Consider the following 72089-nt stretch of genomic DNA (forward strand, 5'->3'; position numbering starts at 1 on the left):
TCAATGTAGCCTTTCAACAATTAAATAAGATGTCACTTGAAACTTCTGTATTAGTATGGGGTACAAATTGCTAATGAGTCAATGCTCCTCAAAATTGTTTTCATAAACTCTGATTGTGCTTCTCAGAAGAACAAAGGAGAGTGTGGACAATGACCAGAATGTGACAGCTCCCAAGCTGTCAGCCAGCCGTTTCTCTGATGGAAAGACTGACTGAAGAAGAATCTGTAAAGGAACACCAGCAAAGAGAGGAGAGTAAGACAAAGATGACTCTTGTATCTGAGTATAAACTTAGTACAGCTTCCTACTTTATTTCTGAATCGTGGTTGCCTTCCTAGAACATAGTAAAGCCCTCTGGAAAGTGGCATCAAGAAGTGAACTGTATTTTAGATGCTCTACACCAGCAGCATGAAAGTTAGAATTTCTGTCAAATAAAATGAATTGCCTGTTAAAACAACCACTGAAACTTCTCAGAGAAACGTAACAGAACTCAGAGTACACACAATATAACTACATGATATACCAAGTGTAAATGTGCCAAAATATATTACATAAAGAGCTAGGACCATATGACCATTTTCAGAGAAAGATCGAGGTACTAATGAATCTGTTAGAATTTTCCAAAAAGATTTCCAAGACAAAGTATAAAACCATCCTCATCATGGTATAAAAAAATCTTATAATAAATGTACTTTTAATTAATTATAAAATACAAACAGTATGTATTAGAAAACAAAACATTGCAACTGAAAAGTTATTATTATTACATTTACAATAAAATTTACTGAATAAATTTAAGAGGAGAAAGGATATTTAAGAAAAAAGGAATTAACAAACTTGAAAATGTGGAAAAAGTCACCAAAAATGAGAAGATAAAAGGTAAAGCAAAACAAAACAGAACAATTAAACAAACAAACAAAAAACCCTCAAATTCAAGCCACCAAATGAGAGAAAAAAACTTTCTAATACATATTATTTGGTAACAGATTTTAATTCTGTTATATAAAAATATAATTCAATGAAAAATTAGACAAGTATTAGAAAGGGAAGGAGATCTAAACAAGCACTTCACAGAGGGAACTCTAAGCCCATAGAAAACTTGCACAGCATTTGTCCTATTCAAGTTCAAATTATGAGATGTTTCTCATATGTGTAAGAGATGCCACAATTGCAATAATGCAACCAAAGTTAACGATGGACACCCAACATTGGAAGTAAATGTGACTTTTACACCCTTAGGTATTTCATAGATCTCTACAAATTTATACAGATAAACAGACACATGCCAGGTCAACATCTAATCACTTATTCAAAAGAAATGAGGACATTTCCCCTGAAATATGTTATTCCCATTCAACATCAAATGAGAATAACCAATGTCTCATCAGTAACTGAACACACTTTTATTTTATTGTTACTATAGTTTTAGTCAAGGGAAATGTTAAACTTGTATTCAGGCATCCAATTGTAAAGAAGGGCAAATTCAGTCATTGGTCACATATGGGCTGCTGAGATTAAGTCTCCCGATATTACTGTTTGCTTTGGTTTTCATTTTAAAATAAAAAGCATGGTTTTTAGGTAGAAACTAAAGTTATCCTGGCAAGATTTAGTGAGGATCTATAGCTTACTTCATAGTTCAAATAAATGTATGGGTTCATATGTGTGGAAAGGTGTTGCTTCTCAGGTTGTTGGTTGTAATAAAAGTTAGCTTAATGAATCAGTTATAAACCACAATTGAATTATAACTTCTATAGCACTTCAAAAATTTAACAGACAAAACAGCTTTTCAGTACCAATTACTTTAAAGACAGCTTTTTAAAAAGAAATGTATAGAGAGTCGGTATTTCACAAATGTTAGTTTTTCTAGAAATATGGCTATTGATTTAGCAAAACACTCATCACTTGTAGTTATATTTTTATTATGTGTCAGAATGTATATAGGTGCACATGAGTATGAGTACTTACAGAATCCAGAGAGGATGCTGTATGCCCTGAAGTTGGAGTTCAGGTAGATATGAAAATCCTGATGCAGGTTTTAGGAAGCAAACTGAGGTCCTATGTACCACCAGCACTAAATCTGCTCCATTGATCAGGCAAAGGCCTAGAGATTGAAATAAGAGACAAGCTGGTCATTGGTTCAACAGCAATGTCAGAATGCCATCGAATGCTGAATGCCTAATGCCCTTTATTGAGAGGATGATGTGTGCTTATATACTGACTCATAGCACAGTCAAAAGCCTTGGTGCCCTTTCACATAGCCCCCAACAAAGTGTTTTTGTAATGTTTTATGTAAATAAATAAATTAAGATACATGCAACAATTGAAGTAAATCCTCAAATCATTACACAAATAAGAAAACCAGTGAAGCACCTATGCCAAATGGTCTAGTTATGATGGAAAAATAAGCAGACACATAGTAACAAAAATCAGGTTAGTGGTGGGCATAGACAAGGTGTCACTTGAGCCTGTGATGTGGGTGTAAAGAATCTGGTGGAAGTAATGGTGATTTAGTTAATTTCATTGCAATTGAGAGTTTTAGGATTGTAGAAAATCGCTAAATTTAATCTAGTTTCATGTTTACTGATATTTACTATTTTCATTAGAAGAAAATGTTTACAAAAGAAAGCAACCTCAAACAAACAAAAATGTCCTCACCACCTGATTTCACTGGTCAACTTCCCGAAGCATCTAATACAGGAATAATATCAAGACTATGTAAATTTATTTAAAAATAGAATCTTTTCTGTCCTCTAATTATGAAGGAGGTCAATATTACCTTTGAGCTAACAATGAACAAAGATATTTCAAGGGAATATTGAAGGTAATATCTTTTCTAAACACAAATGTAACAATCCTTTAAGAACATTAGCAAACTAAATCCAGCAATATATTAAAAGGGCAATACTGCTTGATCAAACAGAGATTATCCACAGAATCAAAGTTGATTTAACATTTAGAAAACAATATTATTCATGATATTAACACAAAAAAGTATAAACATGATAGCTCATTAGATCGCAAAAGAGGATTTCATAAAGTCAACTATTATCATGCTTTTACAGAACTCCACCAAATTTCCTCTCAGTAAATTATGTATTGAAAGGAAATCTCTCAACTTCCAGCTTAGTGCATGTGAGAAACTAAGAGCTAATATTACAAATAATAGCAAGTTATTGTATGATTTCCAAGGTGAGATCAAAGCCAGAGTGTTTCCAGTTTCCATTTCTGTCCAATAATGTAATGGAGGAGGAGGTGTAAGTCTCAGAAAACATTAGGAATCAAAACAAAAGAAGGAATTAACTCACATTTGTTGTGATTAGCTCATTGACTACTTTTCTGTTTCTGTGACCAAAAGCAACTAAGAAAAGGAGGAGTTTACTGTGGACTTACAGGCAATAATGGCAGGGAAGGCATGGCCCCAAACAGCCAGAGTAGGAAGCTAAGAGATCACATCTTCAAACACAAACACAAAACAGAGAAAACAAGCAGGGGGAGAGGTCAGCAACCCAAGACCCACCCCCACAGGCACCTTTATCCATCCTTTCTCTCACATACACGAATAAAATTTTAAATTAGAAAATGAGGAAAAATAAATACCTTAAATAAACCAAAATAAAGAGATAAAAGAATATACTAAAGTCAATTCAGATTCAATTCTAAAACATCCAACCTGACTTCAAACTTGCAGGGTAATGAGCAAAACATTGAACAGATCTTTGCAAACATTTGAATAAATGTTCATGAAACTATGTAAAGATAATTGTATTGTTCATCATGTAGTTGCAAGTTAAAAATATCAGGTATCTTCACACATATTGATATCAGGCACACCATAATAATAATAAGAGGGGAGGGAAGTAGGAAGAAAGGAAGGGAAGGAGATAGAGAAGAAGGGAGATAGACAACATTTAATTAAACTTCCTGGTAGACACATGAACATGTACAACTACTTTGGAAAAACACTTGAAATTTTTATTGCTAATACAAAGAAAAATTTTGTTATGTGGCTCCAGGTAACAATTTCATGTATTTTCTTAAGAAAACAACGAATGTATATTCATATAAGTTGTCCTAATATATACACAGCAACCACATGACTGACAGAAAATCAAATGTTTATCAGCCAGTGGTGAGAGAAGCATATTATGGTATATCTATTGTGGGGATTATCACTCAGTTAAAAAAACAAAGAAAGAAAGTAGCCACTAACAAAGACAAACTTGGAAGGAACAGTGAGTAAATAAAGGCTGATAAAAGAAAGTATATACTGTATGATGACTACTTGGAATTTATTCTAGAAAAACTTAAAACTCGTGCATGTGACAAAAAAAATAATTGCTCAAGATGTATGTGAATGTATGCTTGTATGTAATGTCAAAAGTCATAAAAATCTTAATAGGAAAAGAATGTTTAGAACTTAATTTTCATTTTGCTGGTTCGTATACAGACGTTTACATTTGTGAAAATTTACACGGAAGGGTGGAGCAGTCACGCAGTGAGTGAAGAGCATCCTGTAGAGACATGAAGACCTGAGTGCAGATCTCTGGCACCTTTGTAAAAGGAAGGGCTGGTAGATCATGGCTGGAGCCCCAGAGGGGCAGAGGCACAGAGAGGAAGTTCCTAAAGGCTTGTTGGCCAGCTACTCTAGGCAAATCTAAGAGTTCAGTGAGAGCCAATCTCAAAAAATTGGCTAAGAGCTATTATTGAAGACACCGGAAGCCACTTTAGGACCTTAATACACTTGTGCTCACACTCAAACACTGGCACACACACACACTATACTAAACTACAACACACACACACACACACACACACACACACACACAATCTCCAATACGATCTGTCACAATATCCTAGAGGATAAAGGCACTTGTTACCAAATCTGATGACCTGAGTCTGTTCTTAGAAAGCCATATGTTAGAGGGAAGAGCAAATTTTGGCAAGTTGTCTTCTGGTCTCCACACATGTGCCACAGTTTGCTGTCATGCATGCATCTACACATACTCAAAAATCAATAAGAAGACAGACCGATAGATGATGTAATATTCTTAAAACTTCAAGTGAAAGTACAATATTGTTTCAAAAAATTAAAACTGAAGTATAAAATTGGTAACCTGTACTGAAGTTGTCAATCATATACAATATTTGCTTGTCATAACTTTCTTGTAGGACTTCAAGGTGCATGTTAGTTAAAATTCTAAGGGCATCTAGACTCAAAACAATTTAAACATTTTCTAACCTCATGTTTCCCAAACGAGTTAGTCTTTTCTCTTTCAGTGACCATTCATAGACATCACCAGCTGATCAGGAAATGAGTTATACCTGAGATTTACTTAGTGACTTAGTATAATTCTATGATTGTGGAAAAATATTCAAAAATATCCTAATGATTATTTATGAAGCACGGTTACAAGATAATGAAATACTGACACATGCAGGGGAAGAAATGAACGAATTAAAGACAGAATCTAGTCATTCATAAATGCCATAGTTTAACTAGAAATACTTAAACTTTCTGTACCATGGTAGCGTCTGCTTGACGAATGGAAAGAAGAAACAACCAAAACAACGTTGCTCTCTTTTTATTTCTTATACCAAATTCATATTTTAAATCCTTATACATGGATTTTAAATATAAAGCAGAAATATTTGATAAAGATTACAACAGAACCCCATTTTTAATTAATGTATCTTTGACTCATCTCCCTTATAGGATGCTATTTTCTAAATTTCTCTAATTATCCTATATTTGGTTGGTTAATTTTGACTTTCATCACACACACACCTGGAAATTATATAGAAGACAGTGTTCCCTTGCTTCTGACACTGGAATGGCAAACAAAAAGCTTCTTTCAACCATCCATCATGGGACTATTGACAATGAACATGTGGTCCTCAGTGAGGACATATGTCAGCAAGAATTCTAATTAGTGAGTTGAAAGGTTAGAGCGAAGAATGAAGTTTACACACCTGCTATTTGTGCCATTCAAATAAGTACATGCTTCTCCTGCAGACTTCACAGGTATGCTTTGTTCTTTGCTTAAGTGAAGGCATTATTTTATTATTCATAGCACAACAACACCTATATATGCAACTTAAAATAAACTCTAGCACTAATTGACTGTATGCCAATGAAAAAATGAAAGTGATAAGCATGTTTGACAAACTAGGCTGAAGATACAGAGGACTGAGTTTCTAATATAATTAATTCAATGTTATATGCAAAAATAATACTGCATTTTAGGTAAATGTTTTGTGTGGGAATTTAACATAAAATCAATTTGTTAACAAAAATATTAAAAATAATAACATTGCACACAAAATTATTGCTTGGATGAGATCTGAACATGTTTTTACATTCTAGGTTTTAAAAACCATTAAAATAACACATTAAAGAATTTTGTACTCTAACCCATTCTTTTGACTCAATAATTTGAGCTCTTGACTCTGTGGTTATATAGCCTATGAATATGTGACTTTTAATGACTGCTTAATTATATATTAATAATAATATAATTTAATTATAATTATAATCATTATATGACTACATTAACTAATTAAACCACACTTAACAGAACAATTTCCCTACAGTTGAGCAGCTACATTCTTTTTATTAGTTTTTCTATCTTTGCAGATAATACAAACTGAAATATGATTTCATATATGCAAAGTAACTTAAGTATTTATGAAATATAGCATTAAAATTCATTAAACTTTCCTGAACTCATAGGAAATGTTCACCAGCCTTTCATTTAAACATTCATTAATGACTTGAGATAAGTAAAGCTGTTACTAAAACTGACAGCATCTAAGACAAAATGGTCCTGCCCCATACTCATTTTTATAGTTGATAAACAAGTTACTGAAACTTGGAAGGATGGTGTGGCTTCCAATATAATTTATTTATGAATTTAGAGAACACTTAATATGACAGCATGAAGGTCCACAGGAGGGAGCAGGCCCTAAAATTCTATACCGGTGGGAAAACAGGAACTAGGAATGCAGGCAAGACCTGGCCTCATCTTCTTCACCACACTATCTCTGGGCAATTCATCTATAGCAACTTGGCCCACTATTGGTCTCTTCTTGTTCATGTACTCAAGGGCCTCCCCTGAGTTAAACACCATTTAAAGGAATGATGGACTATCTTTTTATTGAAGGTCTCTCCACTAGGCACTCCAGCCCATCCTATTAATGTTCCTGTCAAGTCTCCAAACACTGTTTATTTCTACTTCTCAATTGGATTTAGCCAGAAATGCCTTAAAACTCTCTGCCCTTCGTATAGTTTATAGGTTTCTTTTCTGTTACAAATTTAAGCTCTCTGAAGTAATTCTTAATGATCAGTTATTCCTAAACTGAACTGACTGATGAAGACACTTCATGTCAATGATCACACTTTGATAATGCTAAATATGAAGCTGTCATTCAGTCCACAATATTTGATGGATTAATCTCAGGTATATTTTTAACCTGTGCCTGTACTTTAATTAAGTATATATTTCTTTTGCCACTCCCAAGCTAGTGAAAGCTTAAGGTTTGTAATTCTCGAGTATTACTTATCAATTCTAGCTTTAATTTCCTGAATTCCTTGTTCCTTTCTGTCCGTCAATACATCGTACCAGCAAAACAAAACACATGTCTATAATGCCAGAAAGTGGGAAGCTGATACTGGGCGGTTATCTGTCATGGCTTTAAAGCTAGGCTTGGCTAAATAGTAACATTGCCTTGAAAAACAAAAACCAATACAACATTTGTTTTATTTATATAATCCCTTACCATATTAATTCACCATTTAAAAATCCAGTTCTACTAAGCCTGTAAAATTCCAGCTACCATATTCAAAGTAAAAGTATTTTCTCTTTCCATAATTCATTAACTTTTTACTTCTGTTTACATGCTTTCCATTTCAGAATTGTTACATGTTGGGCCAAAACAAGACCCAGGCACAAGGCCTAGTGGAACTTCCTGAACCTGGCTAGAGTCTGGCACCGTGTTTTTGGCCTACCACTTCCTCATTTTACCCCATTCTATAGCTGCTGGCATAAATGGGGGGGGCAAGCACCCTCAAACTAGCTTGATAATTAGGCAATTAAGCACTTTATTTATGTCAACAGACTTTGCCTGGCTTCAAAGAAACAGCAGGATCCCTATGAGGTCCTTAGGCAAAATTGACTGTCACTGTGACCCTCACAAATGGATGAGCCTCTTCTGAAGACTGGAGTGGAAGCCCCCCCCCCAGGCTTTTTCTGCCTCAACCCAATCCCGAATTTCTTACAAGTGGGGTGAGGAGCTGGTAGGTACCTATAGAATCAACCTCTGGTAAAGTGGAGGGATCTGCTCAGGTCAAGGAGTTGTTTGCTGTCATTATGGTGTTAGATACCACACCAGAGCCATTTAACCAATTCTTTGACATCTTTTATGTTCTTAAACTGTTACCCCACCTAGTTGAGGCTCATGGTAACCCGTATCCACTGCAGGATTCCGTCAAGATAAAAAAAAGACCCATCTGGGTACCTCTGAGAGACCTCAAATATTTACCCCAACAAGGGAATAATGACAGTTACCTTTCTGGGGAGTGTTCTACCCTGCAGGACTGTGCCTCTTTTTCCCCCAAGAATGATTGGAGATGTGGGTGTTCCTGTCATTCCTGGTACCTGTGATGTTCATCTCACCCAGTGACAAAATCAAAAGGCTTCAGGAGGCCGTGTAAACAAGGTATCAGGACCTCCAGGACACCCTTATGGACAAGCTTAAATGGCTTTCTACCCTATCTTCTCCCTCTACGGACCTTTCCTTCTCCTTCTCCTCCTTCTCCTTACTGTTGGGCCCTGTCTTTTCAATAAGACCATACAATTCTCTCACCAATGGTTAGAGGCAGTAAAACTACATCAGGTCAAAGTAAATTATCAATGTTCCTCCTTTGAGTGTCCCTCCCCAACCCACCATTTGACCAGTGACAGGTAAGATCTTAGAGAGGCTGGAGCAAACTAAGACAGGTCATGGAGCAGATTCTCAAAAGCCAGATATATGGTACTCAGCAACAGGTAAGATCTCCAGGGAAGACAACCTAAGACACAGGCCATTACCATGTTGTATCATAATTTTGTGTATATGTGCAATGAAAAATAATACTCATTTTTTAAAAAGTACATGAGACTAAGAGGGGATTTGGACATGTGTTGTAAATCTGGGAGGAATTATGGAGAAGAGAAGGTGAATATAATTAAAATATTTTACACATATGTACAAAATTCTCAAAAAATTATTAAAAATATTATGACTTAAAATAACATGAAATGGGAAGGGAATGTGTTGTCGTTGGCATGGGTCTAGGGAGAGCTGGAATGGGGAAATGTCAAAAGCATGATCAAATACATTGTACACATATATGTAATTCTCACACAAATACAAATATTTTTAAATATGTTTTTGATTCTCATTTATTTAATTAAAAATAGAAGTCCAGAATAGGGTTCTACTCTTACAGAACTGCTTAATGAGCCATACTAGTAGGAGCATGGAAGATAGTGGTACTGAATGTGATTTGAAGAACTGTGAGGGGCTTGCTCAAGAGGTTACAGAGAAGAATATTATATTGTCTAGAGATCATTCATGTCATATTTTGTTGAACAAAGTAGCTGCCTTTTGTCCTTGTCCAAAGTGTCTGCCTGAGGCTAAAGTGAAGAATTTTGAGTTAGTTCCATTGGCAGAAGAAATCTCAAAAGAGCCTAGTACAGACTTTGTCATGTGGTTTTTAATGGTAACTCTAATGAAGATTTATAATGAAAAGGAAAAATCTGAGCAGGGTGAATTAGCAAATGAAAAATTTGATGAGAAAAAGAGCACCAGGAAGTGGAAGAGAAAGGTCTAAATTCTGTGTTCAAGGAGATAGATGGTTAATAAATGGAAAAAAAAAAGGGAGTGGTAACATCAGAACAAGATCCCACCTAGCTAAACTTCCAACTTGTGAAAATCGACTAAAGGAAAGCTTAGAGCCAGGTGTGGTGGGGCATAGCTTTAATCCAAACACTAGGAAGGCAGAAACTGGTGGATCCCTGAGTTTGAGGCCAACCTGGAATACCGAGCAAGTTTCCGAAAAGCCAAGTGTAAGCATTTAAGGACATAAAGGGTTTAAGTTGTAATTGATTGAGGGGGCCATGTTCCAGCCTCAACAAGCATTCACACGTGGCAGCTTTGGCCATGTAGTTCTGGCTTTAGAGTTATGGATAGAAGACACAGGTTAGGAAATCTGCGTTCACACCTGTAGAAAGCTGCTGAGGCCAGGCATGTGTCAGAGGTGTCCCTGAATGGAGGCCTAGTAGCGAGAAGAACATTGTATGAAGCTGTGAAGTTGAATCTTGGATTGCTTTGGAGAAGCCTCTATGTTAGAGATTCCAGAGTCATGGGACACCTGCCAAGGAGAGCTGCTAACACGGGGAGAAACCAGCCCAAGGGAGAGAAGTGTGTTGTAGTCAACAAATCTGAACAGAGTTGGAGATCAGAAGAAGATTTTGTCATCAGACGTGGAGCTACATAGTTTAGAGTTTGCCAGTTGGTTTTCAGTTTTGTTTAGGTTCCGTGTTTCCTCCCTATGCTCCCTTCCCAGCATTTTGAAATGGTAGTGTATATGTCTTGTGCCATTATATACTCAAAGTATGTGATCTACTTTTTGATTTTCATATACGGCGGGGGGGGGGGGGTTACAGTTAAGAAATTGCCATGTGTCTTAGAAGAGATTTAGGACTTGGAAGCAAGTTTGAGATTATTATAGACTATTGGGACTTCTGAATTAGGAATGAATGCATTTTTTATTATGATATGGCTATAAGCCTTTTAGGGCCAGGGGGTGGGATATGGTGGTTTGAGAGGAAATGATCCCCAAAGGGAGGGGGAGTTTTTGGAGGGGTGGCCTTTTTGGAGGAAGCATTCCGTGTGAGGGTGGGTTTTGAAGTCTCTCTTGTTCAATCTTCCTTTAGTGTGACAGTTAGTAGCTTAATAGACTTCCTGTTGCCTATAAGATATAGGTCTCTACTATAGCACCACATCTGCCTGCACCATGTTTCCTGTTGTCATGATGATGATGATGATGATGTAATGAACCCCTGAAATTATAAGTGAGCCATCTGAATTAAGTGCTTTCTTTATAATAGTTACAGTAGTCATGTGTCTCTTCACAGCAATAAAAACCCAACCCAAGACAAAAGATATTTTGTCCTATGAAACATGACCTGGACATGACTTATTCATGTTAATCTTAGCATTCTTTACTTCCAAGCATCTATGAGGTGGTCTGTTAATCTCTTCCAACAGCATTCAATGGCTTTCCCAGTTAAAAGGTCTGCATTCTCTACATTCTTGTCCCCCCATCCCCAAAAACCTTTCAATAGGGTCTAGTTCATCAGAGCAACAAGCCTGCGTCCTCTTTTCTGTTATTGTATAATGTGATATCTTGCTTATAGAAATAAAGCCTATCTGAGAATGGAGCTTGCCACTAGTTAACCATAGAGGTCCGGAGGCCTGTACAGACAGACAGGAAGTAAGGTAGGTGGGCAGAAACAGTAAATTGCTGTATTGTCTGCTGAGATGCTAAGGAGATAAGATGTAGCTGTGACTTGCTCCTTCTCTCTGATCTCTCAGCATTTCCCTCTGTGGCTGACTCCAGCTTTTTATTATCTAAACCAATTAAGAACTCCATTTACAGTGAAAAATACAATGTCATTCAGTGTTGAACAAATAATAAGCAAACAAACAAATACATAAATAAACCCTTAGGAGAGAGAGATTTTTTTTTTTTTTATCATACCATTCCAAATTTGTGGAAGTCAAGGCAGGAGCTTGGATATTCCTAGGCAAGAGAAAAATAAACACAGACATCCTGCTGGCTTGTACTTAAACTCAACAGGCTTTCTCTTCTTTTACAAAGTTTACAACAGAGCCAATGAAATAATGCTACCTACATGTAGGGTGAGCCTTCTCATCTCAATTAAGGATGAAGACAATCTCCCAGAGAAAAGCCCACAAGCCAACCAGGTATAGATAATTACTCATTAAGACTTCTTTCCCAGGTAATTGTAGGCTATCAAGAATGTGAACTCACAGCATCTGTGACAATCTTTAGACGATCCAGCCAGTAAAAATAGTAAGCAGGAAGTGGGGAGTTACTCCTAAGACACTACCTCCTAATGAAGAAAGCATTGGCAATTGATGACTGCTGGGGTAGGGGTACAGAGTCACTTTCCTGTTTTGTGCGGGTGGCTACTTGTTGGTTGTCCATGCCCTAGTGAATGACTCCAGATCCACTATGGAACTATGGGAAATACTAATTGGATTTAGTGTGTTAACAAAAGGGAGGAAGTGGTATGATTAAGATACATTGTAGACAAGTATGAACATTTCAAAGAACAGTAAAAATTGAAAGAAAGTTATAAGAAAAATACTCTAATCGCAATGAAGTTGAAATGCCACTATTTTACTTTATTGTTTGACATTTATGTGTAACATTGAAAATAGTTAATTTGTGCTGCAAGTTTATAAATATTTCTCTCTCCTGTTATATTTTGTAAACTTGGTCCTTTGATTTTTTTTCTTAGATTTACAATCAATCTAGATTTAATTTGTTTATATGGTAAAAGCATGAGAAATATAAATTAATGCAATATGATTTGTTGAAAATATTGTCATTTCCCTACTCCTCTATAACTCTGTTGACAGTCGTAAATGAAAATTTATTTTTTTTTCTGAGACAAGAGAAAAGACAAGATTTACTCTTTTATGAAACAGTCATAGAGATTCTATGTTAGAAAAAAACAGAGTTTCAAAATACTAAGCATTAGGTAATAGAAGTGAATAAGAGAATCAAATGAGGGGAGGTCCTCATTTGCCACAGGTCACTCACTCTCTTGAAACTGCAATTCATATGAGAGAAAAGAATTCTCCAAGCATAGCATAATGGCTGTTCTGAGCTCTAGCACTAAATGAGACTCCAGGGAGTGCTAATGTGGCACATTCCATAGAAACAACCCGAAGCTTGACAAGCAAACACCCGAACTAATAACAGAAACTAGAACACATAATATTCAAGAATGATATGACAGACTTTGATGATCCTCCATAGAAGGTCTCACCCTTTCTATAGAACAGAAGAGGAATGGGATGGAGGTTGGTGTGGGGCATGGGAGAATAGGAGGCAGAGAGAACTGGGATTGGTATATAAAATAATTTTTTTCTAATTTAAATAAATAAAAATAAGCAAAACAATGCAAGAATATTGTGTGTTTCAAATAACATACCTTAAGAAAATAAATGTCCATGGTTTATCAGGTACTCACCTACTCAATTAAGAGCAGGTTATTGTGGTTAGACTCTCTCCCAATGGCTCTTAAAATAGAAAAACAAGATCAACTGCATTCCAGAACTTTGTTAGGAATACTTATGTAAATATAAAATTATCCAGGATCCTATAACACCCTATAAAAAATTATGAGATGTTTAACGAAGCTGGAAATATTCCTGAAGTACCAGAAAAAGGTAGTCAGTTGAAACCATATTGGAACTGACACAGATGTTAGAATTAGCAGACAGAGACACTTAAAAAAAAAACAAAAACAAAAAACAAAACAAAACAAAACAAAAAAAAAAACACTTTATCTGACACCTTAATAAAAATCAAGTCAATAAATGGAATGAAGGAAATAATTTAGAAATTTTAGAGATGACACTACAGTATCTAAGTTGATAAACAGATAGCTTGGCTTTAAACACAGCAGTGCGTACTTACCAACGAAACTCTAGAAGCAAAATGTCTTTGAAAATGATAATAATATCAGTGAGGTTAAAATCAAGTAGAACAGCAGGTGTAACTCAAGTGCTGAACAGAAGAGGATGCAGCAGAGACCATTTAAAAAGCAAACATGAAACACATATTGAGGTAGATTTAGAATGATGACAACCCATATTCAAGAACCTCAACAGAAATGGAGCACAAAAATATAACAACAAAAGCCTAGCAAGTTTCATTACCACTCATTAGCATCAAGTACTTGCAATGCATAAAAAAAAAAAAGAAAAATCAAGAATATCAAAAAAAAAGATAATGGAAAAATAAGGATCAAAATTTTTATCTGAATAAATATATATTGAAAAAAATTTTTTAAATTGTAATTTTCATGTGTATACAAGTATGCTTCACAAATGGAAACAATAAAATAAAATAAAGCACAGGAAAATAATTAAAACAGGAAAGTAAAATATTTTGAATAACATTGCCTGATTTTAATTCATAATATACATATTATATCCATGTAAACAATACCGTGTGTGTTTGTGTGTGTGTGTGTGTGTGTGTGAGAGAGAGAGAGAGAGAGAGAGAGAGAAACTAAAGTAATGGAGGTTGTGACATGTAGTAGTAATAGAGGCATACAAAATAATGGGATAGAGTTGATAATGTGCTAGCCCCTTGCAAGTACTGCCTTTGAAAAAGGTTGCAAAGACTGAATGGAGCAATTTGTCAGTAGGTAAGTGTTTGCTGACCAAACATGAGGACTAGGGCTCTGATCCCAAATATTTATGCAAAAAGCTGGATGTAGCCAAACACACTTTCTGTTAACTGTAAGAGTTGCTGTGGATCAGTGAAGATAGGAGGAGGATGAATGGGGTTTGTTATCTGGTCAGGTAGCTGAAAAAAACCAGTGAACTCCACATCAGTTCTTAGGGAAGTAATCAAAGATTGACAGAGTAGGACCCAATGTGCTCATGTGGTCTCTGATCATGTGAATGGGCCTGCATAACTGCATGCATATGTGTGTATACTGCAAGTACACACACATATAAATTGAAAATAACTAAACATCATTTTATCATTTTAAAAACTAAACACAGATTAGGCAAGTCAATGTTGAATGGGTTTGTCTTTCTGTAAGGATTGAAGTTTGACTGTAGTAGGCAGTTAGCTTAGGGCAGACTTTTTTTTTTTTTAACTTTAGGAATTGTGGTAGTTTGAATGTCTACCCCATAGCATCATCCATATAATTGAATGATTAATCACCACGTAGTAACACTCCTTGAGAAGGGTTAGGAATCATGGCCTTATTGGAGGAGGTGTGTCACCCAAAATGGGCTTTGAGGTTTCACAAGCCCGCACCAGGCCTGATGTCTGCAGATGCTGATGTGGAACTCTCGACACTTCTGCATCACCTTGCCTGCCTGAGTGTAGCCATGCTCTGAGCCGTGATAATGGATGATAATGGATGACTAAACCTCTAGGACAGTAAGCAAGCCCTACTTAAATGCTTCATTTTATAATAGTATGCCATCTTCATAGAATCTCACCACAGCAATACAACAGTGACCAAGACAGAAGTTGGTATCTTCAGTGACAGGCCTGATCATGCTGCTTGTAGCCGGAATGTGGACCTTAGGAATTTGGAGGAGGAAGTCAGATGAACACTTTAAGAGGGGCCCAATGGATGATACTAGTAAGATTATGTGAGACAGTGGTACTGAGAGTGATGTAGAGGAAGATAGCCTGGCTCAAGTGGTTTCAGAGGGACAGAATACTAGTAATTGGTTTAGAGACCATTCTTGTGACGGTTTTGCAAAGGATGTGGATGCTTCCTCTCCTTATCCAAAAAACAAAACAAAACAAAACACCCCCAAAACAAAAAAAAAAAAAAACTGCCTGAGGCTAAACTGAAGAGTAGGCAGAGATTTCAAGACAGTCTCATATTGATTGTGTCCCGTGGTTACTAGCGGTTACTTTTATGCATATCTATGATGAAAAGGAGTAAGCTGAGCAAGCCAAAATACAAAACGCACAGTTTGAGGTAAAAAGGAACATCAGAAAAGGTAATATAGAGACAGAAGTTTCAATACTCAGAGATAAAAAGTTTAAAGAAAAGCCTGATGCTCATGGAATTCACGGGGTGGTGCCCCAGGACCAGGACAAGATTTCCCTTAGCTAAGCTACTGAACAGGAATTAAAGACAAGCTTAAGCAGTGACAGAAACTCCCAAAAACAGGAAGCTGATGCAGATATAATTGAACTAAAGCACCATGTTCCATCCCCAGTAGCAGAATTTGACAGCTTCGGTGATATGGCTCTGGTTTTAGATTCAAGGATACAAGAAGAAGAGGTTTTGGAATCTCACTCTTTGACTGAAGAAAGTCACCAAGACCAGGCATGTGTCAGGTGAGGTCCTGCGTGGAAGCCCAGAGAGGCCACTGAGTGAAGCTGTGACGGGAAAGTCTGAATCTCATTGGAAACCCTGAGATGTTGAAGATGCCTAAGCTGTGAGAAGTGTACCAAGAAGCTGCTTATCAAGTGTGGCACCGGACCAAGAGAGAATACTATATTCTTAACAAAGTTACAAGGAACTGGAGTTCTGTAGAGAGAGCACTTTGACATCAGCCATGGAGATACAGAATTTGGAGATTGCCCTGCTGTGTTTTGTTCAGTTTTGGTTCATTATCTCCACAGTATTCTCGCTTTCCTTCATTTAGGAATAGTAATGCATATTCTGTGCTTTTGTACATTGGAATTATGTGATCTTCTTTTTTTTTTTTTATTTTGATTGTACATGGCAACATTTCCATGAGTCTCAGAAGAGATTTTGAAATTTAGACGTTTAAACCAAGTTCAGAATGCAATAGACCATGGGAAATTTTGAAGCGGAAAGAAGTCTCATGTTTTTTTTTTTTTTTTTTTTTTTTTTTTTGTTTTGTTTTGTTTTGGTTTTTTTTTGTTTGTTTTTTTTTATTATAAAATAGCTACAACAAAACATGGTATATCAAATTGCAGTAAGACTAAGCACTTCCCTTTCACCAATGGACAGATTATCCAGACAAAAACTAAACAGAAATAGGGACCTGACAGACATTATGACCCAAATGGACCTAACAAATATCTACAAAAGATTTCACCCAAACAAAAAAACACTTTCTTCTCAGTGGAACATTCTTTGAAATGACTATCCCTTTCTTTCTTTTCTTTCTTTCTTAATATACTACTCTTTATTTTTATTTAAATTAGAAACAATCTTATTTTATATATCAATCCCAGTTCCCTCTCTCTCCCATTCTCCCATGCCCCCCCCCCACTGATCCCCATCCCATCCCTCTTCTGCTCCATAGAAAGGGTGAGGCCTTCTTTGGAAGATCATCAAAGTATGTCACATCATTTGGGGCAGAGCCTAGGCCCTTCTCCATGTGTCTAGGCTGAGAGAGTGTTCCTCTATGGGGAATGGGCTCCCAATGCCAATTTGTAAACTAGGTATAAATGTTGTTCCATTACCAAGGCCCCCATAGACTGCCAAGGACTCCTAACTGTCATCGACGTGCAGGGGGCATGGCTCCATCTTATGCTGGTTTCCCAGCTGTCAGTCTGAGGTCCATGAGCTCCCTGCTTGTTCAGGTCTGCTGTTTTGGTGGGTTTCCCCAGCATGGTCTTAATCCCTTTGCTCATCACTTCTCCATTCTTCAAAGTTAAGTCTGACTGATGTTCCTCAATTTCCCAAAGGGTCTTTCTTAAGAAGGATTCGAAGGTGTGGCCTTGATGAAGGAAGTTTGCCACTAGAGATGGGCATTGAGGTTTGAAAAACCCATACCAGGAACAGTATCTCGCTCTACCTGATGTCTGCAGATCTAGATGTAGAACTCTCGGCTACTTCTCCAAGCACCATGTCTACCTGTGTGCTCTGGTGCACCCTGCCATGATGAGAATGGACTAAGACTCTGAAACTGTAAGGAAGCCCCAGTCAAATACTTTCTTTTAGAAGAGTTGCTGTGGTCATGGTTTCTCGTCACAGAAATAGAACTTCAACCAAGACAGGGATGCTACAAAGATTTGATGAGAAGTGATATCCCACTGTGTTTATTATAGAAATCAGTCCTGTAGACAGCATTTTGTCCCTCTTCTCATATTTCTGGGGCATGCATGCATAAATGGATATGTTTGAGATAGTCCTATATATTGTAATTTCCCTTGGTATATTTGAAAGAATATAGAAGGAACTCTTCATCTTTAATTCATAGAATGAAGATTACACAATGTGTTCACTCTAATCAGAATTATTTTCCTTTGTCATCAACCCCACTGAAAACTAAATGTGTTTATTAGTCTCTCTTGAACTATAGTTTCTTTAACCCATATAATTATCTAAGCTAATTTAACAACCCAGTTTCTTGGGCACCAGTGTCCCTTCCACATTTGTCAATTACTCAGACACAGAATTGTCTCCCTTGCCTTCCATGATCCAGATCTTGTTGCTGTCCTTTCTCCTTGGCTCTGTCACCCTTACTCTCTCTTCTCTCTCTCTCTCTCTCTCTCTCTCTCTCTCTCTCTCTCTCTCTCTCTCTGTGTGTGTGTGTGTGTGTGTGTGTGTGTGTGTGTGTTCTGATCATTGTTTTTAGAAGGCTGCTCCTTATCACTTCGTTGTAAGAATTTGAATTGGATTGATAGATAATAGAGATGTTTTCTGTTTTGAAAAATAATATTCAAATGAAGAAAATAACTAATATTGAGCCGTACATTTGTTCATTTTCCTTTTTCTACATTTGTATCCAGAAGTTTCCTTTCCTCTCCCTTCTTTCTTTATATCACTTTTCCCTTTCTTTTCTACCTTTCTCTCCTCCCTCTGTTTCCTTTGTGCAATGTTTGAGCTTTTCTCTTTGCTTTAAACAGTTCCTAAATCTGTATTTAGAGGAGCTTATGGTTCTCTCAGTATAATCTCACTATCACAGAGTTTCGAATATTGCTTGCACAAACTTCCCTCCTAGAATGGGATATTCAATAAATGGAGCTTGTTTTAAGCAATATTCCTATGAGGTTATTATGGGGGGGAGGATCTGAGCATGCCTAAGTTGCTTCTTTTTAGAACTTCTTTTGTGGCATTGGAAAACCTAAAAGTAATATTATGTCCTTTTTATAAGTAAATATCAATTTCTTGCAGGTAAAATCCAACACAATGAGGTAAAATGAACTACTATATGTGCATTTATGTATGGTAATGTCTCTATTATAATAAAATTATTTTTCCATGAGGTATTTCTGTTAAGAAAAATCATATCACAGCTGAAACTACTGGGAAAAATATTAGGGAGGAAAAACTAATAGAAGAAACAGAAAGTATTTTATTTGTTTTGTGATGCTAAGAAGCTAATAGTCTTCAATATCTTCTTCATGAACTTTTGCCTCTAGGGAATGTGAAAATAATAAACACTGGAAAAAAAAGAAATACAATATAACCCATCTGTGGAGCTGAATGTGGGGGTTAGTTTTCTTCTTCTTTTTTTAATAAACAAAGACAGAATTAACCCGGAAAAATATCAGATTGATGTGTAAATTCTGGCAAATCATAGGAGGGAGATTACATTAGATGTTGCAAAGTTTGTTAGAAGTGTGGGAGGGGTTATTTTGAACTATATTGCACAAGGAAATACCCATATAAACTGAAAATTTAAAAATCGGGGAATGAAGAATATGAGGAGGCTGCTGAGGGATCCCAAGGGTTCTAGAAAAGAACAGTGTGGAGGGTTAGAGGGTGCGAGGGTTGGATGGTCAGGGCATGTTGGCTGCCAGTGTATATACAGTCAATGGGAGCTGACAAAAGGAAGGTCTGTCTCTATGCATATAACCAAGAGCCACTGAAATATTTTGAGCAACAAATTCCCTATTGAACAGAAACGAAAGGCAGTTTGGAGCCTGAAGACAGTGTCAGAGGAATGTTCAGCCCATCCATGATTCAAACAAGCACAAGGTGAGACTTTCTTGCCAAGATGTGCATTATTAGTATTTTTTTTGTTTTGTTTTATGCATAGTTTCTCAATGTAGTGTTGTATAGCTGTACCTATTTATATGGTCTGTAGCTTATAGAATTCTCTGCCGAGACACCACCTCTGACTTCCCCCAAGAGGGCTTAAGAAATTCTATATAACACATAATCAGGGGTGTTTGTTGAGGAAGATATGACATGTTCAAATAGATATCAGGTAAGAATGAATGGCCTCTGGTATAAGGCACTGAGACTTTGTCAGATGGTTATTATGTTTTATGTGGGACTGTAGGAACCGGTGTTGGGATGGCGTGAGAGTGCAAGAGGCTCATTGGAGATTCACGCCTGTAGAAAACAATGCATGAGAGGAAATAAGACTGGGTGCGACAAAGGAGTCCGTGATATTGTTCTGATAAAGTTCTGTCATTTCAAATTGGTGGCCTCCAGAAAGAAACTGCTCAGTACAGAAATCCCAGTGCAGGTAGATGGGCCCGAAATAAAATCCTCCATCCTTCACCCTCTCATCTGATTCATTGTTAGAGATGTTTCTTCAACACAGTCTTCATCAAAACCTGAAGCTGCTTGTGTTAGGAGTCACAGATAGAAAATGCTGCTTATCTATTTCATGTGATTAAATAGCAAAGGCTTTCTTGACAGAAAAGTCAACTTCAAACACAGAAGTAGTTTTTCTGTATATGTCTCTCTCTCTCTCTCTCTCCTCTGTGTGTGTGTGTGTGTGTGTGTGTGTGTAATGTGGGTGCACTTTTCAAAATCAAGTTTGCACAAAATCAATTTTTACATTCAAATGAGAAACAAGGGTTTGTTTCACCTGTTTGTAAATTACTTTATTCCGAGTTTGTGATATTATTTCTATTCAATGTGTGAGTTAATATGGTCCTATGTCCCTTAGCAAAAATGCATACACACACACACACACACACACACACACATACACACGAAGAAAATAACTCCTTTTCCTTACAAGTTAGTCAATTAAGTAAGGCTGACTCTTAATTTAAAAGGATTATATTCCCACAGGTAGAATAAACAATTCACCTGCAGAATTGTATGGGCCCTACAACGTGTCTCAAACATGCTGGGACATAAACAGGGGTGATCATGGACTGTGTCTTTTCAGTGTCATAATTTATTGAATAACAATAAGTGTAAAGGTTTCAATGCTTTCAATGAGAATGATTTGCTAGATAAACCCACCTACCTGGTAATCTGGCCCAAGAGAAGACAATGCAGGTTCTTTAATTCCCATCTTAAGTATTAATATTAATCATCAAAAGATGATCACATTGGCTTTCTCACTTGGGGCACCTTTAGGCTTGCCCAAAGATATATTACTTACTACCTCTATGCCTAGAGAAGAAAAGTATAATTAGGGACTGAATTTTTGTCGTATTGAATTTGCTGATAGGCTTTTTGATGTTGTTGTTCCTCCTGACTACGTTTCTCTTTGTCTCACATGGTGTAATTTATGTTGTGTTTTCTCACAGTGATCACAGTGATAGGAACAATGTAGAGTAATGGTGCTTGTCTTTCTTCCTGGAGGGGCTCTAGTTGTACACTCCACTCATACTTGCTCATCTCACATATTATGGGGAGACTTCTGGTCATAGAATCCTCAAGCACTCAACAGAAAACACCTTGTATTTTACCGAAAAAAAAATGCAATGATGTATACCTTGGTCAGTTTCTTTGTGTGGTTCAGTTATTTTGTTTGTCATTACTTTGTTCAGCATAGTAATTAATGGCACACTGTGATGGCCACTTTCGCTTGTCAATTTGAATACATCTAGAATAGAAAGAACGAGAGAACACCTCTGAGATTTTTTTCTAGAAGCCTATACAAAGATGTGGAAGGACAATGCTTTTGTTTTTTACCTGATTGGTCTTGCCTTGCTAGCAAGTTCGTTCTTTCACTGGCATTAGAACCTACTTATTTGGGATCAACTTATTTGAGATTCCAGGATTTACTGAAGAACAGCTGAGACAGCAAGTCTTGTGGAATGAGCAACTTCTAGATTCTCAGATTTTCTGGTCATGACCAGCCATTATTGGATTAGTTGGACTATAGCCAGTAAATCATTCTAAGAAATTCCATATATTTTTTTTATTTCTGCTACTATAAATAACCCTGATTTATACACTCACCTTTTTCTGTCAAGATATGCCATGATTTATAGATTATAGTAAGCTCTCATTTTGAGTATGCAATCACAAGTTTACTTTATGTGTACTCTAAGTGTGTATGGTGTATGTCCACATAAGCATAGGGCAGAGGAGGAAGTTAGGTATCTTCTTTTAATATTATCTGGATTACTCCCATAAAACAGGGCCTCCACTGAACCTAGACTTCACTGTCTAAGCAGCCAACACAACCCAAACATCTTCCTCCCACTATCCTTCACAATTCTGTGGTTGAAGGTGCTGAAATCTACTCTACGATTTTTAAGTGGTTACTGGGAATCAAATTCAGGCTTCCACATTTGTTCAAAAATCACTTTTGTCAAATGAAACATCTCCCCAGTGCTTCTTTGGTCTTAATTATAGTACTGCAAATAATATATCAATTAGAATCACTATCCACATCATGTTTTGTTTTAAAAATAAATAAATTTAGAGGTCACGGAATTCTCTTTTGTTTTGTTGTTGGTGATAATGTTATTCTTGGGATATAGGGAAGGAAAGCCTGTGCTCATTACTTCAGACCTCCTTAGTGCTGTACTGGATTGCAGAATAGGGTAATAATATATAGAACAAGCGTGAGGGTGTTCTTGACAAAGCCCTGGAAATAACCCTCATTATGGCATGTCAAATGGTAGCTTAAATCTAGCAAACAACAGAATACCCAGTGTGGTTTGATACCTGGGTATATTTCTAGGGTAATGCTCTGTCTTTTCCTTTGCTTCTGAGATTCAATTTCAAGTCTGAATAAAGATCCCATTAAAAGTTTTTCTTATCCAACTAGTGTGATAAGTATCCCATATCTTAGTTTACTATCAATTATCAGCATCCATGCTGCAAATATATTTGTTCAGTAACTCTGTCAACTCTATTTAATTGTATCTGATATGTTATCTCAGGACCTTCAGAAAATGTTATAATGATTCTATTTTGATTTTATCATTTGTAGTTTCAAATATTCTTTCATATGGCAAATAGAGTTCCTTTCCTCTGTAAGTTTTTCTGTATTACATTAAGTCAGCATTAACCACTGGGGGGGGGGAATTAATTGAAAGGTGTTAGCAAAGATATCTGTAACTAGAAAGGTCTTAATTGTTGTGTTGGTTTGAAAAGAGTGATCTCAAGCCATTCACATATCTGAATGTTTATTCACCAGGTAGTGGAGAAGATTAGAAGGAATGAGAGGAAGTGTGTCACATGGGGTTGGCTTTCAAGTTTCAAAAGCCAACGCCAGGTGCCCCTCCTTCCTCATTCCTTCCCCCTCTCTCCCTGCCTGTGAATCAGGATATAGCTTCCAACTACTTTCTGGGTACTATGCCTTCCATGTGTGCCACTATACCCCACCATGATGATAATGGACCAAGTTTCTAAAACTGTAAACAAGCCACCAAATAAATACTGTCTTTCATCAGAGTGTCTGTGGTCCTGGTTTATCTTCGCAGCAATGATTAATAACTAAGAAAACTGTACATGGCAAAACAAGAATTATAGATTTGTTGCCAGCTTCTTCATATGTCTAGATGGTACTCTGTAAAATTATGTATAGATCAGAGTGTTTCCTCTCTTCTAAAGAAAGAGAAGTCAAATCTCTCAGGGGCTCTCTGTGGATCAGTGTAGTTAGTTCCCACACATTGCTCTGGATGCTTCAATCCTATAGCCTCAAGGCTTCTGGGAGAATTGGGGTATACAGATTCCTCTCTAAATTAAACACATTTACACATTTACTGTCTGTGTTCAATGGTTTTATGAATGAGTTAATGAATCCCTTTGTACTTTCAAGAAGTATATGCGAGACAGAATTCTGTGTTTAGTGATACAAGAACCCTGTTTGGTCATAATGGGGTGAGAATTAGGTGTAGTCAAGAAAAGTCTTAAGGTAACAAACACGTGCGATCATGAAAGAGAAGTAAGGTGGAAAGCAAAGAAGGAAGATGTGTTTGGCTCATACAAAGCCCCCAGAATAGGAAGGCCTATAATGGCAGACCTGACTTGAACATTAGTTGTCCATCTTTGATTCCATATTCACACTCACAAAACTTGCTTTGCAAAAAGAAAGGATTGGAGAGAGGACCATCTCCAAGTTCAGAAATATTCCCAAGCTACTAACAATTGATAAACAACCTCTAAGAACTTTTATTGATCCTCAAAGACTACAAGCTTTCCACAGTGAACTTGCAAAATCTTGGCTGGTGTTCTTTGATGGCACCTGAACTGCTGAATCCCAATTACCTACTCAAATTCCATTGAATTCCCCCCCAATCTTCTTGACTCTATATCTATCCCAGATGTCTGAAAGCATCTGAGCATTTGGGTGGTGAGTAATAACTAAGCCGTTATTGACCTTTCTCCAGCGATTTCATAAAATTCTTCAGGCTCACACCACCAAACCTTCATCTGAAAGCTGTTCTCTAATGATTAGATTTGACTGGAGGCTTTAGCCATTGGTTTTGCTTAGGGTTTTTTCTTGTGCTAACTCTTTCAATGTCTGTACCATTCTCTGATCCTGTTTGTATGTAATTCTGAAATAACCTTGACTTCTTGGCTGTGTCATTCATGAATAAAATGTGCACTTTTTAATCCTAACTGGATTTTGCTGGTTCATAGCTTAGCCCCCATAGTAGGGCATTATATTCTGACTTCAGTGAGTTCCCCTAATTATTAGTGAACACCCTTTGGATACTACACACCACATGTTGAGGAGTTTCTTGAGATGAATTCCTTCCTTCCTTCAGTTTACTTTTCCATTTTTGTGTTTGTGTGTGTGTGTGTGTTCTGTACATTAGGAGATGTATGCATATTTTTCATGTGTATAGGTGCATTTGGATGTTTATGGAGTACAGCAAAGGTTGATGGTCCATGGTTCATGTCATGAGTCATCCTCAAACACACTTTTACTCTATTCACTGAGGCAGAGTTCCTCAATCAAACTGGGATCTCCTGAATGTGGCTGGCCTCATATACCTTCATGCATACTAGGTCACCACTCTCCCAACTGAGCTACATTCCAGCAGAAATACATTTAAAACTGTTTTAACACTGAGAGAACTGAGGAACTGCTTCTTGGTTTTAAAGATGGGCAGAGAAGAAAACATTTGGTTGGCTTCTCATGGAATTTTTTTAAAGCCTTAAAAATCATATTTCCCTAATTTTGCATGTGACAAAAATAAACTTCTTGAAAGATGGTAGAATAATTCATCTTTATGAACTCTTTCTTTATACTGTACAGCTGTTTGTTTTATTTCTATAATTCTACTGACGTGTATTTAAAACCATAGCATTCTATCATTCTTACTTGTTATAAATAAATATTTGGGTTGCAAACTTAGAGTTGGCATTTTACCTGGCTTAAACTATCAAACCATATAACAGTTTGGAGTTAGGACCCCTGGGTTTTTGTATTAACTTCATTAATAGCTTCCTAAGTTTGCATATTTTATAAAGAACAAGGCTTGGAATATTTAATGGCTTTTATTCACCAAGTAACACACATAATGACACTGAAAGACAAGGGAAGATATCTCCAACTCTAGCCCCAATGGGACTAGCCCCTGAGAGCCTAGCAGGTAGAAGCACAGGTAGGTTGTCTTCTTCTATTTTTTATTTCATTCTCAGCCCTTTCTCAACTCACTGTCATATCCTGTCACAGTCTTACCTTCTAATTTGGAGGCTATATTTGCCTAGAACAAGAACTCAATAAAGCAAAACTCCCGCATAAGGTAATTCATTAAACATATCTAGGAGGCACAACAATTCATAATGGGTTTCAGTGGCATTTCATATGCATTGAGATGCATTAGTTCAAAGATTCCAAGAGCTCTCTACTCTCTATAACTGGCTGAGAATTATGAGAACCTTCCATTAAAAATTGGAAACTTTAGGCCTGAAACATACCCCTCTGTTCTTTAGGCCTACTGATTAAGTCCAAGACATACACAGTGTTCCAAATGGCTGAATTTGACCCGTTTTTGCATTTATCCTTCATCCATTCCAGATTTTCTATCAAACTGAAACCAGTGACTTGATTGTTTGTGTATCTAGCCACTTCTAGGTACTTTATGACAATTTGCTGAAAGCATTTGATTTTGTAATTTCTGCTCTCAATATTTCCTGATTTTTTTTTTTTTTTTTTTTTTTTTTTTTTTTTGAATACGAAAGGAAGTTTGTGGCTTTTCATGGAAAAGAGGCATCCACACAACTGGAACAGTTACCATCACTAAGGTACTTTTTTTCCCCCACCAAACCAGGGAATCTAAGTGTTAGAGACCCTCCTTAGTTTCTTTGATAAAGAATTTAAGAATGAATGAAAATGAGGACATGATGGTTCCACCAAGTGTGTTTGAGGAAAAGGTGCTTTTCTTTCCTTCTCCTCCTCCTTGTTCTTCTTTTGTAGCTACAGAGAATAGCTTAGAGGTATCTGGAAGAGACTAGACTGAACCAAACTGAGAGAGAGAGAGAGAGACAGAGAGAGAGAGAGAGAGAGAGAGAGAGAGAGAGAGAGGAGGTCAAGCAGACCAAGAGAGGAACCAAGGACCAAGAACCTAAGAAGGCATATGGCCTAAAAGGCTGGATTATACAGGAATCAGAAAGCTAGCAGAAGGGATGTGAAGCTCAGTTGTTAGGCTGGAGAGGTTTAAGGTATTGGGTGGGGGAGAGAAGTACTGGGAGGAGCCACAGGTATTTAGCTAGCCTTGTCCTGGGATATATATTTTTGGAGACCTGGCAAAGACAAGACTTAAACAGATGATGAAGGATAATTTTAGTAGACAAGCTGTAGATCTTGATAGCTGTCCTTGGGGAGGAGAGAAGAGCTGAGGAAGAGTCAAAGCCATATTGTTTGAATTAGCCACGGGGGGTGAGCCACATGATGCACAAGTGGTCACATGATAAATAGAGGCTATTTTCAGAGTCCCAAATGTCATGGAAAGCATGCTTAGGAAAGAGAAAGAAGAAAAGAAAAAGTTACACATTTCTAGGGAACTCAGGAAGTGGGCTGTAGCCTTGAAAGCAGCTCTACTAGGGGCTGGGGTTTGGGGGAAGAAAATATACATTATTTCATCAATTTCATCCTATCTCTTAAGCAAGAATTAAGGCTAATCTGCCTTACTCAGGGGATGATCCTTTAGCTATGTGATTGATCTGTGAAACTGGAAGGTTAGTTCTCCACCTCCACACCTAAATTGATGTTGCCAGGCCCTCCCCCTTCCTAGGCTGGATTATTTTGTAAATTAGCTAGTAAATTTTCTTCCTTAATCCTAGTAAGCTTAACACCTGGGTGAAAAAAGAAGTTTAAAGAATAAAGAAATGACATGTATACAGTCTAAACTTATGAAAATTGTTGCCTAAAATAATGAACTAATCTAGAACTGATCCTACAGATAATTATGCCAAGATTAGAGAAGAAAGGTACAGGTTTGATTAGATATATTTCTCTGGTGGAGGCTTTATTCCTTCCCCACCTAACTAGGATGAATTTGACAATCTGTGGGGGCTGACACATCTCAAAGGGCACAATTGGTTTCTATTGAGTACAAACTAGAACTGTTGTCAACATCCTGTAACTCACAGGAGATATCACCCAATGAATGACTATGGCTCACCTGACAGAGTAGATGGCAAAGATGATTGGTAGCTAGTTAGATATTAGCAGGCTTGGAGGCAAATAAGCTAGACCTCTCTTTCCTCACTGGGAAGACAAGGGCTTCCTTAAGATGGAAATGACCATATAAAAGGTGGAGGTTTCCTTCACCTGCTTAATTGTTTTTTCTTGGCTTTCTCTACTTTCTTTGCTAGAAGACAGGAAAGGGGGGGAGCATAAAAGAGGGAGCCAATAGCCAATATTAGTTTGAAGATAAAATTGAACACAAAGAAAGGTCTAGAGAACTACAAGTCTGCCACCAACTAACAATTTGAGCTTCCATGGAAAGGCTACCATAAATGCCCTTCCCGGAGAGTGAGATCAACAACTAACTTATCCATGGAGGCCTCATCTAATACCTGTTAGAAACAGAAGCAAACACCCATACATAAACACTGAGTCGAAGTAGAACCCAGATGCAGATGGAGAGGACAAAACCAGGCGGCAGAAACACATAGAGACAGCTTACCTGAACAAGGAGGAGCTAACGGGCCACCAGACTGATAGCTGGGAAGGCAGCATGGGACTGACTCAGGCCTCCCTGATTATGGGTCTCAGCCAGAAGGACTGAGCAGTCTAAGGGAACTCAGACAGTGGAGCCAGGATGTATCCCTGGTGCACAAAAGGACTTTGCGAACACATCCCCCATGGAGGGATAACTGCCTTAAGCTAGAGACAGGAGAGAAGCCCTAGTCCCTACTTCACAGGACCTGTCAGATCTACATGACTCCAACTGGATGGCATTCCCCTACACATGGAATTGGGGTGGGGGGATGGGAGGGGAGGGTGTTTAGAGTGCATGTGAGAGGGCAGAGAGGGTGGTAAAAGGGAGGGAAGGAAGGAGAGAAGGAGGGAGGGAAGGAGGGGGTGAGGGAGGGAAGGAGGGAGGAGGAACTGGGATCGACATGTAAAATAATAAATTAAATTAAAATAAATGCTTTGTCTCCAAAATTTAAGTTCAAGGACAAGTTACTGGGGAAAAGGATTTCTATTTTTGTTTCCACAGAAAATGAAAAGCTGTGGATTCCTTCCAGACTAATGTGGTTTGATGAAGCCAGACCGCCTAAAACAGAGTACCAGGTGATCCTACATTCAAAACAGCTGAACAAAGCAGCCTTGCAGACTGCAGCCAGGATTTCTGCATCTTCTTCGAATCCCCCATGACAGCGCCCCTTACCAGCAGGAAGTAGTTTGGAAAGAACAACGCCCAAATTCCCAAACATTGTCTATAAATGTTTATTTTCATTTAAATGGACTTGGTTATATAAAATAAACAAATTAATAAATAAATTTAAAAAAAGGTGGAGGTGTCTGGGCTTTATTGTGATTTATTGGTTTATTAAGGCAAAGGTACTTCCTTCTCAAAAAGAAAAAAGAAAAAAACAAAAGTAGATGCTAAATTCTACATCAATCCTGGGTGGAGATCTAAGCTTCCAAACTAACCCAAACTATTACTAAATTCTTATCTCCTTCTAAGAATTAATCCATCTGGCCTGCCAATCATCTAGCCAGGAGCACAGAGCAGTAAAACTTGCAGCAACTTTCCCTGACTCCTAAAAACACACTGCTTTCTCAGGAGGGAAAGCAGATATTGAACTTTCCTTTCCCTTCCAGAATCCTCTCAGTAAAGAGACTCCAGGCACTTTCAGAGAAAACAGTGCTGCAGGCTGGCCCATATTTCTAAGTCAGAAAAGTAGGTTTTACATATTTACCTCTTTGCATATTTTTATTTTGCATCTGGCAGGCTTTAGCACATACCACTTTCTCACTCAGCTTCTCTGAAGGCCCAGGCCTCCTTTCACTCCAGAGCTACTTACTACATTTGCGTCTTTACTTCTACCTGGGCCTTCTCTACCTGCCCCATTCATGCACTTACCAAGGGTTACAACATGGCTGCCCTGTTATTATTCACTCAAGCTTTAATAAGGCTATCCTCAATCTTCCTATGGTCCCATTTTAAAATTCTTATATTAAAAATATTAAGTACTCAGTATGGTGGTTCCTCAGGAAAATGGGAACCAGTCTACCACAGGACCCGGCAATCCCCCTCTTAGTCATATACCCAAATTACCCACATCCGTGCAACAAAGACATGTGCTCAACTATGTTCATAGCAGCATTGTCTGTAATAGCAAGAACCTGGAAGCAACCCAGATGCCCCTCAACTGAAAAATGGATAAAGAAAATGTGGCACATTTACACAATGGAATACTACTGTGTGGAAAAAAACAATGGAATCTTAAAATTCACAGGCAAGTGGATGGAACTTGAAGAAAACATCCTGCATGAGGTAACCCAGTACTTGCTAATATATAGATTTTAGACATAGAGCAAAGGATCACCAACCTATAATTCACACCGCCAGAGGAACTAGGATACAAGGAGGATTCTAAGAGATTCATATGAAGTCCATCACAGAAGGGGAAAGGGACAAGATCTCCAGAGCACATGGGGAGTGGGGGGGGGCAGTGAGTGGAGACGGAGCTAGGAGAAAGGGAAGGGGAGGAGAGGAGAGCATGTGGGACTAGGAAGATTGAGTCAGAGGAGGAATATATGACAGAAGACAGAGAGAGAGAGAGAGAGAGAGAGAGAGAGAGAGAGAGAGAGAGAGAGAGCATAAAAGAGGGAGCCATTATAGGTTTGAAGAGAAAACTGGCTCTAGAGAAATGTCCAGAAATCTACATGACTGACCCCAACTAACAATTTGAGCAACAGTGGAGAGGCTACCATAAATGCCCTTCCCTGATAATGAGATTGATGGCTAACTTATCCACCATCATAGAGCCCTCATCTAGTAGCTGATGGAAACAGCAGACACCCACAGCTAAACACTGAGCCGAACTGGAATCCAGATGCAGAGAGGGAGGACAAGACCAGGCTGCAGAAACACATAGAGACAGCTGACTTAAACAAGGAGGAGCTAATGGGCCCCCCAGACTGATAGCTGGGAATCCAGCATGGAACTGACTCAGACATGGGTCTCAGTCAGAAGGCCTCAGACAGTGGAACCAGGATGTATTCCTGGTGCATAAAAGGACTTTGGAGGCACATTCCCCACAGATGGATACTCCCTTTCCCTAGAGAGACAAGAGAGACGGCCTAGTCCCTATTCCAAATGACTTGACAGATTTAGATGACCCCTCCTGGAGGGCATCACCCTACATGTAGAGTTGGGGGAGGTTTGGGAGGGGAGGGTGGTCAGGGAGCATGAGAGGGTGGGAGGGGGAGAGGGAGAGGGAACTGGAATCGATATATAAAATAAAAATAAAAAATAAATTAAAAAATATATTAAGTACTCCCAAAGGAAACCCCAGTTTCTCAAGTAACTAAGGCATCCAATGTAAGGTCCCCTTAATGTCTCTGGTAACAAAGAAGCCCTGCCTTAGAGAAAGAATGCGTACAATAGCGTGGAGTTGTAAATGGCTAGACAGATGAAAATATTCTCAAGAGACACATGTGCTGTGGAATAATTTTTGTGTACATTGTAAATGTGTATTACTCTTATTGGACAATGAAGAACTGGATGGTCAATGGCTAGGCAGGATTTTCATGGCAGAGATGTACTGGTAAGAAGAAGAAAGGGTCTCAGGAGTCACAAGCCAGATACAGAAGAATCAGGAGATGTATGTACTTGGCATACTGAGTAGGGACAGAGCTGATGGCAGTCTGAGGAAAAACTCTGCCTACACAAGTCTCTCAGTCTTGAAATACTTAAACAATGGACGCCAAAGAAATGTTAATCCTCCTTGAATCTTATGCTGGAAGAAGGAAAGGTCCCAGCCCCAGGGGGACTTGTATTCTGGGAAGATGTTTCCTTCTGTTCTAACAACATATTATAGAATGAGACTGAACCCAAGACAATGATGGGTCAGTGTTGTGTGGACCACACCTTGATCGGGACTGCTTCGATATGAACATCCTCCATCCTCGGCCCTCTGTGTACGCTGTAATCTCACTTAGGATCCTAATGACAGACTTCTGGGGTTTTTTTTTTTCCTCTTCGGATTTCGGATTTCTTTGTGCCTCTTCCCAAGGTGGACACATCGAATAAATCTTTGTTTTGTACTTTACACTAGCAATGCTGATTTTTAAATATCAATTATGAGTGGCTAAAGTTAGTTATGGGACTCCCAGGTCTGCTAACAGATCTGTTAGAATCAAGGGAGCAGAGTGGGTAGGAAGACAGTGCAAGCCAGACAATGGCAATATGTTCTTTATTTCTTCATTTCTAAATTTAAAAATGAGCTCCAAGTATGCACATTTCATCTTGGGACAGCATTTCCTGGAGAACCTACCCAATGAATAATGTTTTAATTTCCACTGCCTAGTTCTAGCTCTAGCTCTAAACGTGCCACAAGTGCTGAGTTATTCATCCCCCATGTGATTGTATCCTCCTGCTGAGAACATAGGTATGTCAAGCATGAATTACTACTAAGGTGAACTTCAGTTTTCCACTGGCCTTTTTGTTTCCAAGTGCAAATGTAGGGGATCGAAGAATAAAAAATTTTCCAGTTCTAGCAAGAGTTAGCTGAGTCAGGATTGGCAATAAAGAAGCCTGGAGAAGAAGGTTGCTACCAGGTGTGTGTCTGGTAGGAAGCCTGGTGTCGTGTACCATTTGGTACTGTGGAAATCAGGATCTCTTTTTTTGGTTTTTAAGTTTCATTAATGAGGGAATTGAATAGCAGGCTCAAATGGAAGCCTGGGGACAATTATATTAGCGTTTAAATGAAAAACCACAGGGCAGGCATGCTATAAAACTGCATATCTGCCCAAAAGAGTGAATGGGGAAGAAAATAAAAAGCCAAAGCCTTTGAGATAAGCTGGCATGGAGTTCAGCCACAATAAGCAGGCATATGACAAGAAGGGAAGCATCAGAGAAAGAGTAAAGCCCAAAGCAATAGGGAAAGTATGCTTAGAAAAATAAAAATAAAAACTAGCAAAGGCGAGGTTCGAAGCATCACGGATGTGCTCTAACATAGGAGATCTTGCTAGGGACAAGAATGATGGTAAGGAAAAGTATGCTATCTTGAGGCGCACCTGCCTTCCTTGGGGTGATCCCCAGATCCCTGTCTAAGGAGTGGTCCTTTGGCTAAGACATGAATCTGCCCAGCTGGGTCAACAATGGTATATGGCCATCTATACAAAGATTCCATCTTTGAGAGCAGTATTCACTTTGTGACACTAGCTGTCAGATCACAGATACCTGAATTTACCTTACGGTATTGGGCATTCCTGGAGAAAGACTACCCAGGCTGCTTCCTTATGAAATAACTGACAGTCTTATCAACAGTATGTATGTTTTTATGGACATTTCCATACAAAGTAATCAAATGGTCACATCTGATTGTAATGGTAGAAGCAAGCATATTCTTATAATGTAGAGACAAAACTTGCATCCAAGTGTCAATAGACACATCCTTTTGCTTATGTATGACTGTTGGGTGCTATCGGGTGCTATTTTCTGTTCTTGGTGGGCAAAGACCTTTCATCACAATGAGTTTTATTATTGCTCCATTATAGGCTAAAATATCACACTGACTGAAGACTTGAAAGTTTCTAGAAGATACTACAGTCAGTTTGGTGATTTTTAATACTGTTGTTTAAGATTGACTTAAAGTTTAGTTTTACATAATGAGGCAAAATTGGAACTCGGCCCTTCACTGGGGTAGGGTTGATTGATTTCTGAAAGTTGAGGAAGATGTGCATATTCCTGGCTCTCCCTTTGTTTCCTTTGGCATCTAGGGTTCTTCCCCCCTGCCATGTGCCAGGCTTGGATAGAACTTTTACTGCCCTAAATTGTATTTACTTCTCAGAATTCCTGAGCCTTGGTACTGGGTTCTCTGTGGGAGCTTGATAAATATTCATTGATGGGGATGGTAATGAATACAAGATTTTTTTTGGCTCTCTGCTTTCTGACTTTAATCCAGCCATTTCCTTCTCTCTTCCCTGGGGCACCTGGCAATCTGTTTAAAGCATGTTTGCACTTTGGAATCAGGAGGAGAAGCTAGCATAATTATTAGCTTCCAGTGACTCCCAGACTGTCAGTTAATTCTCAGGTCTTGCCATTTTCTCTACTCTACCCATGGAGCTAAGTTTCTATATAAATGAATTACATCCCGCCATGGAAGATTTATTTCAGTGATGAAAGGATGGGAAGGTTCCCTGGTCTCTATCCAAGCACACTGTTGTAAGGATGCCTAACTTTACCCTCCTGGGAAAAGTAACTGGTTAGCTATCAAATTTGTCACTTGATATGGAATTCTCTACAACAGTCAGCTGGTATTCACATTATCTACCTGCAAAAGATGGGCTTAAGAGAAGATGCCTATTTTCTATCCTCTTACATTAATTAAAATGAAAAGTAAGCAGATAGCCATACAGAAAAAATATGTACTGCTCTTACAAGACCATTGATCTCATTATTTGAATGAGAGGATTAGTGAGTTGGATATTATAATCAATGTATAAGGAAAGAAAAAAAGAGATTCATTTCTTAATGTACATGGTGAATCACACAAATTACATATAAGGAGACCAGCTATATATTCCCACCATGGGTTAGCAGCTGGGGCTATTGCTGTAAACACTTTACATGCCCATTGCCAAGAATGCCCTTATCCGGAGATCTGCAATTTGCAGCTTTAAAGCATTGTGTTAGTACTTTTCTCATAGCTGTGACAGTGTGGCAGAAGCAGCTTAAGGAAAAAATAAATTTTATTGTGGATCAGTCTGAGGTCTTGTTCATCATGGCAGTGAAGGAAGAGTGCTGGGAATGTGAAATACCTGGTCACATTGCATTTGCAAAGAGACATGAATGATGATATTCAGCTTGCCTCCTCCTTTCTGTCCAGTGGAGGATCTTATCCCCTAACTAGTGTCAGAGTGGGCCTTTCTCTTCAGGTAAAGCTCTCTGGCGGTACCTTTACAGACACAAGCGTCGAGGCGTTTCCATGATGATTCTGAGTGCAATCAAGTTGACAATAAATACCAATGACCAAAATCAGGAACAGGTAGTCGTCAAAGGTGTGTTCTAGGAAATGTATAGTTTTCTCTTATCACATTAAGCATTGTGTGGAGTCATCATGGTTCCTGAATGGTTATTAGCCATTAATCGTTCCCAATCCTTCCTGAGTGAGGTGACCCTGACTTAGAAAGACAAACATGGTATGTATGTACTCACTTATAAATGGGTGTTAGCTGTAAAGTAAAGGATAACCAAGCTATAAAAACCAGATCCAGATAGACTAAATAACATAGATGGCTCAACGGGGGATGCCTGGGTCTCCCTGGGAAGGGGAAGTATATTTCCTAAGTGGATTGTATGCATGTGGGGATGTGAACAAGATATATCAGGTTGGCAGGGGGAAGTCGACAAGGAGTGTACTGAAAAGTACTACCAGAAAAGGGAAGCATTTGGGCTTCAGTAGAAATCTGGCACAAGATAATCTCCCAGGAATCTACAAGGATAGCCCCAGATAAGTCTCCTAATAATAGCAGATGCATAGTACGAACTGGCCATCTCCTGTAACCAGGCAAGATTTTAAATGGAGGAATTGGACACCAACTCCGCCACATAATCTTCAATTTACAGTCTGTCCTGCCTATGGGGTATGCTGGGGTAAGGGTAGCCTAGAGATTGAGGCAGTGGCCATCCAATGACTGATCTAGTCTTAAACTCATGCCAGGAGAGTAAGCCCATCCCTGACACTGCCTGGAGCACCAGAACACACAGACAAGATGACCCAGAGACCTAGACTAGGAACAAACACAAGTGGAGAAAAGAAATGTTAATGCAATGATGCTTAATAATATTCTGCTATACTTGTAGATTGGTGCCTAGGCCAATTGTCATCCGATAGGTTTCATCTAGCAACTGATGGAAACAGATGCAGACCTATAGCCAAACATTAGCTGGAGCTTAGGGAATCCTGCAGAAGAGGGGAAGAAATTATTTTAGGAGTCATAGGGGTTAAGGACCCCACAGGAAAACCCATAGAATCAACTAACCTGGTTTATAGGAGCTCACAGAGACTGAAGCAACAATCAGGGAGCCTGCATGGGCCTGACTTAGACATTCTACATATATGTTACAGTTGTGTAGCTTTTTCTTTTCTTTCTTTCTTTTTTTCTTTGTGGGATTCCTAACTGTGGGAGCAGGGGCTGTCTGATTCTTTTGCTGATGTTTTGGACCCTATTCATACTGGGTCACCTTTCCCAGCCTTAATACATGGTGAGGTGCTTACTCTTACTTAAACTTGAGATGCTTTGCTTTGTTGATACTCATGGGAAACCTGTCCTTTCCTAAACAGAAAGAGAGGAAGAGTTGATTGAGGAGTGGGGACAGGATTCAGGTGGTGGGGTAGGGATCGAGAAGAAAGGAGGCAGGGGAAACTACAGCCAGGATGTTGAACAAACAAACAAATAAATAAGATACAAATAGTATCCAAATTCTATTTCTATTGCTTTCTCTATGGCTTAGGGTCACAGTTTGTAACTCAAATGTATTGGATACTTGTAGAAAGATCTCTTTTTTTCCTCAAGCCTGATGTCAATCAGGTGATGTCTGAGAGCTTTTTGAAAAATTTTTATTCTCTCATACATTACTCCCTGAGTGCAGTTTCCCCTCCCTCTCCTCCTTATCTTTCTTCCTCTACCCCCCCCCCTTAGTTCCACTCCTCCATCATTCCCCTTCAGAAAAGAGCAGGCTTTCCATGAATATCAACTGAATACAACTTAACAAGTTACAAAAAGACCGAGCTCAGACCATCATATAATGGCTGGATGAGTCACCGAAGTAAGAGAAAAGGGTTCCAAGAAGAGGCCAAAGTGTTGGAGACACTGCCCTCTCCCACTGCTACACTGGTTTCACAAGAAGGACAAGCTTCACACCCATAACATATATGCAGAGTACCTAGTGCAGACCCATGCAGGCTCCATGACTTTCCTTTCAGTCTCTGTGAGGCCATATGAGCCCCGCTAGTTGATTCTGTGGGCAGTGTTCCTGTTGTGCCCTCAACCCCTCTGGCTCTAACAATCCTTCCCCTCCCTCTTCTGTGGGGTTCCTTGAGTTCTGTCAAATGTTTGGCTATGGGTTTCTGCATCTGCTCCCTTCAACTGCTGGATGAGGCCCCTCTGATGACAATTGTGCTAGGTACCAAAATGTGAGTACAGAGGAATATCATTAGAAGTTTTTACATGAAATTCCTGCCAAATAGCATTTCCCAGATTCTGTGAAGGCTATTTTATTGAGCTTCAGCTCTGTTGCACTTGAGGAAAAGTCTCAATATGTTCAACACCTAGTATCATATTGTGAGATGCTTGGCCTTCATTTGACATCAGAGGTATCAAAGTTAAGATTTGCCCATTCTTTCTTGTAGCTAATGTTTTGTTTTTTAAATATAGAATTTTTCCAGACACTGTGTGTTAAATCAGTGTACCTTTATTTTTCACTAAGTTTAGTTTTTCTATCCAATAATTCACTTTAGATGCATTCTCTTTTCTACACTGTCCTCTGATTTCCTCTCTCCCCTTTCCTATTTATTCCTGTTTTATTTTGTTGATTCCCACAAAAAGTCAGTCCTTAATAAGTATTCAAGCTCTGAATTATTATCATCTTTGCATTTTTCGAAGTTAAAAATTTTAAAATTGATGGATAATGTATATGATACATTTTTTGACATGATTATGGCAAAGGAAAAATATGCTTAGGAGTGTTTGTTATTTTATTGGAACTGAAAGCTTTGTAAGTTGGAGAGATGGCTCAGCAGTTAAGAGCACTGGCCTTAACTTGGTTTTGTAGGACTCAAGTACAATTTCAAGCCCACACACAACACCTCACAGCCATCTCTAGCTCCAGTTCCAAGGGATGCTACACCCTTTCTGCCTTCTCTGAACATCAGGCATGCCAATGATGCACAGGCCTATGATAAGGCAGAGTACCCATAGACATAAAATAAAATTGCAAAAAGTAAATAAAGGACTGGAGAGTTGGCTCGGCAGTTAAAGCACTTGTTGCTCTTTTAGAGGATTCAAGTTTTGGTTCCCAGAAGTCACACAGTGGCTCAAAACTATCCAATACTGGAGTTCTAGCAGATTTTTACCTTCTGACATCCTAGGGCATCAGGTATCCATGTAGCACACATACATAAGGGCAAGCAATCTATTCATATACATAAAAATTAAACAAAATATTTTAATTAAGTAAAAATTGAAAGCATTAATGGTTATTTGTTTTATTGATAATTTTTGAGATTTTTGCACATATGCTCTTTAGGATGTGAGCTCTAACACTATATTGTAAATATAGAAGAACTAACACTTCTTATATTTCTTGCTCTAGTAGGTACAAGGCCTTTATCAGAGTTTTATTTTCCAGATGTTAGTTCATTGTTATAATCTTATTTTACTTGGGAAGTGCAAGTGAGGGATTCTTTTTAATCAACATTCAATTCTAATTTAGTTTTCAGACCAGTGTTGGCGGGTACTGTCATTTTTCTTCACATGAGAGAACATTGGCAAGACAGTTGTTCTGCTCAGAGAATTCTACTGCACCAAAACCCAAAATCATTTCAACTGAATGATTATTGCTTTGGCTGATCCTCATTTCTGGAGAGTGTTTGCCTGTTTGTTCATAGTACAGTGTCAATAATTGAGGTTAGTTTTATCCAATGAAATATTACAGACAATAATTGAGTACGGTCAATTTAAGTACATTTTAGTTATTGTAAAACCAGAATTTGTAAAACCTGAGATTACAAAATGAATTTTAAAGAAAAAAAATGCTTCATTGCATATAGTGCATTCATAATTTAGGATAGAATGATGATATATTTACTATAATAGGTGAAAATAAATACATTTTCTAGCTCTTATTAGTTCATGGCTGAAACCCTAACATCAAATGACAATATGACAAGACAAAGTCATATAAATTTACCAAGATGGATAAGTCTTTATAAGAAATCCAGAGGCCCACAGGACTGAACAGATCTTTGCAGTTTTACACTGGTTTTTGATGGAATTGTGGAGCTGTGTAATTGGCTAGATCTGACCCAATGGTCACATGCTGTGCGGAGTACCACCACCTTGTGGTACAAATTCTCCTATCCCGTTGTGTCTTTAGATATAATTGCATGAAAGGAATGCCATGGCTTTCACTTGGTTTATTCCCTCGAAACTCATATGCTGGAAGATGGTCCTCACTATGACAGTATCCAAAGGCATGTGAGGTGTTGTCTAGGAAACGAGCACTAGCGGGAGGTGGCTTGTCTTAGGAGACGTTAATGTTCATTTCACAGAAACAGATTAAATTGTGAAATTAGATTAGTTGCCACTACAGATTTTCGGTATAAAGCAGTCTCCCTAGATTGTCCTCTCACACGCATGATCCTCATTGTTCTGAGCCTTCCCTTCTGGTTTAGTTACATATTATTTACTTTCACAGAGGTTGGATGCCCTCACCAGACACTGATGCCAGGTTCCTATACTTTACTCCCTCCACAAGTGTGAATTACAAATGATTCCTTTCCCTTATAATGCATTTATCTTTGGATAATTAATTATGATGATATACAATGAACTAAGAAAACTTCTTGCGACCCGATGAGTCTTTCTATATGGCACCTGAGCATGTGGCAGTGGCTCTGGACATGGGTACCATTTGCAAGAATTTGAAGAAGCTAAAAAAGTGATCTATAATCCTAAATGAAGTAGGGGTGGGTTCTGAAAACATGAAGACTAGTTATTTTTTAGAACATTTTAGAAGTTTGTCCATTGACCATCACCAGAGTGCTGATAGAAAAGGGTTTGGTAAAGGTCAGGCCTACACAACAAGACTGATAAGCATTCCCTCAGGAAGATCTTATGACATGTTTCAGAGGAGAAAGGCAGAAGATGAAAGAATCACTTACTGGAACCAGGAGGAAGTGACAGCGACCTTGGTTCTGTTGTTTTTTCAAAGGCCAAGATAGTTTTAAAAGAGAATTACCTAAACCATAGTGGGAAAAAAAAAAAAAAAAACTACATCGTAAGAAATATTGACATTAAAAATTCCCATGCTTAATTGAATAAGTACATGTGACTCACTCATATTACTTCATGTCTCTGTAAGTGCCTTGGCAGTGTACCTGTGTTCCCAGTACTCAGCATGCACAAGTAGACAACCAGAAATTTACAAGAAGTCTGGTCTGTCTAATCAGAGCCTGCTTCAGAGAAACCCAAGCTAAACCAAAGCTAAAAATAAAAAACAAAACTAAACTAAAATAGCCATGAATATACCGTAAAATTAGGGACTAAGTTGTGAAAAAGTTCTTTTCCAACTCTAGCATTCTATAACCAACGAGAATATTTCTACATTAGTTTTCTACCACGAGTGTCAAGGTATTCTTAATGCGTGCCAAGTTGTCAAATTGAAATAGCCAGGCTTATGCTGAACTAACTAATTTTTTATACTTCTCATTCCTGCTGTTAATTGTTAAAGTAAAGGAAATAAAGTCCAACTTCACATTTGGTAAATGTTCACTCAATAATAAGACATACCTTAGGAGAATCAAACAGCCCTTTATTTAGATACCACTGACCTAAGATTTGATCTAAACTTTAGATGATTGTAATTGTTTCTTTTGGTGGAGGGTTCAGCATCTATAAGTGATGCATTGTACAAACAATAAAAGCCTCAAAGAAGTCTTGCAAATGTTCAAGAAAAAGGCCCCTTAAGCCTAAGGCAGATTAATTTAATCAAACAACTAATTTAAGACATCTCTAAATTCAGCCTCAATACGAGTATACACAAAGGTGTTGTTCAGGACGTTGGCTTAAAACAACAATGATTAATTTCTTGCTGGTAAAACTCATGCAGTGGATACTGATGTTTTTTCAGGCTCTCAGTTTTCTGTGCAAGCAATAAGCCTTCCACTTCCTAATAAAGTATTTTCAGACCAGTGCAGAGGAGAGGGAATTGTTACTTCAGAATTTTACTAATCAAATCAGGTCATTTAAATATGATTGACCTCTAGGACTGGGACATTGCAATCTCTTTAATTCCCTTTGTTCATGAAATGTGGGGGGGGAAGGGGCAAGGAATGAGGAGTTTTAATGTTTGTTACAGGTGGAAATAATTAAAAATATAAAGTCTCAAAACTATCTCCCATTGCCTTAGGAGCCTGGAGCCTAGTAAGTTTCTTATTTGACTCGTGTGATTTCAATAATACATCTTTTAGAAGATGTGAGTCTAAATGGTCACTCCTTTTGACTCGCAACATCAGCATCAATTATCAGCTGCCAGATATAGTCTCAATTTCTCAACCAAAAAAGTAAGCATGAAATAGTGTTTACTCACAGTCATTAAGTATGCTTATCTTATTATCTACCATAGTCTCATAAATTAGCCACCCGCTTTTCCTGATGGGAGCCCAAACACATGGCAACATGTCTTCCTTATCCTTTCAAATTCAGGGCAGTCAATTGTGACTGCAAAAGAGCATATCAGTAAACATGGAGGAATGGATGGATGGATGCTGGGAAAGTAGCTTGGATGAGGAAAGTGTAACCTTGTGGGCTAGGAGGGTAAAAGAACCTCAGGTATGGAGGATATTCAAGTCCAAGACTTAAATAATGAGGTGTTTTCTTCACAAAATAAAAGCACATTTTCCCTTGGGAAAAAAAAAAAAAGAAAGAAAGAAAGCAGAGCTCCTAAAGCCCCCATTCTCTACCAACTATGGATGCTTTATTCCCTGTAAGTCTGCTTTTCTTTCCTTCACCTCCCATGGCTAGAATCCATTCTTAGCAGATGAGATTTGAGGGTTTACAGGCCACAGGAATGGAGCTTCTGTAGAACAATACATAGTAAAGAAAACCTGAAGTCTGACAACTCAGCTTCCTCTTCATCCAGGTACCACTAGCATCTCCACATATTTCTTCTCCAGACCCATTATTTTGTGTCTTGTTCCGTTATTAGTCACAACCCACATGTCTTCATTAACATTAGGAAGAGAAGATGTCTCTGCCTATACCCGACCAACATAAGTTTATTATTGCATCTTGAAATGTGCTAGATTTCTTTACTGGAAATAAAAGAAACCCATTCTGCCATGGAATGCCGACCCATTTAAAGACATATGCACAGGAAAAGGCATAAAAGAGGCAGAATTTTTCTGAGTGCATTATGTACTGAGAACTGAGCAATGTGCAAGGGTCACAGATGCCAGGTAATGTTCTTCATGTTCCATCTGTGATAGATGCAGCACACAATAGAATTTTCAAGATCTCACAATCTCACAATTGTCTTAGGGTTTCCATCTAATAGGGGCCATAAGCCTTGTTCTTTGTTTTTTTTTTTTTTTTTTTTTTTTTTTTTTTTTTCCCAGTAAATTTCAAAAGCCCATGAGTTGCATATGAATCACAAAAGCACCGTGGGGTTCAGACAAACTCTGAACTCCAAGTGTCAGGAAACAGAATTGAAAATTTCACAAAAACACCTTTATTCTCTGGGTCAGCTCAGCAGGGACCTAGCAGTGTAGAACAGGTGAGGATGAAAGCTAATCAAGAAAGGAAATCCTTCTGAAACAACAACACCAGCCTGAGAAGCCCCAATTCACAATCAGGGAACTAGTTGGGTCTGTTCTGATTTTAAGCAAAGTATCATTTTGGCTTTACTTGATACTTATATCCAGCTCAGAGAAGTGTACCACTAGAGGCTTCTTTCTTATGTCTCATCAATAAATCAGCAAGATAAAAATAACTACTTCTCTCAAAGTTAAGGCAAAATAAAAGTCAAGACTGCAGCTCTTTCCTCAACTTCTGGCTTTCCTTCTTATCCTCAGATAGTGCTAATACCAGGAGCCCAGAGCTGTCGAGTCTGATCATATATGTGCATGCAAATATACAACCTCACTTTCTCTTAAAACCTACCACTATTCAGTGCTTCATTAGAATGTAACCATTAAATAACCATCTATTCACTGAAATATTTGAACACACAAACTGAATGTTATCTCTCTTGGAAGGATAGAAATGAAGGTGTTAAAGGAATGTCTCAGAAGTTTAAGTTCGTGCATCCCTTTTGCAGAGGACCTTAGTTTGGCTCCTAGCACCCATGCCTGGTGGCTTACAACTGCATGGCCTGTAACTCTAGTTCTGAGGGATTCAATTCCCTCTCCTGTCTTTCTAAGGATACCCGCACACAGCCCCGCACATTAAAATAATAAAAATATTGTGTGTGTATATCTACACACACACACACACACACACACACACACACACACACTTACTTCTGGTCCTAAAGTTGATGAGAGTATTTTCTAACAGTTGTAAATGAATCTCTTCAGTAAGAAAGATTCTACAAAGTTTCATCTTTCAGGTCTGTAAAGAACTTGAATGGCTTTCTTTTAACCACAGCAATTTAGTTTTCAATAACTGCTGAATACCTCTTTCCTTGTTCTTCAAAAGATATGGGAAGGCCTGGTCATGATTTAGAATGCTAACTTTCTTCTCCTAGGTCTATCTTAAATCTTTAATATGTATAACCTGCTTTTAATGCAAAGAGATTTATGTGGTTATTTTGGAGTCAACTAATGATTACCATTTAATATTCATTAAGCTCTTTCAACTAATATGAAATATGAATTATTTTTACCTTCATGTTAAGTTACTTAGTAATTCTAAATTTTGCTGGAGAACGCTAGTTATGTTCCTCATTGCTGTGATCAAATTCTGACAATAAATATCTCAATATGGTGAGTATTGACTTTGGCATGTGCCTTTAGAAGACAGAGTCCCTTGTGGCAGGGACAGATTAGCAGTGGGAAGGAGTCATTGGTGTGATGGTAGGAACTTTCCCATGCCTATATAGATAAGAAAACAGAGAATGAGGCATCTGCTGTGACTGAATTTCTCATTTTCTTCTTTTTGTTAATTCCATAGTATCAGTGGTTACAATAGTACCACTCACATTTGTGGTTGGGTCTCCCCTCCTCAGTTAAGACCTACTGAAAGTACCCTCATAGAAGCATGCAGATGTTAGATGTCTTGTGTGATTGTAAACCCAGTCAAGGGGACATTGAAGACTAATTATCATACTCCTGTATTTTGGAGATACAACATTTACTTTGAAAGGTCACTGCTAAATCCAACTCTGTGTTGGCATACAGAAAATAGAAAACCCATCATGTTCGTGCTCAAAGCAAGCCAACTCTGGGAACTATAAAAGAACAAACTTTTTGAGCACATTGAAGAGTCGAACTCACTGAAAACCCAAATAACCTATAAGTTTCTTGAGCAATCACTAAGAAAGGCATACATTATTGTATAAGCTACTAAAATTAATTTTTAGCAAATATAATTATTTTTAACGGTTGATAGTGAGATAGTGAGAATGTATAAAAAAATCCTATACGTTATCTTGTTATTAATTCTAACTCAGACTGTTTGCATACCATCCCTAAATAATCATGAGTGGTACTGGAGTCAGAGCGAGAATAAACAGGGAACTCCACCCACGGCAAGGTCCCAAATACAAGGACAGTACCTGCTTTGAAGAAAGCATAAAATACTTCTCAGATACGTGGATCAAAGAAAAATCTTAAAGAATTGACAGCTAGGCAGTATGGTGGATTGAGTGACCCCTGTAGCTCATATAGGTGAAAGCTTGATCCATAGTTAAAGAAACTGTCTGTAAAGGATTAGGAGGTGTGGACTAGTTGGTATTATCTCTCTTCCCTTTTATTCTCCCCAGTCTTGTCTTTCAATTGTTGTCTCAAGATGTGAGTTCTCAGCTTCTTCAGCATCATGCCTTCCTGCCTACTGCCATGTTTCTTGCCATCATGGTCATGGGCTTACCCTCTGACAACACAAGCACCCAATAAACTCTGTCTTCTATAATTTGCCTTGGCCATGGTGTCTCTACACAGCAATAGAAAAGTAACTGAGACAAACAGCAAAACTAATCACTGACTATAAATATAAACACTTACCCAAGTGAGGAACAGAAACAAAGAAATCACTCTAGACAAACGAGAAAGCCACCACTGAGCCAGATGAACAAGCATTCACTATGCCTGGAGATGAGGTCATGATCACCGAAGGAAAGGGTGAAGTCTCAAGAGTCAGGAACATAGCATTTGCCCAATAGTTCGGCTAAAGTAAAATAAAAGTGTTTCTTTATCTCCTTCATATCCCCATAATTGTCAAGCAAGAAGAAAAACACGAGAAAAAAATTCAAGATGTTTCTTAGAGAGGGGCAGAAATCCCACAACAAAAGATGTTTACTTTGTGATGCAGGCAAAAAGGTTACTTTAACCAAGAACTATTTGAAAAGTACCTAAAACAAATCCTTTTACTCCTATTCTAATAATTTGTATTGCTGTAAGACTTTCAAGGATGCTAATTCATTGAGTGAAAATGTAACAAAAAACAAACACATCTCAATGTTTACTGGAGTTTACTCAATGCTCCCTATAAAGAACTATAGAAAATCAAGCCTTTGTCTAAGAGTAAGTAAAACATGACAACATTGCCCATGATAGGTTTGACTTTAAGACAAAGCTATAAAATATACAAATGAACAAGACCAAGAAACTACTATCCAAAGAAAATTATCACCAGAATCAAATGAAATATGGCCCTGACATACAAAGAAATAGACTAGATATATAAACAATGAACATGGAAAAATTTTAAGGGAAAGGGTGTCTGTTTTAAAATATATATGGAGGATTTCAATAGATAAAAAGGAATTTTAATAAATACAAAAATAGAAATGATGGAAGCGAAAACAGAGCAGCAGATGAGAGATGTATTAATGACCTTATCAATAGACCTGAAAGTTAAGAATCTGAGTGAATGTCATTCTAGTTCAATAGTTGTCATGTAAATTATATCAGGGATCTTAGCTTTGTGAAGTAGTCTGATTTATTCTTCCAAATAAGTATTTGTCATTTCAAAAGAAAATGGAAAGAGAGAATAGATTAACGTTGTTTAAATACCATGAGGACATACGTCCCTGAAAATAATGAAAGACATCAGTGTCTTAGCTTCAGTTTTTTACTGCTGTGAAGAAACATTACTCTAGGCAGACATTTTTGTTCCACCCACCAGTTCCCAAATAAATGGACACAGAGACTTATATAAATTACAAATTCTTGGGCAATAACTTCAACTCATTACTAGCTAACTCTTACATTTAAATTAATCCGTATTTTTCATTTATGTTTTGACATGTGGCTTGGTACCTTTTCTGAGTATGGCATGTCCATCTTGCCTCTCCCTGTGTCTGCTGGTGACTACTAACTCTGCTGTTCTCCATTCTGAGTTTGGCTTTCCTGCCTAACTTCATCTGTTCAGCTACTGCCCAGTAACTTGACTATTAAACCAATGATATCAACATATATTCACACAGAGTACAGAATGATTATCCCACAGCACACCATGACCATGACAACTCTTATAAAGAAAACATATTTGGCATATTTAGCGTGTCTCATAGTTTCAGAGGTTCAGTCCATTATCATCATGACAGGGAGCAAAGTGTCATTCAGGCAGACATAATGCTACATCTTCTAGGCAATAGGAATTTGACTGACAGTCACACTTAGGGAGGCTTGAGCAAAAGAGACACCCCAGAGACATACTTCTTCCAATAAGGCCATACCCACTCCAATAAAGCTGTACCTCCTAGTAGTGTAACTCCCTCTGAGTTACATTCAAACTAGCACATTCCATTATCTGGGCCCCATAAGCGTATAACAATATTATAACACAAAATGCATTTAGTCCAACTTCAAAAGTCCCCATAGTCTGTCACAGGATCAACAATGTTCTAAAGTCCAAACTTCAAAGTCTCCTCTGAAATTCATGCAATCTCTTAACTGCAATCACCAATCAAAATCAGAAAGCATATTGCATGCTTCCAACATATAATGGCACAAGATATGCAGCACCATCCCAAATGCAGGAACAGAAGCATAGTGAGGAACTACTGGGCCAATGCAAGACTGACAATGAGCTGGGCAAACTGCAAAGTCTGAAACTCCACGTTTGATGTCAAAACCCTCTCCAAATTTCCAGCACTGCTCAGCTGTTCACTGTAGCACACTGCTTGCTCTTGGGCTGGTCCCACTCCCTAGGCAGGTGTCCCATGACTCGGGCATCTATAATATCTGATTCTCCAAGGCAATCCAGGATTCGTTTGCACAGTTTTACACAGGGGCATTTTTCAATTGTTTTTTTAAAGTTTTAGATGTATTTTTATGTCTATTTTGCTTTTTCAATTAATCTTCATTTAAATTAAGAACAATCTTACATACCAATTCCGTTTTCCTCTTCCTCCTGTCCTCCCATTACCCCTATTATCTCCCCATCCACTCCTCAGAGAGGGTGAGACCTCCCAAAGGGGATCATCAAAGTCTGTCACATTATTTGGGGTAGGACCTACCCCTCCCCCTGTGTGTGTCTAGGCTGAGAGAGTATCCCTCTATAGGGAATGGGCTTCCAAAGCCCATTTGTACACTAGGGATAAATACCACAATGGCCTTTCTGCTAGGCTTCCATTCATGAACACCGGGACATATGCCTGGCCTCAGCAGCTTTCTTGAGGTGTGAAGGCAAATTCCATAACCCATTTCATTTATCATTACCTCTAAACCTGCTTCATTCTGCTGCAGCTGTAACATGGCCAATGCAGTCAACAACAACTTCACCAGCTTTCTGTCCTTCACTGCCTAGGCTTGACTGTCCTGAAACTTGCTCTGTAGATCAGGCTAGCCTCAAACTCAGAGATTTTTCCAGCCATTGCCTTCCCAGTGCTGGGATAAAAGGCCTGTACCACCGCTTACAGCTCTAAGATCTTCTTAATTTCTTTCTACAAGTTGGAAACTTAGCTGGGTGAGGTCCTGCCCTGCTGTCACCCCTCCCTTTATTCCATTTTGTAATCCACTTATCTCTTTGAGCACAGGGCTTAATTCTATTCCACTTCCTGGCGTTCTTTTTTGTCCTCAACATTTACTTTTTGTAATTTACCCTGCTCAGTTTACTCCTTTTCTTTATAAATAGTCATTAGAGTTACTACTAAAAACCATGTGACACAGTCTATCCTGTGCTCTTTGGAGATTTCTTCAGCCAACAGAATTACTCCAAGACTTTTCACTTTCACCTCAAGCTGACTCTTCCTGCGAGGGCGACGAGCACCCCATCATTTTGATGGAGGAATGATCATTAGGCAGAATATTACAACTCTTCTCTAAACCCCTTGAGTGAGGCCCCAGCAGGCAGTTCAAATAACTTTTAACACCTCTGTCTTCCATGCTCCTACTAGCGTGGCCCAGTCAGTAGTACTTAAAGGATTCCGCTGCTTTCATTATCCAAAACGGCAAAGTCAAAATTCCTCCCAACGAACATGGTCTGGCCTATCCCAGCAATACCCCACTCCCTGGAGTCAACCTCTGCCTTAGCTTGCGTTTTTATTACTGTGAGGAGACTTACGATCATGGCAACTCTTGTAAAGAAAACATTTAATTGGGGTGGCTTGCTTACTGTTCCTGAGGTTCAGTCCGTTATCGACACGACAGGGGACATGGTGGGGGACAGACAGATGTGGTACTAGAGCTGAGAGTGCTATGTTTTCCAGGCAGCACAAAGTCAACCAACAGTCTCACGGAGAAAAGCTTCATTCAGGTGAAGAGACTTCAAAGTCCATCCCCACAGTGACACAGTTCCTCCAGCAAGGCCACACCCGCTCCAAGATAGACACTACCATTAACAATGCCACTCCCTATGAGATTATGGGGGTGGATTACATTCAAACTACCTCAAACAATATATGCAAAATCTCATGGAAGTGTTAATAAGCCCCACCTACCTTGTTCTCTTTCTCTTCTTTCTCTCTCTCTCTCTCTCTGCCTCTCTTTCTCTCTCTCATATACACACATGCAGACATTCCCTAGTACTCACTCTAAATATAACCTAAAATAATATATAGAATTAAGGACACAGGGAGATAATTAAAGGGGACCAGAGATGCATTCTCATATAGAGAACAGAGATGAAAATTCTTTATAAGAATGGCACTCTTTTAGCCAAAGGAGTTTGTAAATCAGAAGGCAAGATTTTTTTTTTTTTGAACACCTTACATTGAGAAAACAAATGAAAAATAACTTGGAGGAAACTTGCTTACTAAAATCCTGTGTGCATCTCTAAGTTTGACATATGTGATTCAGATGAAAAATAGTACACCAACTTCACCTTAAGCACTAGTGTTATGCAAGATGCTAAAAGAAGCTTCTACACATAAGCTTTTATTTATACAAAGAAATGCAGGTGTGTTTCAAGTGACATGACTGAAGGTGAATACAGTCTTACTTGTAACCCTTTAACTCTAAAAAGTAATTATATAAAATAGAGTGCAATAAGTGCTAAATTTGTAGACTATGCAAAAAAGATAAAATATTGCATTAATAGAGCCAAGGAAGGGATGGAGGAAATTAAAGTCAACTGTCAATCATATCTTCCACATGTAAAATGTATGCAATACTATTTAAAGAGTTTGTGATTTTCTGAATATTTGTAACGTAAACCCTATTCTTGGTATGTGTAACTAAAACTCAGAAATAGAAAAATAGAAGTAGAAAACCAACATTTTGAATCACTGGGGGACACTGAGTAGATATAGTCATCTTCCTTATTATTTTCCTAAGTTAGCATCTCTTCCTCCTCTTCCAAAGCTCATATAACATAGACAAGAGGTGAAAGAATACTGCAAAGTAGAACCAGTGGACTCTCTCTCTCTCTCTCTCTCTCTCTCTCTCTCTCTCTCTGTCACACACACACACACACACACACACACACACACACACACACATGCCTGGAGTTTCTAGAAACAATTTAGAACTAGCAGCTTGATAAGACAGAACATTTTTATTCACTCTACTGCCCTAGACAAGTACTACAGAAAATTTGGACTGTTGTGATGTGTGATGGTTTAGTGATTAAGAGCATGTGTGGCTCTTGCAGAGGTCCCAAGTTCTGTTCAAAGCACCTACATCAGGATGATTACAAGCATTTGAAGTACAGCTCTGGAAAATCTGATGCCCTCTTTTGGTATTTGGGGAAACTACACTTATGTACACATACATATACACAAACATGCATGCCTGCATATCGTTAAAAATAAAAAAAAATACATCTTAATCAAGCACTATGGCCTCTCCAGCCACCCTGGAAGCAAGTGTTGAGTGAGTTCTGGAGGTTCACACAATGAGGCTTTAAGTTTAGGTTTCGGTGGTACCAAAGAAGAGTAGGAGGTTCATTGCTGCTGGACACTGTTGCTCAGCTGGGAGTATTAATAGAGACCATTGGGGGAAATTTTAGAATTATTCAGATGTGACAGTAACATGAAGTATAAGATATAGTGAAAATACATGAACATTTAAAACTAGGAAACATGACAACCTCAACAGTCATCTTCGTAATGAAACATCAGTGACTTGGGAGATAGAAGAAATTAACAAGCATGAATGAAAAAGAAAAAGAGGTGCCCTGGGGACAATATGAAACAAAACATACATCTCTTAAGACTGGACAAAGTGTCATAGTATGAGGAATAGCGTCCCAAAAGTCTGTAAAAGAGTCAGAGACAGCCCTTATTCCCACTGTCCCGATTCCTACAAGAGGACCAAATTACATAACTATAACGAACATGCAGAGGGCTTAGGTCAGACCTACGCAGGCTCCCTGGTTCTAACTGCAGTCTCTGTGAGCCCCTCTGAGCCCAGGTTAGTTGATTCTATGAGTTTTCTTACATGCGGAATGGCTTAGTCTTCCTGCACCCTGATAAGCCATGTTTTGTTGATGTTCACAGGGGACCCAACCTTTCTAAATAGAAACGGAGGAGTGGATTGGGGGTGGGAATAGGGGGAATGGAGGTGGAAGGGCTGAGGAGGGGAGAAGATGGGAAGGACACTGCAGATGGGATGCAAGATAAATAAATACAAAACAACACACACACACAAAAAAAATAAAACTGCAGGTGTCATAGTAAAATGAAGAAGATATGGAGACTTTCAGCCTGAAAATTCTTTTGAAAAAGAAACTTCCTTAATTTTCAGAGACATAGACAATACATATTTGAAGAAAATGATTGAATCCCAAACAAGTTAAATGCAAAAGGTCTCTGTTTCAGCTGACCTGAGCAAGTGAGAGCTCACAGGCTCCAGTCTGACAGCTGGGGAACCAGCATAGGACTTAACCAGGCCTCCTGAATGAAGATGGCATTTGTGGGGCTTGGGAAGTCTATGGGGTCACTGGCAGTGGAACCAGTATTTATCCCTAATGTATGAATGGGCTTTGGGAGCCCATTCCCTGTGGAGCAATACTCTCTCATCCTAGATACATTGGGGAGGGGCGAGGTACTGCCCTAAATGATGTGGCAGAGTTTACTTACCTATTGAGACCACATTCTTGTGTCCCAAAGCATAAAAATATTATTTTAAAAGCAGAACATTCAGATGTTTCAAATATAATCTATGACTTGTATTAGCTTGACAAAAATGATTAAATATTTTGGGATGATATATAATTTTAATATTTATTTCCTTTTGTTGCCTAGGTAGATTTTTTTATCTGACTCTATGAATTTTAGTACATAGCTTTTCAAATATTTTTGAACCGTATTTTTAAAGTATCAATAGGAAAATTTTCTTCTGTTCAATAAATTGATTCTGGAGAAGCAATAAACTATGTCAGAGCAGAGTTAGGAATTATTACAAAAGAATTATTCCCCAAAAGTCCTCTATTTAAGTAAACATAATCAAGATAAAAAAAAAAAAAAAAAAACACAGCTCAGATGCTGGCTCAGCAGTAATGAAGGGTGCTATGACACCTGGAATTGATAAAGTTCTGGTGCAGTGACTGCAGCATCTAAACTGTTAGCAGCTAAGGCGCAGAACGTGAACCACAAGAGACAGAGGCAGGAAGTCTGAGTGATCCTCTTAGAGGAAACCCACCTTTCCGTTACCAGGAAGAAAGAAAGCTAGACAGAGAGGCAGGCAGTTGCTACGTCCCTGATGGATCACAGCATCATTGAACAGTGACAAGGACCCGAATAACCTCTACCTGATGAACTTCTGCAACTGAAGAAAAACAGGGCTTCTGTTTTGTGTGTTTATTTCATGTCAAGGAGGATAAATGGGTTAGATCACATTTGTCAGTGCCTTATGTGTGCAACGGTCTCTCCTTCGTGTCTTTTAATTTAGAGACTCTAAACTTTATTCGAGGTGACCATCACTAGCACGATAGTCAGTTAGCAAATGATTTTCATTTGTGTTTATTCTAATCTGAGCCGTGTGAATGTGCTTTGCCAGTCTGTGTGTGGGGGGTGTGAAGGTAAGGATGTAATTATATCACTAGACCCAAGATAAATGGCAAATGGATGTTCATTGGGGAGCAGACACACAGAAAAATACAAAGAACCGCTGGAGCGTTTCCCTGTGCTTCCTACTGGACCCACCAGAAAGAATACATAAAAGAAAACGCCACTTCAAGCTCTTTCAGCTCCCATCCACCTAACGTCACACCCAAAAGGGTGTGGCCACCATTACAGGTCCATACCAGCAGCCTATAGTGGGGAGTGTACATACGCACACTACAGTACACATGTAGAGAACAACAGACTGTATGTAGCACAGATAATAAAACCCAGAGACAGATATCGGGGTTTTAAAGCTGAAGATTGAAGAAGCAAAGCAGCTTCTCAAAAGTTTCTCACCTCTGCCGATGCGCAGACTGAAGGGGTGATCCGCCGATCCTCAGACTGCACTGCTCTCCACCAAACCTCAGACTCACTGTGCTTCTGCCTGCCTGATCTTCCTCTCTCCAACCCAGCCATACCCCTTCCATCTGCACCTCCCTACTGCTCGGATCAAAAGTGTGGGGTCAAAGTGCTGGGATCAAAGGTGTGAGATGTGTTTTCCTTTAGACTGATTCACTCTTGGGTAGCCCAGGGTGGCCTTGAACTATCTATCAGAAAGCCATCTGCCTCTGTCTCCCGAGTGCTGGGATTAAGGCGGTGCCACTATTGCCCGGCCTCTGCGGCTGTGGCTGGCCTTGCGCTCTGATCTCCAGGTAAGCTTTATTAGGTCATAAACAGAATGTGAGCACGAAAGACAGCTCCTGGAAGTGAGTTCTCTTCCTTCACCATACAGGTCCTGGGGACTGAAATCAGACTACCAGGCTCAGGGCTTAGCTGCAAGCAACTTTCCTTGCTGAGTGAACTTGCTGATTTATGAATATGTCTGTGTACATGTGCATATATCTCTGAAAAGAATGATGCACGGATAGCATAGATGGAAGGAAAGGCATTGGGGTAATGACACTTACATAACTCACAAATACATGTGAGAATTCCTAATTTTGCAGCTGAGTATTACTTTTGGAAGGAACTCAACTGTTTTTATTTCATATCTATAGGGTTAAGCAGAAAAGCCTCTCAAATATCTGGATCGTTAACATACAGACAATCAGCACTAAAACATTCTCAAGCTACTTGGTAGTGAATCTTTCAAGGTCAGAGGTGACTAAAGAAAGAATCAAGAAGAGAACTAGGTAGGATGCTGACAATTTTTCTCTGCTGCCAAGTGCCCAAACTGAAAGATCTCTCAGAGCTTTGGCTTTAGCTGTTTTCAGCCTTCAAATGAAAGAAACCTGTCATGGTTTAAATAAGAATTACCCCCATGGGATCATATATTTGAATGCCCCATCACCAGGGATTGGCACTATTTAAACAGTAGAAGGTCTGTGGGTAACCTTTTAGGCTTCAAAAGCCCATGCCAAGCCAAGTCTCTGTCTCTCCCTCCACTTGTGGATCAGGATACGGATCACCAGCAACACGCATGCCCGTTATAATGCTCCGCACTATGATGGTATGGACTAAGTCTCTGAACTATAAGCAAGGCCCTCTTAAATGCTTCCTTTTATAGGATTTCTCTTGGTTATGGTGTTTCCTCACAGCCACAAAACAAACACTGACTAAAACAAACCCCTATAATTTTTCAAACTCAGGACTCCATCAGAAGCAAATCTACACTCTACTCGAATGCGGCCATCCATCTGGTGTCCTTCATGTAAAGATGGAATAAGTTTGCCGGTTTCCTTTGAACTGAAATATTCCTTTATAGAAGGAGGTAGGAGGCTCCTAGGACTTATCAACTCATGAAACTTACAGCAAAAACAAAACAAAAAAAAAAAAAAAAAACTAGTTCAGAAACTTTTGAGTCCCTTCCCTGTCCACCCCTCAGTGGAGTGGTCTGCACTGGGTAGGAAACTCCAGGGATTGAGCTTCCAGGAGTCATTACCTATAGAGCACCTTTGATGCAGCCACTTTTGAGTCACTGGTGCTCCAAAGCCCTTCTCCGGTATTCCTGTGAACATCCCCCAATAATCACATGACTAAATGAAGCTAGATGTGGTTAGGGTCATGTGTTTGGTCTGTCCTCTGCGCTCTATATGGAGTGGGCAGACATTTGTTAACATTTTCAAGGGAAAGTGACAGAAAAATAGAAATGAACCCGGCACGTCAGAAAACCACAAAGGCATGATTTAAACCAAAGCAGGGCCCTGAGCAAGGATGAGAAAATTCTCTCCGAAGTTATTCATGATCATGAGCTAAATTTCACCTGAGCATAACATCTTGGCTTGTATAGCACTGTTCTATAAAAGGCCTTTGAAATACTAAAAGAAAAGTGTTTCGTTAGTACCTTCATATTCATTAGAGAAGGAAACTGGTCTTCTCTGGAGAAGCCCTCCTCAACTGGGAAGGGAAGATTTTTTCATAGACTAATTTTAAGATCTGTAACTCTGTCATTCAAAAAGGCACAATAAAGCAGAAGAGAAGAAAAATCACCAACCCGACAAGCAGAAAAGACAGGCAAATCATGCACATACACTTGAACATATTATAATTGTCATGGTGAAAAATGACATGATTTATTAAGGGCATTAATGTTAAAAAAAAAAAAAAAGGCCATGCTCTTGTCCCAGTATATTCATGGATTTTTATATCAATTTTTAAACCAATCAAAGGTGGTTTTTAAATACTGAGTCTGTACTGAATATATGTGGATATTGTCCTTTTCATTATAATCTAAATAACCTAACTATAGTAGCATTACTATTTATATAGTTGATATGTTTTGTTAGGTATAAGTAAACTGGAGAGAGAAACAGTACAGCGGAAACTCTGGGGAATCTATAAAAGAGTGACCCCATTGAAGTCTCTTAGTCATGGAGGATATGGAGCCTGAACTGGACATAATACAACCAGGAAAGGCTGTGGGACTTGGATGTCAACCCAGACACAAAACCTTTGACCTACAACCTGTCCTTTGTGTTAGGTGTGCAGGGGTGGCACAGACCTTGTGGCAGTGGCTAGCCAATGACTGGTCCAACATGAACCCATGCTGCCTGGATTGCTAGGAACTAGAGACAGGAGAGCTCAAAGACTCAGGATAGAACCAAACAGGACTGGGGGAAAAAGTCAACCAAGTGATTGCTAATGGTACTCAGCTATACTCATGTATCAGTTTATCTATGGATATAGCAGGTTGTCATCAGAGGGGTATCATTCAGCAGATGCAGAGACCCACAGCCAAACACCCGGTGGAGTCAGGGGAAACCTACCGAAGAGAGAGAGAGGAAGGATTATAGGAGCTAGAGGGGTTGAGGACACTGTGGGAACTTGACCCAAAGAATCGACTAAGGCGGACTCATAGAGATACACATAGAGACTAAAGTGACAAAGATGGACCTTGTATGAGTTGAACTCGGACCTCTGCATATATCTTATGGTGATATTGCTTGGTATTCTTGTGGGACTCCCAACAGTGGGAGTCAGGGGTATCTCTGACTCTTTTGCTTGCACTTGGAACCCATTTTCTCCTACTGGGTTGCTTTATTCGGCCTTGATATGAGGGTTTGTGCCTAGTCTTAGCATAATTTGGTGCAACATGTTAGACTGATATCCCTAGAAGGCCTACACTTGTTTTGAAGGGAAGTGGAGGAGGAGTGGATGTGGGGAAAAGGGGAGGCATAGAGAGGGATAAGGAGGAGTGGAGATGAGGGGAAACTGCTATGGGGATATAATACATTATATATATCAGAGGGAAAAAGCATATAGAAGGATGTGGATCATTTTTGTGTAAACCGTGTCCTAAGTTTATATAAGAAACCTAAATTCATCCTCAGCATGCTCAGATTGGGCTATCCCTGGGCATCCAGGCAACCATCAGTAATTATTACTGAAGAATGGCCAAGTAAAGAACAAGAAGCCAAAGAACACAAGCCTAAAATTAACAAAGGACTGGAATATAAATGAGTGACACATTGATAAAAATTGGAAATCATATCAATCTGAGAGAAAAATACGTATAAATGGATAAAGAAAAAATAGAGTAAATTATATGAAAAAATATTGAAAATTATTTCATCTTCTCACGTGGTGGCTGAAAAATCAGACATTTGCTCCACACAGTTCTGGTTGGTGGATGTCCCAAATCACAGTGCCAACAAATTCAGTGTAGGATGACAGTTCTCCCTTGACTTTCAAATCACTTCTCACTGTGTTCTTATATGGTGGATAGAGAGATGAAGATAAATACAGAGGAGTGTGGGACAGGGAGAAAACATGCTTCTCTGGTATCTCCTGTCTCCATGACCTCACCTAAACCATATTGCTTTTCCCATTCTTCCTCTCTATATACTGTGTCAGTGAGACTTAGAGGTTCTGTCTATGAATGTGTGAGGCAGGGGTGATGGATCACAGCAGGAACCTCTGTGTGTGTGTGTGTGTGTGTGTGTGTGTGTGTGTGTGTGTGTGTGTGTGTGAAATACTAGTGCACTTACTTGTGTATATAGGTTTGCTTGCCCTTTCAGCACATGTGGAAGTCAGAGGTGGGTAATGAATGCCTTCCTCAATTGCTTCTTTACTGTGTATTCTTATTATTAATTATTATCATTATTTTAAAATAGAATCTTTTAATGAGCCTAGAGCTTACCATTTCAGCTAGACTGACTGGTCAACAGGTATCATGGGATTTGCCTGCTTTGTCATCTAACATTGTGGATATAGATTTATGTTGCCATGCACATAACTGAACCCAGGTCCACATGCTTATACAGCAAATGCTTTATCTACTGAGCTACCACCCACATAATAAGAAATTATATGAATTTACAAAATGTGTCAACTTCATGGATTCAGGAAAGAAACTCTCAATTAAGACAAATAAAAATAACTGTATAAGAAATATAGTTTCACACAGTCTACAGATCAAATATATTTAAATCAAGCAAAGTAGACAGAAAACTTTGAAAGTGCAAAAATTACAGTGTTTCCTACTTAACACAAATTATAGGAGTCATATAACAAAAAAAATGATGTTGTTAATACATCAAGAAAATTCTCTTGTCAATCTAGAATTGTTTACCTGCCAAAAGACTCTTTCGTTAATGACGGTGATATAAATACCTTTCCAGAGAAGCAAACACAGTGCTCCATCAACCAATGTTTTCTATTGGAGTCCTAAGGATGTGGTTCCCATGACAAGTGATCCCAGGTGAGTTACTGGAGAAGCAGCGGCGAATGATGGACAAAGCAGCCAATATATGCTTCACCAGGAACAAACTTACTTACATCGAGCCAAAGTGATACATGCTTTAAAATATGAAGATCTGAAGCAACAAAAGTGGATGCAGCACAAATACAGATGTGTATAGACCTTATATATGTGAAAGCAAAAGTAGAGGGAGAAGAAACCGAAAATCAATGATGCTACCAGGACAATAAAAAAGATTGACGTGAAGAGGAAAGCTAAATTCCTTTAGGCCCGAAATGTAAAGTAACAGAATAATAGAAATAGATGGTAGAATCTCCGGAGTAGTGAGAGAAGGAAAATGGCAAAAACTTCAATGAAAGAAAGTAGGACAATGTTCAAGTGGTCCAGGCAGGTGTGAGGCCAAAGGGAATATGATGCGACCGTTGTTTTGCTAAGTAGACACATCCAATAGCCTCCTAAATCTTCATTTTTATGCCCAGAGCCAAGCACTACTCTCAAAATTCATCAGCTTTCTTTTGAAAAAAAAATTGTAACTTGGTTCTTTGTCAAAAGCCCAGTAGTTTCAACTGATTTCTCTGTTTCAAAGTCAAGGTTTTGCTTGCTCCTCCCTGCAACCATCCAGAATCCTTGAGCTCAGTCTCCTATAGATGATTGGCAGAATTCATTTCTCTGTGGCTGAGCACTGAAGTCCTCATTTCCCAGCTGGCTGCAGGTTCATGGGTCTTTCCATTGGCAGTGGACACTTCCCTCCTTTGTGCTCTGTCTTATCCCTCCTCCCTTTTCTAGCCAGAGAAAGCCACTTGCTTTTAGTAACTCCTAAAATCAGACTGCGCCTATCCTAGTAGTTGTGAATCATCTCTCCATATCAGAGTTTATAACTCTGAACATGTCCACAAAATGCCTTTTGCTATAGAAAGGTGACATGGTCAGAAATTCCACATTGGGATGTAAGTGTTTGGTGGGTCATTATTCTATCCTATTTCACTTATGTAATATTATTAACTTCAGTGCACATGTCTCCAAACTGCATGTCTGCAGCCTGCTTACATAATCAACCTGGCACACATAACCTTTTCATTTCCCTTCCAGCAACCTATGAGCTTGCCCCTCCAATGCTCAAAAAAAAAAAAAAAAAAAATCATTGCAGGAAGGTCCCTGGGAACAGCTGAGGCAGTGAGACATTCAGACTGCACTTCTTCCTTCCTCTGAGTCTGTTAGCCACTCACTCGGAGAATGAATGCTTGTGTGTTTATGATGCTTAAATGGAAGGTTTATGTCCTTTCTCTGATCTATTTCTGCCTTATTTCAGACAACCTATTTTGGCATGTTTTTGTTTTCACTGAAATGCAAACAAAATTGAAATTGACAGCAAAATTGCAAACTCAAAAGCAACAACTGGTGATGAGGGAGGTTTGTCACTTGCAGAAAAAGCTCAGAAAATAAATTCACTGGCAAATTGAGAGCCCCGTTAGCTAACTGGACTTGGATAATGGTTTCTTTAGTGACATCTGATTGCTTGTCTTCATTTATTTGCTTCATTTTTCCCTCTGATTTGTCTTAAAGGTAAGTTGATGATGGAAGAGGCCAATGTTGCCCTGACCGTATTGAAACATTAAATAATTGAAATTTGGAGATGACCTTTATCATGAAGCTCTGTTCAGCAGCAAAAGCCAAGAGGGACAATGTAGATCGATTTGAGAGATCAGCTGCCATCAGTCTTTGACCTTGCAAATTATCAGTTTCCTGGACCTCAGTGCATGTATTCTGTTGCTTCAGTGCTTCCATGGAATAATATTTTTGAGTGTTCAAAATGTAACGCCATACTAAAATTATTGCCTAGGTTTTCCTTCCTCTTCATCAATTCACTGAAGGCTCACAACTCTGTTAAGATAGTTAAGTATGCCTGTTTAAATATGAAAGACATCGAGGAGATATAGCTCAGTTAGTAAACAGTTTATGGCATTGGTGGGCAGACATGAATTCAGTTACCTAGAAACCATGTAAAAAGCTGAATATAGGGCTTGGGGAGATGGTTTAGAAATTAAGAGCACATACTGCTTTTCCATGTGATACTAGGTAGGTTCCCAGCACCCAGGTCATTGCCTCTGGCCTTCACAGGCATCTGTACACACACACACACACACACACACACACACACACACACACTCCATAAGTCCATAAACTCATGTGAAAATAAACAAAAGCAGGAAACTGAAAGCCACTGAAGTCAGGCGACATTATTAACATCATCCAGGTAGAGTTAAAATCGGATGGTTTGATTTCAAAACAGTAAGCCTATGTTTATGACTGTTGCACTCCGTTTTGCTGGTTGTCTCCCACTGAAGGTACATAATCCAATAAGTTGCAATAGCATGCCATAAAATGGTATTACTCTTACATGATTTGGTTGACTACAGAATGTGTGATGCTAATTATTTCTATGTCAGATCACAGTTCTTGGTGTTGCTCCAGGTGGAGGTGGTTCTGTTCTGAGGCAATTGAACACCTGGCTCTCCCGCCCTCAGAATATTTTTTGCTAAATTTCCTTTTATGCTACATTTCACAATGGTTTTACTTTGGGGAAGGCAGGATTGACCCATGGACCTTTCCTATTTTCCTTAGCTTATTAGTGAGTTGTCAGCGGCTGGGTCCTCTGACATCATCTTTATACCTTCAGGTCCCCATATGACTCTGGTTGTCTGTCTAAGAAAATCTGAACTTGATGCATGTCAACATTTATCTCTGCATGAATTAGAAATGTAGGTGACAGAAATGTTGAGCATTACATTTAAAGACATTTAAACTAAAATTTAAAACAAACCCCAGTCTTTGAAATGTGATGACCACTGTTTACCCCAGCCAAAGCAATTGCTTATTATATTGCGTCAAGTGGGCCCTTGCAATTTTTCCCTCCAAATGTTTCCCTCTTGTGAAGGGATAATAATGTGGCCTCCTCTATTCATACTCTCCCATAGTCAGAGAGCAAGCTCAATACAAGTGCTTACCTACCCTCTATTTGATTATGTGCTTGAAAGGCATTTCTAAGAGCTTGGCCTTTTTAATTGAGAATTCCAAGAAGTCAAGGTCTTCTGGATAGCATACTAGTCATCCAAACAAAAACTTTCCCTGTAGACCTCAAAGTGATTTTTGAATTCTGTGAAAATGGCAATAAGACATTTAACATATTTTGTTACTATTTATATGATCATTTCTTTAAAAAAAGATTTATTGTGTGTGTGTGTGTGTGTGTGTGTGTGTGTGTGTGTGTGTGTGTGATACATGTGCTTCCTGAGGCCAGAGATCTTGGATCCACTGGAGCTATAGTTATCGACAGTTTTGTTATGCTCAGTGCTGAGAGTTGGGAACCAAATTTGTAACCTCTGGAAGAGCAGTAAGCACTCTTAATAGCTGAGCTATCTTTCCAGGCCCTCAACTCTTTTCTGCATGAGACATAAAATGAAGGGGTTTCTAGTATTGTTAAAGGATCAGTATTTTTTAAACTGTTTTCTAATGAAAAAGAGTAAGGACTGGTGTGATACAGAGAATATGGGAGGAATAAGGGGAAGGTAAATTGTAATAAGACTATATGGTATAAAAAATCTATTTTTAATTAAAAAACATTTTCTATGTATATGCATATGTTTGCATGTATGTATATGCACATGTTATGGGTTCCTGAGTCCTGAAGACAAGCTAGGATTCTCTTATATCTTTATATCATCTTGATTTGGTCCTTATCTTGGTGTTTAGTATGTTGTATTGTGGTGAAACAGTTTTACTCCCAATTTTCTACTTCTCATAGACCAATGGTTTCTTCATGCACCCATGATCACCCACCAAGTGGAATCAGATTTGGGACCCACGTTGCCAGCTGCATTTGTAGGCCATTTCAGCCTAATGCCCAAGGTACCATCTTTCCAGTGATCGGTAATTTTGACTTTGCATATTCATAGTTGCCAATTAAGCCGTCCTACTTCTTATACCTGCCTTGGCTTTCTGTGTGTGAAAACAGAAAAGCAGTCATTCACTAGATAGAATATCTTAACCTTCTTTTGCTTTAAAATAATTACTCTGAGGTTTTAGAAGACTTTAAAACAACCTTTCAGAATGTGGGTTGGCCTTCATTACATTGTAAGGGGCTCATATATTATTACAAAATGAAAGAAGATAGATTCCAATTGTCAGATTCAAGTGTGGATTCTGTGTGCAGAGATGATATGCTGCCCCTATACTGTGCCAAGAAAGATACATAGTATTATGTGTGGTTAGTAAGACATTAGAGTACTCCCCTAGACATGATGCCTATGTCCCCTCCTCGTGCCTCTCTGTACTTCTGTCCTCTGATACAAGCATTGATGGGGGTTGAAACAATTCCTGTGACGCTTAGGTTTGGCACCATTCAACAAACGTGCATTATGACTTCTCCGTACTACACTACAACCGAAGGGGCGTGCCGTTCATTCTAAGCACTGACAGGACTCTCAGTGGCAGACATTCCGAGTTCTTCCTGAGGGTGGGCTGCTGAGCAGCAGGGGAACACAGCATGGATGACTTCAGAAAGCCCAAAGGTCTCTGTGGATTTCTGATTATTTCCCACTCATTCCTTTGGAAAAACAGAAAGTCGCCACATTTATTTTAAATGAAGTCGTCAAAATTTTCAGGGCTGTCATCTTCATGGCAAGAAAACAATGTCTCTACTGGTAGAATTTCTTTCCTGACATGGATAGTCTCATTTACCAGACTCGGACATGTGTCCTTTCCAAATACCTAAACGGAAAATCTCCTCCTCCCTCTCCTTCTCTCCCAGCCCCCGCTCCTCCCACTTCCTTCCTCTTTGTTAGCTGAGGATCAATTTCACAATGTGTGATTGATGACAGAATACAGGAATGATGCTGCACACAGGAAAGAGAAGAGCCCAGGGGAGAGGCAATGCTGACTCTCGACTCCCTCTTCAGGTACAGCGGGAGAAACCTGTGGAGCTGGGTGCTAGAAATGGGGTGTTACACACAGTTCATGTAGCAATGCAAAAATATTAGGTCAACTAGAACAATTTATCTCAGGATTTTTCATTACAGAGGTGATAATTTTAAGATGAGGCCACTGCTGAGTCAGCATGGCTGAAGTTTTGCTATTGTGATAAAATTCATATACATGCATGCATGTATTTATGTGTTGTTTATCTGTAGACCTGTAAATAAACTCAGTGCTTTGTACATACCAAGCAGGTCTTAAACCATTGAGTTTTGTCCCAGCAAAATGATTACTACTTTCTAGGAAAATCCCATTTTTGCTTATTCATATGGCCTCACAGATAATGCAATTATGCGTTCACTTTACCTCTATTGAGTCATCAGAGATGCATATAATCATACCTTTTGGGGGTTCAGGTCTTTGGCAGTGCCTCCATTTAGTGTACGTAGTATAGGCTCACATGTCTAGCTCCCAGGGATGCTTGAACTACCTGACCAGCTGGTCCAACACAGGTAGGTAACACCTGAAGTTGACAAGAAAAGAGAGGCTTCAATTTTAACCTGAAGAGTCAAAATAAATAGATCGTATCCTTTGTCCATAGGTGCCTATAAAACATAATCTAGCAGCGCTTTGATGAGTAGGGAGAAGAATTCAACCTGGTTAAGGTAAAAATTATACAGAAATTTTAGGTAGACTTCTGATGCCCTGCATCACAGCAGACTGAATTGATGCTTTCATCCAGCTTGAGGGAAAGAAAATCTATGAAGCTGCCAGTGCGCAAATCCTAATTCCATCATCAGTAATGCCACATGAAGCAATGTCTACAACATCTGATGGATGCAAATCCTTTGTGCCAAGTAGGAACTGGAGATGATGGGTGCTAGGCTCAGTGTTGTCATGTAGATTGATTGGGTTAATATATGGAATACAGGGGCAGTAATACATTGCTGTCAGTCAGCATTCAGAAAAAGTGAGTTATATTATTATATGTTATATTTATATAATATGATGTATGCATATGAGCTGTGTTATAGGTTGTAAAAGTGATCCATACTATTAACATGGATCAAGGGTTGATGATGCCCTTAGTGTTTTTGGGGAAGGGTTTAACATGAATTCATGATAGTAAGAGGGAGAAAAGGGAAGAGTTAAATACCTTGGATGACAGTAGGTGTCTAGTCCAAAGTCCACGACTCAATTCTGTGTACATCCTGACTCATGTCTCTGATGCACAGAACAACGCCATGTGATTTGTTGTATGCAAGCACTGCTGGAATCTGGCCACTCAAGCAACATCCTAAAACATTTATATTACTTCTGATGTTTCTCCTTATCTCAGAATGAGGTGAACTCTTGGGACTATGTCAGGAACAAATGGAATCTTAGCAGACATTTGTTGTTTTTTGGAGGGAGATAGAGGATTTTTCTCTCATGCATCATATCAGGCCTCTCCATTCCTCTTTTCCTGCCCCATGCACTGGCTCAACACACAGAGGCACATGTTCTATTACGTCACACAAGTCAGCAAAATGGGGGCATCACTGGAATTTTGTTTCTTAGTTCTCTGACTCTTAGTTCTGTTCTCCTTTTCTTTTGAGATGCTCAGTGGTCCCTGTCCCTATTACTTGTTCAGTCATAGATAAATTTGTTCCACAAACATTGAATACTTACCTGTAGCAAATTATCTGCTATATGAAGGTATTGGGAATTGACCAGATACAGTTTTCACTTGATTTGGTTACAGGAAATATATAGACAATAAAGTGTGTATGTGACTGTGTGTGTGTGTGTGTGTGTGTGTGTGTGTGTGTGTGTGTGTTTTGCTTGCTCAGAGATTGTCTTGTGTCCCTGTCCCCAGCTATGAAATTGCAGGTGCACCACAGGCCTAGGTTTTTTTTATTTTTTTCCCATGGGTGCTGGAGATCAAATTCAGGTCCTTATGCTGAGACAGCAAGCATTTTACAGATTGCTTCATTTCTCCAGGCCTGGTAATAAATCAGATTCCTCCTAATTCTGACACTCATATATAGGAAACAGGAAGGATGGTGAGAGAACAAACAATTAAGAGAAGTCAGCTTGGATAGCAACATTCCAGGGAGTTTTGCTAAGGAAGTAAACTTGAATAGATTTTTACAGATGGAAAGGAGCTCATTGTGTAAAGATGAATGAGAGAGTTCATTGGGAAGGCACAGCAATTTCAATTACCAAGAAACATGAAAGGTAATCCATGCATTGTAGAAACAGAAATTGCATAAACAATGTTGGACTATAGTCTGGGGTCAGACGGGAACCAGGGGAAGAAGAATTTTACAACTAGCTTGAGACTATGTCAAAGTGTTTGGCTCAAATCCTTCTGTGAACAAAACCATCCCTTTTTGTTAACTGATCATAATAAAGAATTGCTGGAAATGGAAGCCAAGGTTAGCAGGCATCCATGCAAAAGATAATAATAATATGCAGGCATCATGACAGGAAGATGATGTTAGATTCCAGACATACTGGGGTGGGTGGGACTGATTTTGTGACAGATTTGTGTGTGTGAGTGTGTGTGTGTGTGTGTGTGTGTGTGTGTGTGTGTATGTTTGCATGTTGTGAGGTATTGGTGATGAATGCACAGTCAAAAATCAACCATTAAATCTGTGTGTTCTGCCAGAGCAGTGAGAAAGTAATGACATCATCAATATCAGAATTAAATAAGGTTTCAGGAAGAAACTGGCTACAATTGTTTTTGGTTGATAAAGTTATTTATCTATTTTTCTGAAAGTATCTTGTTACTGGGCCTTCTATAAGTATACTCTTTTAGAGGCCATCAACTGAGACAATATTGGTATATTTTTGCTCTCCCTGGGAACATTGTTTTAACCAGCAAAGGGAGTTTACAATAAGTCAGTGATATTCTACTACAATTCCTTGTGGTATTGCTGTATTTATTTATATTTTTATTTATTTGTTTATTTATTTATATATTTATTTGCCTGTGTATGTGTGAATATCTGCATGCATCCAAGGATACAGTGGGCATTCTTTACACCTGTAGAGGCAAAACCCAAACGAAAACAAAAGAACAAAGAAAAGCTTCTCAGATTCCCCAGAACTAGAGTTACAGGCAGTCATGAAATATCATGTGGGTGCTAGGAACAGAACTCAGAACCTCTGCAAATGCTCTTGGCCAGCAAGTCCTCTTTTTGTGCCATGATATTCCCCATTTGTCTAGTATTCATAGCACCCAGGTATGAACATATTTGCTTTCACACTGTGAGGTCTAGTCACCCCACAACATTGTCTCTGTGGTCAGTACAAACTAAGACCCAAACTCATGGCACTTCTGAACAAGGTATCAGTGAGAGTGATGTAGGCCACTGAGCTGAGGTTACACAGGAGTGATGGAAGGAGGGAAGGTAGTCGGTTGTCTCTTTGGTAAATGAAGACTTTCACTTGTTAGTTTTTAGGACAACCCTTCTCTTTTTCAATAATATTTTTTATTTATCTTTTGAAAGGTTCATATATACACATATGTGCATATAGACATATATATGTATACACAACATTTTAATCATATTCATCTACCAACTCCTTTAATTCTTATTAATGTTCTCCTCTCAACTTCATGAACTTTGTGCTCTTTTATTTTTTATCATTATTACCTTCTTGAATGCAGTTAGTGCCATCCACTGGGGTGGAGAACTCACACTGACTGCATCCTGAAGGGAAAGTGATTCCTCGAAATATTCTAAAATAGACTTTGTGATCAACCTTAATTATGAAGAAAATTAAGAGATTTGATTTTCTTAAATTTTGATTTGAACCAATTTTCTATAGTTAACTGCCATTAAAACTCTTTAGTAGATTCATATAATTCCCCTTTAAATTATATTGCCACTCCAATTTCCCTTGTTGTTTTCAATTGTAAAGCTTCACTTACTGGTCTTTCATGCATAGTAGAACATTAACTAATAACAAATTTCTATTTCAAAAGTCCATCCACAGTCCCCAGCGATAGCTCGTCAGTTACGAGCACTTGTTCCTCTTCCAGGGGACCCATGTTTGGTTTCCAGCACCTGCATCTAAGTTAGGTGGCTCAAAATTGCCTGTAAATTCAGCTCCAAAGGATCTGGCTCTGTTGGTATCCATACATACATACCACACACACACACACACACACACACACACACACACACACACACCCCACAGGCAACACACACTGTGCTGGCTAGTTTTATGTCAACTTGACACAAGCTAGAGTCATTGGAGAAGGAGTCTTAATTGAGAAAATGCTTCAGTAGGATGCAAGCCTATGGGGCATTTCCTTAGTCAGTGATGGATGTGGGAAAGGGCAACCTTTTGCAGGTGGGGCAACCCCTGGGCAGGTGGTCCTGGGTTCTGTAAAAAAAGAGGCTGAGAAAACCCTAAGAATCAAGCTGGTAAACAGCATCCCTCTATGGACCATGCATCCATTCCTACTTCCTTGATCCTGTCCTCACTGCTTTTGATGATGAACTGGGAGTGAAATAATACCTTTCCTTCCCAAGTTGCTTTTGGTAATGGTTCAGCACAACCTAGCTAAAACACTCATGCAAATCTCAAAAGAAAAAAAGTCAACTTAGGCTACAAGAACAAGCCCAGTCATTGGATCAAAGGCCATGCCAAATAATAAAAATGTATGTATGTCTCTTAAATTCTTATAAACAGGAGTGATTATTTCTTTTTTATATCACTTTCAGCAGTTTTCTTTAAAAATAAAATCAAAACAAACAACACAACAAAAACCGTGGTCTTATGTCTAGGCAGCCTGTAACTGTCTACGTATCCAAAGGCTACTTACTAATTGTAGTTGTGCAGCATCACTCTGGATTTTTGTGGTGCTGGGACAGAACCAATGGCTCTGTGTATGCTCTGTACAAGCTCTACCAACTGCACTACATCCCTATCCCAGTTCAATAGAAACAACAGAGAGATAAATAGTGATTAAGAGTGCTTGCTGGTCTTTCAATGGACTAAGGTTTGCATCTCAGCAGTTACTTATTGGCTCACAATTGCTTTGAATCTAGTTCTATGAGCTCTAAATGTCTCTGACTATGCAGGCATCTGCTGCACCTAAACTAACACACACATACAAATCATAAATAAAATTATAAAACACTGCTCCAAGAATATTATTCACTAAAATCTTGTTTCAAGTTTTGGCTTTATTGCACTAAAATAATATTTAATCATTTTGATAGATTTCAACCATTAACTGTCAAAATACATATTATTCTTCTCATGATATCAACCTACTCAAGGTTGTTTATACTTATTTGTTTTTTTTTTTTTTTGTTAGATTTGGCATCAAAGTTGATATGCCACTGTTCAGATGAAGCTAGGAGAGAGATATTTTGGTTGGCCCACTTTGTTTTATTTCTACCATGAAATCCATGAATACCCAATGTATACTGTACTACAGAGAGCTCCATATGAAACACAGGTAACAATCCTGTATTATTGTGAGATACAGATTTTGCTGTGTTTAATATATCAATTTATTTTCTTGAGCACTTATTTATTGGAGAAATGAAGATCATTTTTGTGTAAATAGTTTTCTAATCACATAGGAGGGACTATCCTAAACATTATATAGTATCTTGAGAGCATTTGAATATTATAACATTGACCTGATTTTGGTATTCATGATGATATTGGAATATTCCTAAAGTCAATATCTAAAGAAGGGAGGGGTTAACACATTACTGTGAATTTTCATATATCACCATATACTGGGCTACATGAAGTAAAACACACAAATAACTGCAATCAATTGAGTACGTTATAGACTTAATGTGTTGATTGAAATTCTAATACATAAAACTGCTTAGCAGGTATAGGCTAAAGTAAATAAGCACGGTCCATGGGAATGGACCGGATCAATAATACATTCCTCATGGTCAGGTAGTCAAGGCCTGAGATCTCTTTATGTTCTTTGATCCCCTTAATCCTTAAATGTGAGAAATATTGTATTTTACTTAAAATAAGAAAACCCATTAGATCTTGCACACCAGATGTTGTAAAAAAAAAAAAAAATGCCTGAGTGTCACTTGAGAGAGACTGTAGCTCTCCAAGAGTCAGATGTTGCCATGGAGATGGTGGAGGTAGAGGGGATGCAGGTCAGTTTTCTATTTTCTATTTGTACTAATGATTGGTATATTCTTTAGAATTATCATTTAGTTTTTGAGATTATATGTAATTAAAGTATTTTCCCTTTACTATTCTCTCTTCAAGCCCTGCCATGTGTACATCCTTGCTCTTTTAAGAATGCATGGTCTACTTTTTTTCCAATTATTGTTACATACATACATACATACATACATACATGCATATACCATGCCTCATGTGCCTGTACTTGCACACACACACACACACACACACACACACATAGACAACTTTCTGTTCAATTTACACATGTGAAATTTACTTCCTTGAAGACTGGTCTATACTAACATAAATATTATTGCTACTCCACTTGATTTTAGTCAAAAGGGAAGGGGACATAGAGAGAGAGAATACTGGAAGAGACTACTGAAAAGAGACAGGGAGCATTTCGGTGTCATGGAAAACCTGACACATAGGAATCTCTCAGGAATCCTTCTATATCCCATCTTAGACTCCTAGCAATAACAAATGTGTAACCTGAACCTGCCATCTCCAGATTGGTGCCTAGCCCAATTGTTATCACAAAGACTTCACCCAGGAACTCATGGAAGCAGATGAAGATCCACAGCAAATATTAGGCTGATTTTGGGGAATCCTGTAGAAGAGGGGAAAAAAGGATTATAGAAGCCAGAGGGGTCAAGAGCACTATAAGAAATTTCATAGAATCAGGTAACTTGGGCTCATAGGGGCTCACAGAGATTGAACCAACCAACAAACAGGGAGCCTGCATAGGACAGACCTAGGCATTATATATATATATAGCTTGGTTCTCTTGTGGAACTCTTGTGATTCTCAGTGGGAACAGGGGCTGTCTCTAACTCTGTTGCTGGCATTTTTGGACACTACTCCCAATCCTGGGTCGCCTTGCCCAACCTTAATACACAGGGAGGCGGTTAGCCTTATTTCAACTTGGTATGTCATGGTTTGTTGTTACTCATGGGAGACCTGACCTCTCCTAAACAGAAACAGAAGATGGATGGAATGGGGGGGAGGGTCAGCGAAAGGGACAGGAAGAAGAGGAGGGAAGGTCAACTGGGGCTGGGATAGGAATATATATATATGAAAGTAATAAGTTGGCTATTCCAGTGTATTAGTACTCAGGGTAAATTTCAATTACTTTTATTAAAGCAACAATATAATCTGATTTTCATTAATGTGAAAATAATTTGTTACATCCCGAAAAACTAGTTTCTACTCATTGAAGAACAATATTTCAATGAAAACGGAACAGTAATGTTACTTTGGAATTTAGGCTGTGTCCTAATCAATGGGCTTTCAAAATCTGAAAGAGAAACTTTTCTAGTGTTACTGCCCCTTTGTCAGTCTTGAATTTTTGTTTCAGTTCTTATTCCTGTTTGATTCAGCAGTTGACTCAGGGAAAGGCAGCAGGGACCATTAATATCTTGTCTTGCACTGTGAAAACGATTCTGCAACCCCACCATTCTCATGAAGAATGGGTTTTAAATATGTATAGAGAGTTGCTCTTTGATGGATTGCAGGGTGGCTCTTTCATTAAGAGGACAAGCCCATCCCAGAGCCTGACATTACCCATCAGATGTAGAGCACTGCTGTCAATACACTTTTATTTAAAATAAAAATTGACTGATGACCAAAACACTCCAAAGTAAAAGATATAGTTGAGGTCTCACCTGAAATGTGGTGTTGAGATTTAGCTTAAGAAATTCACTTTTTTATTTCCACCCAGTCTGGCTAGTGGTTCAAACTAAATTTGCATTTACCTAAGGCTAATTAAGGAGATGTCCTCCACATTAACACACAAAAAAGCACACAAAGTGTTACTAGTTAGGAATATCTTAATAAAAGGAATACAACATTGCCTACTGCTGAATTGTATGAGGCTGGGAAAGCTTTTATTTCTGTTTTCTCATCACAGTGGTATCAGGGAAATTGTGTCTTGCTTTTTTATGCTCAGTGCCTTTTTTTCCCCAATATATAGAAGACAAGATTAATTATCTAAATCCTCAGGCCCTGATAATATACATATCTAAATATTAGGACTTTCCAAACATTTCTTTGACCACATTTATGGATGGAATACTATTTTACCATAATATATACTGAAGTTCTTATTTCCATCCTTAGAATAGTTACAAGAAATAATCAGGAATAGGAATCATCATATACATACATACATACATATATATGTATATATATACAGACATGTCTGTGTATATATACATATATATATATGTGTGTGTGTGTGTGTGTGTGTGTGTGTGTGTGTGTGTGTGTGTGTATTGCATATCTGATCCCATACAGGTCTGCCAGCCTGTATGAAATTGATCACAATCTGCTGGAACCCTCAGAATTTCATTAAAGCCATTATGTCAATAGCAAAGGTTTGAAAAAAGATTGTTCTGTCACTTGGCAACAAGCCAAGAAAATTATAAGGAAATGCCCTGCTTGTTCTTTAAACAACCATACTGTAGCCACCTTGAAGTTGTTCTGAGCAGTTTGTACTCCAAAGCCGATCTTTAGTTAGTGTTGTTGAGCTTACTGGTGTTGTCATAGTCCTGGTGGAATTGTCAATGTGGGGTTCTATCCATCTTTGGAGACTTCAAACATAGCTGCTAGGAATGGTCTTGGCTCACTGCAGAAAACTGATGGAGACTCAAACCTGAAGTCTTGTTCAACATGGCTAGCCGAGATGATCCAGTGTCGCAGACACTGCTCAGGACAATTTTGAGGAGGCTGGCTGAAATGATCCAGCCTCACAGACTAATCAGGACTTGAGTCTAGCCCAAACTTTCCCATTATGCAAAGACTGGACAAAATGATACAGTTACTTCTCCCAGTTAACCCACTTTTTTTTTCTTTTTGGTATCCCCTAAAGATGCTGATACCCCAAGACAGCAAGAAGTAATTTTGAGAACAGGATGCTCACCTTTCCAAGAGATAGGGTAGGTGGTTTTTGGTCTTTCATTTGGGTTATGGATATTTGCCATTGTTTAGGGGACTGGTTTCAAGTTTTTTTCTGTAATGGTGAGGAAAATAAGTTGAAATAAGATTAGATTCAAAGTTCTTGATTTAGGAAAAAGAAAAAGACAAAAAAAGGAGATATAAATATGATAGAATGTAAGGGTAGATTATTGAATCCACCCTGAAAAGAAATAAGGGGAGGGGGATAAAGAAATAGGATAAAAATGTAGACTATTGCATCTACTTATAAGCTGAAAAAGCAACTGCCAGTTTTAAATATTTTACACTAATATGGATTGATATATAGTGATACAAATTTAAGACTATATTTGTTAGAATATACTCTACATACATTTCTAATCTTGTTCAAGGTATAGTACATATGCAACTCATTAAGCAATATAATGCAAGTTTTGGCCTTAAAATTATTATTACCAACTATTTAGGATAAAAAAGAAATGCAGGCTAGCAATTAGCCACTTATCACAATTGAACTTGTAGCCATATTAGGTATATCTTCAAGGTCAAACAGAGGTATAATTTAGATAGACACATCATATTCAACTACTTCAGATATCTTCCGAATATGACATTTAAGATGTCTTAATGACATAGGTTCTTTTCTTATTTTATGGCAATGAGACATGTCTGCTCCTAGCAGCACCGATCTGCTTCAGAGAAGATGATGGGCACTGAGGAAATGCCACGTAGAATTTATTTTCTTTGTGGCAAAAGTTAGCCACTGGGCAAGGAAGTGATCTTGCCTTGACTGGTGACAGTATGCTGTCCAAATTGGACAAATAG

Source organism: Phodopus roborovskii, unplaced genomic scaffold (assembly GCF_943737965.1).
Source record: "Phodopus roborovskii unplaced genomic scaffold, PHOROB, whole genome shotgun sequence".
Classification (NCBI taxonomy): Eukaryota; Metazoa; Chordata; class Mammalia; order Rodentia; family Cricetidae; genus Phodopus; species Phodopus roborovskii.